Source organism: Podarcis bocagei, assembly GCF_964188305.1.
Source record: "Podarcis bocagei genome assembly, chromosome: 10".
NCBI lineage: Eukaryota > Metazoa > Chordata > Lepidosauria > Squamata > Lacertidae > Podarcis > Podarcis bocagei.
Window position 1 is genome coordinate 53,125,961 of NC_138135.1, and position 71,459 is coordinate 53,197,419.

A 71,459-nucleotide genomic window follows, 5' to 3' on the forward strand; every position below is an offset into this window, starting at 1 on the left:
GAGGACCACAGATTCCCCATCCCTGCTGTAGGTTGTTCCAGGTTCAACGCAGGAATAGCCCACCAGATGTTGGGACTCCAACTCCTACCAGCCCCAGCCAACCTGACCAGTAGTGAGAGATGATGGGAACTGTACTCCAACAACACATGGAGCTTGCCATGTTGGTTACTCCCTGAAATGAAGACACGGCATTTTACTTCGGTTCTGCTAGGGGAATAGTTCCTTCTTTACAGTAGCAGCATAGCTTGCTTCTTCCAAAACGCTCCAATCAATTTGAACCCAGGGGAGCTGGTGGAAGGACTTCAGAACTTCACTTCCTGTCCTAAAATGGCATTGGCTGGAACGATGAGATTGCGGCTATGCTCTTTCGGCAACAAGGAACTGCTGCAAATGAAAAACGGCATAGGCTCCTTGGTTTAAAACAGAATGGGGAAAACCCCGAAATGTGCCTTCTATTGCATATTTTAACACATGCATCACTAGACAGTTTTGCATAGTGAATTGCTGCAGATTAAGCAGACATATTTTAACTGCATAACTATTGCTAATCTTTTCCATGGAACAAATGGTGTACAAAGGAGATGATTTGTAACTGAGCGTCCCACGTCGAACCCTAATACTTTTGTCTTTTGCAGCCCATGACAAATAGCACATTGTTCTTAGTTCTTATCTTCTCAAGATAAGCAGGCGTTGGCATTCGTGCACCAAGAAAACTGCTGTAGAAGGGTAATTCAAGGAATCTAAGAGGCTGTTTTAGCAGGAGCATGGAGTGCATGAAATGTGGCTGCAGTTAACCATTAGGGATACGTTATTCTGAAAATAGCCAAGTGTCCTATCACTGGGGTGGGTCAGACTGCAAAGGGCAGGGCCAGGTGACTGCACAATATGATAGGGGTCGGGTGAGGGCCTTTCCTCTTTCCTGTCACTGTGACAGTGGAACAAAGAGAACGGCTTTCCAAGCACAACATTCCAGTGGATCCCAACTACTGAAAAGGATCATCTCTTTGCCCTCGCCCCAAAAATCCACACCAGCGCCACTTCATGCAGGACTTCTGCCAGGTCTAAATGGGCCCAGATTCCCCACTGCTGCGCTACCCCTTGTGACGTGTGTTCTAGGATAGTCCAGTGATGAAAAAAACTCACCTTCCTCTCTGGCCCCAAATACATTATTATCATTTATTAAACCCTTCATCTGTAGATCCCAGGGCAGCACAGAAATACAAGACAAAAGTACACAACAAGAACAAGAAAAAAAACAAAACAGTAACTCCCCAATCTTCCCCAAGCATATTTAAAAGGATAGAGGATGTTAGTTGGCCAAAGACCTGGATAAAAAGGAATGTTTCTGCCTGGCATCTCAAGGTGTATAACGAAGGCAACAGGCAAACCTCCTTGGGGAGATCATTCCACAAACAGGAAGCCACTGCAGAGAAGGCCAGTTCTTGTGTTGCCACCCGCTGGACCTCTTGTGAAGGAGGCAGATGAAGAAGGGCCTGAGAAGGTGATCTCGGGGTCCAGGTAGGTTCATATGGAGAGTGTCGTTCCTTGAGGTCTTGCAGTTCTGTTTATGGGGCTTCTGCTCTTCTCTGTGCTGTTCTCCACTGCCTGCGTGTATTTACAAAGGCACGATAAGTGCATCATTTCACCCACTGCAATGTTGAGTTTCTGCCCTGTACTTTCTCACCTGATGTATCTTCAGAAGTGGGGTTATAGGCAGACACATCATCATGCTATAATCAATGAGTCGCCAGACCAAAATAAAATCTACTAGGAAAGCATGCCAGGGATGAAATTTATTCTACACTGATCAACCCTGAGTGTCTGTTAATTAAATATTAACATACTAGGAGATGGGCAGTGAATATATTAGAAAAATTTAGCAAAATAATTTATGAAAAAAACTTGCTTTGAAAAAGATATATGCAGTTAGACTAATGTACTGAATAAACTGATTTTGATTATAGGTACTTATGTTCATCTTTTAGATGTTATCTTCTGTCTGAATAAATGAATTCTTTCACCACCTACTTTGAATTTATAAAGGCTCTCGAGTCATTGTCTCATGAATATACTGTATCTCAAAGTCATCATATGCATTAAGTAGAAACAAGAACTGAAAAAGAAAATACAGGATCTGAAAAAGAAAATACAATGTCCATGGTGCGTATGGTGTCTTCCATCTTAGAAAAGGGTAGCAGCGTTGTTTGACAACACAAAATGGTTGTTTGATAGTCCAAATTGATGTGCCATCAGAAGCAGGATTGATTCTCTAGCACTCTTCAGAAGACACAATGATGCAGGGGAAAAACAGGGCGATTCACATACTCTCTGGTTATCTTTGTATGCCTATGTGGCTTTCTGCTGACAAAAATACAATGGCGGAACAGGTTCAGAGTTTCATGGTTCCCATGAGAACTGCGAAATATACTTCTTGAAAAAGATTGGCTTTGGCTTCATGAGCCAACAGAGCCATTTAGGTCACAGCTGGAGCATGTAATTTGGCAAGGAGCTTAGCACTCCCTGAATATTAGCATAGCCTTTTCAAAAACATCTTTTAGACCATGAATTCAGTATAGCCTGCACGCTTGCAAGCCTGGTAGAAATCCCCGAACCAGAAGCACAGGTATATACAAATCTGGATTGTTCATAGCAGACATGTATCGTTGTCACTTCCTCCACTTAACAAGGTTGGCAAAGGCTCAAGCACATTTGTGCAGCTTACAAAATGGATTTTTCACCTGGCACGGGATGCCGAGTGTGTTGGACCATGCAATCCTAGCTCTCGCTAAACTGTTGCTCTAGGCACCCCTCTTTCACTTGCTTTTATATGGTTTGAGCTATGTGAACGGCAGCCTCATTAGCTGCTGCTTTTTTCCACAGGAGAACAGCTTAGAGCTCTACTTGCCCGCGCTACAGGCAGCTTTTGCTTATTTGCTTTGCTCCCTTTTAAAGTCAGACTGCAATTGCCATTGGTAGAACTGCTAAAAATGGCCTCGTTTCTGCATCTGGCACAAATCGGAATAAGTTGCCCAATTAAAACCATCAGCAATTGTTTTTATATAGTTTTGAAAGTGGGGACTGGGAAGCTACAGTACCATCCCAGCATCAAGCTGTTTGACCATCCCAGCTGTTCATTTTTATTATTAGTTGTTTGCATGTGTTAAGCTATTATTTCAGAAATCAATTACAGAAGCAGCAAGTATACCCAATTCCTCTTTGATTCCATTTATTTTTGATTAGGCACACTGGCAAGTCTGGAAGATGGGCTCTAACAGCTATAGTTTTCAAGGGGTGGGGATCAAGATTGACAAGTTGGCTGCAGACAACTTTCTTAAGCAGTTTTAGTCAAATAGAGGCCAACAGGAAACCAGGAAACTGCTAGCGTGGATTTGCATGTAATAGTGCAGCTCTTGCACCTTCTTGTTATTGGAGTGTCACACACGAGCTTAGAACAAGGTGGATCAGAAAGCTGCTCATACAGAAACATTTCAGAACTGTAGCAGAGATGCTTAAGGAATGTATTAACTCCTGGATTTCTGCTATGGGGTATGGCCACTGAGTAAGAAGGAGCCAAACCTACAGTGTTGTTCTCCAAGCTGCAGGCAGGCAGAAGTGAGGGCGATAAGCTTGCAAGGACAACAGCATACACATAAGGTTGTCAAAAAGGTGTCCCTCTTGTGCAGTCCCAAGATCCATGACAAAGTAACCGGGCCTCAAAATAACATTCCCCTTTTAAAGAAGTCTATGAAAGTGTAAGCAACGGCACAGGAACACAAATGTAAAATTAGCGTCTAAGTCCATTTGCCCCCTTATCAGGTGGGCGGCTTTGCAGGCAGGCCCTGGAAAACCGGCCTATTGCAGGCCAGATCATATCCCTGCCAAATGGGCCCATGGCTGTAGGTGTTAATGGGCGTTCCCCTGGGCATAGGACCAACCGACCAATCATGACCCTTTGTGCTGTGCCCAGGGGAAGTTTAAATGTCTGGCTGGTGGGGCCTTTCAGCCTTTCTCTTGCCGCACCGGTCCTCCCACCCTCCCTCTCTCAGATTAGGGTTTTTCAGGGATGGTTTGACCTTGCTATGGACAATATCAGTGGCCTAATTTTCAAGGGCCCGGCAGGAATTTCCCCCACTTAGCTAATTGGCATCACCATTTGGGTTTTCGCCTACCTCATAGGAAGCGTCACAACTTCGTAAGGCGGATAGGCATTGGGTAAACCTAGTATTGTTTGGAGGGGAGGCTGTAGCCTCTGCCTACCCCTCCACAGGTAAGGGTATCCTGTTAAAAGGATCCAGAAGGAAGAGCTCCTGCCCGATGCCCAGGCGGGGGCAAAGGTCATACCACTCCTCCAACGGGAACTGCTTGGGGGGGTACCCTGATTTGACCTAAGTCCTAGGGCACCCCCCCCCCCAGCTTCACCCTTAGAAACACTCCCAGCGAGTGGGAGTGACGTGCAGTTGCTTATCCCAATGCCTATGGACAAACCTCACATCTGTAACCAATGAAGTTGTGGCCTTATTTGATCCCAAACCAATATCCTGTGTTGTGTCTAGTTTTTTTACACCTTAGGGAACAGAGTGGTCACAAGGCCTCAGTACGTCAATAGACTTGCTTTTAAGTCACAGCACAGGAGAGACCTTACTCAGCCAGCAGGTCTTGCAGGTGTTGTCTGACCTGCAAGGGAAGCAGAAATATAAATCCACACTCGCCAAATGTAAACACACTCTCAAAAGCCATACAAAGGACAAGAGCATAAAAATATCCTGGTACCGTCTTACTATCTGGCCTCCTGTTCTTTTTTTCGTGCAGACACTGGCATGCAACCGAATACATCTGTTCAATTGATGCAATATTCCAGCTGCTCATCTTTTCATCAACGTAATCTTGAACCGTCTTTTCTTCATCTTCAATTTCCTCTTTGATAGACAGCTGCTTGGAAGCAGAAATAGCGTCAGAGGAAGAGCAGGACTATGAAGGCTGGGAGGGAAGATAAGCCCAAGGAGGAGGAACCATAAGGTCTCTGCCACATCCACACAAGCCAAGACAGAAAGAGAGGGTAGTCACTTTTTATCAATGGTTCCTCTTTATATACTTCTCCTCCCATCAGTTTGATCTGAATGCTGCCCATAGTCTGTAACCAGCTCTGGCTTGTTGTTCTGTTGCTTAATCCCTCTCCTGGAAAAAACAAGTGTTTTGCCCTAGAGCTACATGACTTTAGTTAAAGAGATCCCAACGTGTAGTCCTTGGCTCTAGTTGCATGCTCATGCAGACGTTGTAGTAACACACTTTAATTACAACAAGACAATGGTGGTAGATTCACTGACATTCTAGTCAATGTCAGCTCCTGCCAGAATTCTTGTTTTAACCTAAGTCACGGTCTTTGGATGCTGTAGACTCTTCAACAGGCTAACTTCTAGTTTGCTGAAAAATGCAATGTGTATTTATTCTAAACGTATTTCTAGAAGAAGAAATTACCAATAATTGGGGGTCCCGGTTTTCGTCCACAGGAGTAAGTCCAGTTATTATTTCAAGTAACACCTAAAAGAAAGATAATCAGAAAACAAGAACAAAAAACAAAAAAAAGTGAAATGCACGTCATGAACTACTATAAGAAACCAGTGCACAGAACCACTCAATGAAAAACCTTGTGCAAGGAAAGGTTTTAAAGAAAGGGTTGTTATGCCTTCCTTCAACAATTGATCCCAAGGCAGCTGATACTCCCTTTGCTGAACCTGCCTATTATCAGACTACTAGCCTTGCACATATTAATGGCACTACTCTCATATATATTAGCTTCCAAATAACTTTTTGGTGTTTTTTCACTCACCACGCCAAAGCTGAAGAGATCAGATTTCGGGGTTATCTCCCCACGCAAAGCTTCTGGGGCCATGTAGGCTGCTGTTCCGACAATTCTGTCCGTTAGGATAGTGTGCGTCAACCTTACTGAAGCCCTTGCAAGTCCGAAGTCAGACAGTTTCGCCACAAAGTTCTCAGTAAGTAAGATATTTGCACTGAAAAACATGAACAAAAAAAGGGGACTGAATTCTGTTAGGTTCTTCAACACTCCTTCTCAAGGAGGGAGATGGTGCTGCAATAATCAAATGAAAAGTAAGGTGGGAGCTGTATTTTTAGCTAATGCTCCAGGTTTCATTGTTATTCCATGCTTGTCGTTTGCGGGATAAAAGAGAATTATGGCCACATCCAAAACACTTTTCTCTACTATACTGTCAGGGAGAGGCAAACGGGAAAAGATGAAAGGACAGAAACCAGCAGTTATAGAGAGCCTAAAGAGATTATCAGCAGCTTGTCGTCTGACAGCCAGTCTGACGTAGAGGGGGAGGAGGACGAGCCTGGGACAAGTCATGCTGTACACAGAGGAAGTAAGGGGAGGAGTTTTTGCAGACTTGCATGCTGGGTGCGGAAAAGGAGGAAGTAACATTAGAGGGAGCAACTGCATACAAGGGGAAGGAGGTTAATGGAAACGCTGGAGATGTACGTTTGAACTTTGTCAAATAAATCAATTGTTTGGCACTGGCTGGGAGCCCGGAGTCTTATCTATGGCCAGCTGGACAGCACTAAGCCTCTGACATAAACAATCACACACCCAGCAACAATTATCTTTGCACTGTTGCCTTCTTCTATTCAGTGTCAAGATTAACGTAGAACACAAATATTGCCCTGTCCGCAAATCACCATAAATGTTTTTGTGTTTTTTTAAATTTAAAAAGCATGTTTGAAGAATACTGACAAAACAAAGATGGAACTATCTGTCCTTAGTGCAATAATTAGTTTTTTAGATTTTACCTTTTAACATCCCGGTGAATGTGGTTATTTTCATGTAAAAAACAGATTCCATTGGATGCCCCATAAGCAATCTTACATCTTGTTTCCCAAGGAATTGGTGCCGTGTTATCCTTAAAAACAAGTGGAGAGTGGAAGTGAGTCGATATTTCTAGGCAGAGAGGCCTAGAATATCGAAGTGTTGAAGCAATGATTCTTCAACTTCGCTGGACTGGTCATGTTATGTGGATACCTGATTATTGCCTTCCAAAGCAACTACTCTATTCTGAACTTAAAAATGGCAAGCTTAATGCTGGTGGTCAACAAAAGAGGTTCAAGGACTCTCTCAAGGCAAATCTTTAAAAATGTAGTATAAACACCAACAATTGGGAAACACTGGCCTGCAAGCGCTCCAATTGGAGAACAGCCTTTACCAAAGGTGGCATGGGTTTTGAAGACGCTCAAACTCAGGATGAAAGGGAGAAACGTGCTACGAGGAAGGCACATTTGGCAAACCCTCACCGCAAAATGACTCCCACCCGGAAACCTACGGTATGTCCCCACTGTGGAAGGTTGTGTGGATCCAGAATTGCCTTTCACAGTCACTTATGGACTCACTGTTAAGACCGTGTTCATGGAAGACAATCTTACTCGGCTACGAGTGATCAACGAATAATAATAATAATATCACATTCATCTCCTGGGCCTTTGCATTCATCTATCGCATGAAGGAGCCTAATGGGGCTCCCATGCCCCTCCCTCTCTCATCCTTGTTCAGTACTGCTGGAAGGAAATTGGACACTTTCAAGGTTTGTGTTAAATAAACTAGAATTGTGACCAGACTAGTTAGCACTATGGTTCACTGAGCCATGGCTTTGTTCAACAAACCATGGTTTGAATTAACCAGACTTCTCCTTAGTTTGGACACAACCATAAATTCTAGGTTAGTTTAAAACAGGAAGTCAAAGCTTCTGACCTGCTCACTGTGGCCATCTCAGATGAAAAGGAGGCGCATAAGCCCAAGCAGGCTCATACACATAACCCTGAACCCAATGCAGTATAAAACTATCCAAACCAGACCAAAACACAGAAGTTTTCCTCTTTAAAGCTAACACCATAACCTTCTTAAGAAAATGAAGCTGATCGCCCTTCAAAATGGAATAATATTGTGCCAAAGTAAACAATGAAAAGATGATTGACATCATACCAGTGATATACACAGTGATAAGAGGAAAACCCATCAGTGCCACCAAATAATATTTGCCTGATGTTCTTGTTTCAAGTAACCAGCTTTGCAAAATGTGAAATATCATGTGCTCCAGTTTATACTGTCTACAAAGCTTCTGTCTACAAAGGCTGCCCTTGCCACTGTATTAAAACGTAGCTCTGTACACACATATCTTTGCACATTCAGAGCTATCCTTCATCACAATCAATAGGAGAGGCCTGCAAGGGAAAGAGGTCCTTGTGATCAGATACTTCACATCTACAACAGATTCCAGATATTTCAGTTTCCCCCTCTCAGTTTAGCAGTTTCAAAGAGGCATCGACAATAAGCAAGTATTTCACTTACCAGGCAAGCTAGTCTGTCAAGCAATGAGCCATTAGGCATATAATCATAAACAAGGCAAGGCTGATCGGAGTCATTTGAGAATCCAAGCAATTCGACTAGGTTCTCGTGCTGACATCTGTGACAAAAACAAACCAACGGCCTTGTTAGTCTGGGTTTTCGTATTTACTGTTCTGAAAGGTTAGGAATTAGAGGGCTCCAATGAACCTAGACATAATCTTGATCAACGATTTCAGTAACACAAACTACATACAGTAAGTTTATTTGATGCCAATAGTTTGCTTTCATGCACAATTCAGTGGCAGAGCACATGCATGCAAAAGCTTCTGGGTTCGATCCTTGGAATTTCCACGCACGGATGGGAAAAATTCCTTTCCAAAATCCTGGAGGGCCACTGCCAGACAGTGCTCAAAATAGTGAGGATCAAAGTACACGAGGCGCTATGCACACCTTTAACCCCAGCATGCATTATTATTTTTTCTGTAAAATAAGCAGTCAGAACTGGGGAATGGTGGGGAGCTGGATCTTGTGCTAAGATTTTGGTTGTGGTTGTACAGAGGGGGGAAACCGCTCACAACTTACTCTGCCATAATGCTGATTTCTTGTTCGAACTGCTTTTTCAGGTCTTCGATACTTACATCGGTCACCTATAATGACATTTAAAATAATGGGAGATTAATGGGAAGCAGACCGGTTCTAGGCCAACCACATAATGAAAGCTTTGAACTTAACAGTGGCAAATAGGGTGGGATCCAGAGCCAGGCCCTCAAGGTTTTCTGTATCTTCCAGGTATTGCTCAGAGATATTCAATGAGGTGCATCAATAGAAATACAGCAGTAGGGAAAGCTAGCTCTGAGCCTTTGAAACCCAACTGCAAGTGAACTCATTAGCATCTTTGTTAACAAGCAGCCTAGAAGCTAACTGACCGGTGGGAGAATTCCACAAGCAAGGAGCCACAATGGGGGGAAAATACACAAGCAATCTCCCTACCCTCGAGGATCTAGAGTGTGCTGGGAGTTACTCCACCATCACTTTTATGCAATAGTTATTTGTTATCCTATTTCTATCTCACACCTTCCTCCCAAATGAGTCCAGGGCACCAAGGGCCCAAAAAAGAAAAGAAAAATACTCTGGGGTGCAAGTGATAACAACAAGTTTACACGAAGGGGCATGTTTAGACTGCATATGAGTAAGCCCCACTGAATTCAATAGGGCTTGCTTGTGAGTAGAATTTCACAGTAAAATATTATTCTTTATCGGATTTATGACAAAGAATGCATAATAAGCCCCAAAATTTGCAATACTTCCTCTGCTCTGCTCTTAAATGTTATGTGATAGATGTGTGATACATAGGGTGCCTCATCGCATGGTTTTCTGGCCGTTTTCATGCCTCAATTTTGCTTACACTTTGAGAGAGAAAAGATAATTCACACTGCAAATGATGATATACATAGTAACAGGAAACCTACAGAAGTAAGTTTTTTCACTGCCACTGTTCTGCCATTAATGCATCCTTTGTACACCACTCCAAAACCTCCTTCGCCAATCTTGTTGCCACCAGCCGACACAGTTCGATCATCAAAGTTATTTGTAAGACTTCTCAGTTTATCAAACGAAAAGCTCTGCAATACTGAAAGAGAAGAAATGTGAGTGGAGATCTCAAATTCAAATTTTTATGGGGGTGGGGACCCAGCAGGATTTTAAAAAAAGGAAAAAAAATTCAAATCCCAGCACCACAAATCTTGCCATGATTTATTTACCTTACAGAGATTTGTCTTTGCTTTTCAGGAGATGCCAGCAAAAGGTGGAGAGAAAGCAAGATGAAGATCAGTTAGCTATTCTTATGCAAAGCTGTATAAGTCAAAGGAGAGCAATCTGTGACTCAGGGCTTTATGAAACGCTCAGCCTGGTTTCATGCAGGTAGGAACAAGGGAGAAATAGGTGGCAAAGAAAGTAGGTAAGAGAGCACAGGAGCCCCACCTGCTTCAGCATGCAGCCCCAAACAGATTAGCCCCAGGCATATGTGCTCCTTGACAGGAAAACAGTTTTCCACCCCAGAAAAAGTTTGCAACTCGCTAGCTACAAGCAGCGACCAGAGGGTTTTTTTTAAAAATCGGAAACTCTTCTGCTCACATCAGAAGAATTTCTGATGCCCCAGAAAGTGATCTAGTTTAATGTGTTTGTTTTACTTGTATTTAGTAAACAAAAGATAAACACCTGAAAACTGCCATGCTTGCCAAATACTGAATTTGCAACTCGCTTCTGCTTGCTGCTTCTAATTTGCTTCTGAAACAAAAACTTTTCCATGGGGGGGGGGGGAGCGATTTGCCACCCAACCTCACTGGTCATGAGTAAAGATATCTTTAAGCAAATAGCAAAGGAAGGTGGGGAAAAAAAACATTCCAACATTTTACTTCAGAATGGAAATTTGGCATATTTTGACAGCAGGTTGCTTAAAACAATGCTATATTAGTTGTTAAAACGTTAAGATCCAGCCGGTAAAGAGACCACTTGCCCCTTGCCCCTCCTCCCTGGAACTGCCTAGGAGGCAATCATCTTGAGTAAACAACTCTGGATTTATATACCTGCCTAGTCTGTTACAGCTGCCATATTTACTTACTTCACCAAACCTTTATTTGGTTTATATAGGCCATCATAAAACATCCATATATAAAATTTTATATACAAAAACAGCCATGTAAAATATGCAATAACGAGGATTTTCATTGGGGGTTTCTTTCTGCTAAATAGTGCCATTCACCACTCTAAGAGATACTATTGACAAAAACTCAGCCACCCTTGCAGTTACTTCCGGGTTAATGTCAGACAGATAGAATCTGATATTTTCATTGTCCTGTGATATTACGTCTACCCAAAAAGGGGGATAGCATGCGTTTGCATAGCTGGTTGTACAATGGACAGTAGTAAAGAATGTTCTACAGTTTCTGGCACATTCAAAGAACACCCACAGTGTCTATCGTTTCTGGGGATGTTTAAATATCTATCCTTGACAAAAAATGAGGAAAGAAACATTCAGTCGGGCCAACATAAAGTCCCTGCATGGGACTGGAATTATTAATTTTGAAATATAAATGACCCTGTTATCCGTTGTATTCAAACCATAGAACTTGGGGGAGAAAATTTTATTTACAGATAACTCGTTGTTTTATTCTTCAATGTCCCTTAATCTGGTTTAAATATTGGTTGCCATATTTCAAACAGTGAAAATCTGGACAAAATAGTTGCTGTGCTTTATTTTGAAGGGTTTTTTGGAGCTATTTTTAAGGAAATTCACCAAAATCTACACTTCCGACATGGGTTGCCATACGTCCAGATTTTCCCAACCATTCCAGTGATTTCTGCCAGGACACTGTTTCCAGCTAAATCCCGGCTATGTCTGGGAAATTCTGGTCATATGGCAACCCTAATCTTCACCTCAGCTTTGCATGTCGTTGATATTACGTCCCCTAATATCGTGTTCAGGGACACGGGTGGCACTGTGGGTTAAACCACAGAGCCTAGGACTTGCCGATCAGAAGGTCAGCGGTTCGAATCCCCGCGACGGGGTGAGCTCCCGTTGCTCGGTCCTGCTCCTGCCAACCTACAAGTTTGAAAGCACATCAAAGTAGGTACCGCTCCGGCGGGAAGGTAAACGGCGTTTCCATGCAATGCTGCTCTGGTTTGCCAGAAGCGGCTTAGTCATGCTGGCCACATGACCCGGAAGCTGTATGCCGGCTCCCTCGGCCAATAAAGCAAGATGAGCGCCACAACCCCAGAGTTGGCCACGACTGGACCTAATGGTCAGGGGTCCCTTTAATATCATGTTCTACAATACATAATGGACTGGACTGAAAGGCAGGAGGGGAGTGAAAGAAGGAATAATTGCCTACCTGAATCATTAAGAGGCAAACAACTCTCTTTTGTACTTGGGCTGCAAGAAACTGAAGTTAGGCACCCTTTCTCTGGAACCGAGAGAGGCAATACAGATGCCACTTGGTTTTCTTTTTCATTCAGACACGTAGTTTCTTGTAAAGATAAGGGCACTGTAGTATCTGTTGTCCTCATGGAATCTGCCATAAAATACAAAACAGTCAAAACAGGTTTTAGGTGGGAAACAGCTTGCTGAAAGCTGTTCTGTACCAACAAACACAACAGTCACGGCTTAATAGTGCACTGGACTCCTTTATCTCCACAATGTCTTAAGGTTGCATCTGTTCACACTTTGGGGCATAGAGACATCACCAAAAACAACACGGGATCCTATTTCTGTATCAGTTTTGGACTAGTAAGGAGGGCAATACACAATGTGCCAGCTTCACCTGCAGCAATAATGTTGTGCATCGATATAAAGTGCCTTCCCTTGTGGTGGTTGCTTGTATGAAATAATCTAGGGTTATGCTAATATGTAAAAAGTTGGAATATTCTAGAAAAACCTTGCATTTCAGGAGTACAAGGAGACCAGGTTTTGTGGCATGATTCAACATAGTTTAGAATGCCTTTCAGGGCCAAGTCATCACAATGTAGCTTGCATGATACAAATACGTGGGATATACGTTTGTCAGATTTTTAACATAGTTTTCTGGTGGTGCTACAAATCCATAGCTCCAACTCTGTTTCTGGTGTGGCTACAGGCCTACTTGGATTTCTACCATAGTTCCTCCTGACCCAAGGTGAAGATCCTTTTCAGAAAAGAGCGAGTGCTTTATATGTCTTTCTCAGCTATTAACCAAATTAAGGATTTCACAAATGGCTACATGAAAAGATGCTCACCTGAAAGACAATTGCTGTATTAAAAACCACCATTTAAAATAAATAAAAACACCACCAGACCTCCCCTTTGAATGCATGCCAGAGACACCGTGAAGACCAAAATTACCTGGAAGCAAAAGTTTGGCTGGTGCGAAGAAGTGATTCCTGATTAACAAGTCTACTAGATCACTAACAGTGCAATTTTGTGTCCCCCAGTCAAAAAGCAATTCACAAGTGGGGCTCTTTCCTACTTGTTTTAATGCTTCAAAACGCCTTAAAAAAAAAGAAGAAAAATCAAATTAATTTTGAAAAAAAGATTGCAAAAAAAGAAAGATACACAGAATATAATTTTTAGCCATAAAGTTCAAAAGCTAATATGTCAACAGCAACGTAGCTCGCATTATATATTCCACTTCAAATATGGCCTTGGTGCAAGCTTATGATAGATAGCTGGATAGCTCAGTTGACAGAGCACCCAGCTCTTAATGCATTAATGTGTCTAACATCCAAAAGGATGTCTGAGAACAGGGCCACCACATTAAGAACTCAGCTGTGACTGCAACAAAAAACTCTAACTACAGTGAGGGTGCCGCCCTTAAAAGATGATGGTTACATGCTCCATCAAGTAAGCTGTCAAAGTTATTGGGTTCAAGCTATACAAATAACATACACCAAGTATCAGTTTAAGATGTGATGCAATAATGATGCTAAATTGTTGCAAAAGATATATGAAACAAAGAATGCAAAAACTTGATGGGAAATATTCCAACAGCAGCTAGAATTGTTATTCTTCAATGCCAGAAGGATCTATCAATCCTAACTACCAGAGAATGGTTCCCTAAAGCAGTGTTTTTCAACCTTTTTTGGGCAAAGGCACACTTGTTTCATGAAAAAAATCACGAGGCACACCACCATTGGAAAATGTTAAAAAATTTAACTCTGTGCCTATATTGACTATATATAAAGTAACTCTCTTGAATAGGAATCAAATAAACACAAAGAAAGTATTTTATAATTACTTTATTATGAAATAGTAAGTAAACAGAAATATGAAAAATTATAAAATACTTTATTCAGTGCGCAACCTGGGCCTGTTTGGCTGAACACAAAGCTGATATTCTGGCTGGAATCGAAGAAAGACACACACGTAGCTCCTCGTCAACAGCTCTCAGTCTCTCTCTGTATTTAGTTTTTATAGTAATCATGCTTGAAAAGCTCATCTCACACAGATATGTAGTGGAAAATGGGAGCAATGTCAAAATAGCTTTGTTTGCCAGAAGGGGGAACTCCCTGGCAGTATCCAACCAAAAACTGTCCAAAGGTAGATCAGCAAATCTTAGCTTGAAACCACAATTTTGTCTCAGTTCAGTTAGTTCCTCCTGCTCCTGTAAAGTCATGTCCTTTCCACCAACTGATGCTGAGCTATAAGGGTCCCTAACCCAGTCAAGGCATTCAGTGGAGACTGAAGAGAAATAAAATGACAACTTCTCCGGTCCTCCTGGTGACTCGAGTTGCGACGTCTTCTTCTCTCCGCTGCTGCGCATACTGTGCTCGGGCGGGAAGGAAGTCGGAAGATGATGTCCTACTGTGATAGGTCCAGGCTGGAGTCTGGACCAATCACAGCCCGGACATCAGAAAAGTGGAGGGTGTCCCCCTGAGGAGTGCCAATCGGCGCCCCTGCTGGCCGAGGGTGGGGTCAAAAACCCCACCCCCCATACCCAGGACACAGTCCGGCACCCGCCTAGTGGGCGAAAATTTGATTTTTTTAAAAAAAATCTTTCGAATTTTTCAATTTTTCCCACGGCACACCAGGCAACATATCGCGGCACACTAGTGTGCCGCGGAACAGTGGTTGAAAAACACTGCCCTAAAGTATTAGATATTGCATATATGGACAAATTAATATGGTTGTTTTCTGTAGCTATATTAATCTGTTCTTATGTGGAATATCTAATATTTTTTAAGGAGTTGGAACAAGCTACACAAATGGAGCTTTCCCTTTCTAAAACGGCCCTTTTGGTAGACATTTGAATCAATTTCTGGTGGGTTAGAAAATCTAAATATGTCAACAGCAAAGCGTGCAATATCACATATTAAAACTTTCCATGTCAAAAGACAACAGCTATACAATCACAGAACTTGTAGAGTTGGAAGGAACCTCAAGGATCATCTAGTCCAACCCCCTGCAATGAAGGAATCTCAACACACGGTCCCCCATCCAATTTGAAACCCTACTTAGTTTTGCAAGATAAGGATAAAAAAGCACACACACACACACACACACACTTGGCACCAGTACACTACCTTATGTGCAATTGGCTGTATATGTTTGTGCCAGAGGGATCTTTTATATCTGCTGCTAATTTTTTCCATCCATCCTGCGGATCAATAAAATCAGCCAGTTGCCTCATAATGCCGTAGCCAAGGCAACGCACACACATTGAAGGTGTTATAGGGCAGTCGCTCATCTCCGATTCCTAACAAATGTGAAAGAGATTGCTTTCAAATACTGTACGACTTATTTGAAGATGTAAAGCTGGCAGCATGGTAGTGTCTTCATGGGGGTTTAAAACCCACCTGTCATATTTGTGTCCAACTTCAGTGGGCACCTATGACAATGAAATTGCACTCTTTCCCCTCAAATGACTTCTCAGCTGATTTTTTAAAAAGACTCACAAAACTACCATTTTCAGCACCCTTAAATTACAGTTCCTGGGACTCTTTTGTGGGGAAGTGACATGCTTTCCTTTGGCATTTCCCAAAGTTGGGGTTCTCCAGCTGTTGCCCCCCCAGACTGCAATTCCCATCATCCCTGACCACTGGTCTTGCTAGCTAGGGATGATGGGAGTTGTAGTCCAGAAACAGCTGGAGACCCAAGTTTGGGAGACACTGCTTTAGATGTGCACACATCCATAATAAACTAGCCTGTGGAAGTGTGCAATGGGGGCAGAGGTGGTAGAATGAAGGCATTACCAAATTGTGGTGCATTATGAGAAAACATTTCCTGTGCGCAAGTTGTGAGGGGAGGACAGAACGAGGAAGGTTCCTATTTATTTATTTTTGACATTTCCGGATCAGTGTTTTTAGGTGGGAGTTCGTAGCTGGCAGAGACCCAAACAGTGGTAGTTACCTTGCGTTGCACCTGACCCAAATAAGCCCAGCACATAAAGACAACAGAGACTTTAAAAAAGACTGGGAACCGAATTTGATGTATATACAGGAGCACTGTAAAGAAGTAGACTCGCTTGCAGGGTTTGACTAAACACTTACAATTAAGAAAACAAGTATAAAGTTTAAGAGGTAACAATTGGGTAAATAAGAAAATGTAAGATGTTATTTGGGAAACAGGGTATAAAAATGATATAAATGCAATAATAGTTAGATAAAAATTACAAATTAAGGTAGAATAAAATAAGAAGAAGAAACAAATATTTAAAGAACCAGAGGAGGAAGTTGAGGGAAGTCGGGGGGGGAAGGTAGCGGAGGGTTTGTTTTTCTCTCTCTTTTTCTGCGATAAGGATGATTGTATTGAATATAAAAATGTAAAACTCAATGAAAACTTTTTTTTTTTTTAAAAAGACACAAATAAGCCCAGCACCGCTTCAGAAGAAAGAAAAAGCGAGAATACAAGCTAGCTCTCACCCTCCGAGCGCCCCGCCAAAGCCCCTTCCACGCCGAGCGAGGACGCTGGTTCTGAGCCCGGAGATGCAGACACGCGCCTTCCCTCGCCCCGCCCACCGACGTCACCCGGGAACTTCCACCGCTCTCGCTTCCTTTGAAGCAAGCCCCGCCCATCTCGCCTTTGGAGTTGTGCGCATGCGCTTTATTAAACAAGCTCGGCCCCATCGAGAAAGGATCTACTAACCTATGCGGAAGGTACCAAGTGGCGGTGGGCGGGGGCGGCGGCGTTTCGCCACGCTTTATCTTCGACCCAAATGTTTTAATCCGCTACCCTGCGCGGGGTTTTGGTCTATCTTTGGTTAGACAATGATACAATCCTATCTCCTTCTCCTCTACTCTTTCTCCTTCCTTGCCGCTGCCTCCACCCCTACTTTGATGAAAGTGGTATGCTCTCACTTCTTTGGCTCCTCCTCTTTATTCCCCCCCCCCTCTACTAGATGGAAGATTCCTTTCAGTCGCTCCAGCGCTATTGCCGCCAGGGGTCCTCCTGCGCCGCGCGGATCGTGCTAAGTGTTCGCAGGGGGATACAATTGCAATTGGAGCGTTGCGCCGGCGGTGGGGAGTCGGCGTTGTGCGAGCCCGCAAAAGAGCCTTGACAGCAGGTCAGAGACCGCTGGTCTGCCTACCTCAGTGTTGCCGACTCGGACTGGTAGCGGCTCCCCAAGGGGGTCAGAAAGCGGGGGGGGGGGCATTCCCAGCCCTACCTGGATTGAACCTGGGAGCTTCTGCCTGCAAGGTAGAGAGACCTTAAGATCAAGGAGACACGTGGTCCTCCAGATGTTCTCGTGCTGCAAATCCCAGCCAGTGTGGCTAATGCCCAGGGGGATGCGAGCTGCTCTCCAGTAGCATTTGGAGGTCTACGCATTAGCCCACAACTAAAGCATAGCTTTGGGAAAGATGGAGGGCACAAAGAGAAGGGGACGACAGAGGACAAGATGGCTGGACGGTGTTCTCGAAGCTACAAACATGAGCCTGACCAAACTGCGGGAGGTGGTCAAAGACAGGGGTGCCTGGCGTGCTTTGGTCCATGGGGTCACGAAGAGTCAGACACGACTAAACAACAACAAAGCATAGCTGTCAACTTACAGATTTGAAAATAAGGGACCAGCAGCCTCGAAAATACGGGACCAGCAGCCAAAATAAGGGATTTTTTGGAAACAGGTATGTTCAACTTCTGAGCCCCTCCGAGCCAAAGGCAGAAAGCCCAGCCAGGAGCCAAATGAAGCCTCAAGTGGTGGTTCCCACAGCGCAGCAACCCAGCAAAGGGGATGCAGCAAGGAAAACCACCATCACCTCTCCGCTGGGAAGTGCTGAGCAAAGGCGAGTCCCCAGGCAATGCGGCCGATTTGATCGGCACAAAGCATGCAAGCTCCATCCCCTAGTCATTCTTAGACTCCTTATTGGGTGAGCACCGCAGCCAATCAACACAGTTGGAGCCTCCCTCCTCCCTGGCCGGCAGGGAGGGAGGAAGAGGAGCTGCTTCCTTTGAAACCCGGGTAATTTAAGGGACATCATCAATAAGGGACAGCAGCGGGACACGGCACTGGGATAAGGGACTTTCCCTCCAAATAAGGGACGGTTGACAACTATGAACTGAAGTAGAGCCTGGCTAGCAATAGGAAGCAACAAGCAGCAGCTTCCTGCAACCGTAGGGAATGGGGCTGCTCTTGCAAGGATCGCTGAGCCCCCTTCTCTCTCTCTTTCTCAGAGAAAATTACTTCTATGTGGGTCTGGCTTGATCACTGTGAGATCATTTGTTGGTGACCCCATGGACCAGAGCACGCCAGGCACTCCTGTCTTCCACTGCCTCCCGCAGTTTGGTCAAACTCATGCTGGTAGCTTCAAGAACACTGTCCAACCATCTCGTCCTCTATCGTCCCCTTCTCCTTGTGCCCTCCATCTTTCCCAACATCAGGGTCTTTTCCAGGGAGTCTTCTCTTCTCATGAGGTGGCCAAAGTATTGGAGTCTCAGCTTCAGGATCTGTCCTTCCAGTGAGCACTCAGGGCTGATTTCCTTAAGAATGGGTAGGTTTGATCTTCTTGCACTCCATGGGACTCTCAAGAGTCTCCTCCAGCACCAGAATTCAAAAGCATCAATTCTTCGGCAATCAGCCTTCTTTATAGTCCAGCTCTCACTTCCATACATCACTACTGAGAAAACATAGAATCATAGATTTGGAAGGCACCACAAGGATATTGCTGTTGTTGTGGATTGAATTTATACACTGCCCTATACCCAGAGGTCTCAGGGCAGTTCACAGAACAAAATCAAAATATAAAACCACAATATATGTAATCAAAATAAAAGCAACAACCCAATAACACCCCCTTCTCCACGCAAAATAAAGAGCCACATTTTAAAAGGGCATAGGATATGCAATGCAGGAATATTTTGTCCAGTGTTGGGCTTGAACCCATGGCCCTGACATTATCAGTCTCATGCTCAACTGAGCTGCATGAAAGGTAGCAACCTGGAGTTACGGATGCTGGGAATTTTGACTTCATGGTGGGTAAAATACAGTTCCCAGGATTCTTTGGGAGAAGCAGTGTGCTTTAAATGTCTAAAGGGAGCAAAGGAGTGGGAAGAGTACAGTGGTACCTCGGGTTACAGACACTTCAGGTTACAGACTCCGATAACCCAGAAATAGTACCTCAGGTTAAGAACTTTGCTTCAGGATGAGAACAGAAATCGTGCTCTGGTGGCACGGCAGCAGCAGGAGGCCCCATTAGATAAAGTGGTGCTTCAGGTTAAGAACAGTTTCAGGTTAAGAACGGACCTCCGGAACGAATTAAGTACTTAACCTGAGGCACCACTGTATTGCTCTCTTTCTCTCTGGCCGGTTCTGTGTAAGTCCAGTCCAGCTCTGCTCCCAGAATTTCACCCAAAGAGAGAAGGAAAGTGGAAAGGGGAGGCAGAAGCTTCCCTGCCTGTTCCCTTCCTGACACAGCATGATGGACCCAGTCCTTACCACAATAGCAAGTGAGATAGCAAGTGAGCAACCAGAGACCGTGGTAGCTGTTCCATGCAATCGCAACTCATTTATGTCTCCTTTTGCAGGCAAAAGGGGCAGCATCTGCTCTGGGGGACCTGCTGTCTAAGGAGGAGGTGATACTGCTGCAGAACTAATGGGTGCTGCTGAGATACTGGCCCATCAGCAGCTGCCTCAAGGTGTTGACTGGCCCCTGATGTCAGCCCTGCTCAAAGCACTTCCTTCTATCCATTCATTATATACCCACTGAATTATGGGTATGTTGCAGCAGAGGGCAACAGTGAGCACAAATACTCAGTGCTAAGCAAAAGATCCTGTTTATTCGACCATCCTTTGAAAATGTTATGTGCTTAAGATTTTGGCCTTTGTACAGTATACAGATGTTAAAATTGTGCTGATTTGTGTAAAGAAGGAAAGAAAAGGAATATAAGCTACTTCCTCCAAATTTAACTTAACAGAGAGTGATTGTGTATGATTTTCTAAGACTTGCCTCCATCTTTTCTTCATTTTTCCAGGCTGTATAATATTGTAATGGAAGAAGATTCTGACAGGGCAGTGGCATTCCACTCTTGCACTTACGTGAATGATCACATTGGCTTCTGCGGCAGCTTAAAAACATTCCCAAAGGACTTTGTAGTAACAGAAATTAATGCATTTGGGCAGTTAGTTAATGAGATCACAGCAGATTCTCCTAATAAATCCTGTGAGAGCTTGTCGGAACAAGCTGGGTTCTGTCAACAGGATCCCAAAAAGCTGAGACTGAGTCGTCCAGAACTGTGCACAGATGAGGAATATTGCAACATTCGGGATGATGATGATGATGTTCACTGTTCCCCAGAATGTCCTTCTTTCTCTGCTGGAGAAAGTGAAGAATATAAATCTGATAATGTACCTGAAAACCACCTTGCCAAAGCTGTTAACCTGGACTCCTTATTAGATAAGCCCTTAAGGGAGCAACTTGGTCAGTTTGCTTGCCGTGTGAAAGACATGTGGGAATCTAAATCTGAACTAGCGGTTCCTCCAGATGAATTTTCTCTTGGTCCAGTCCTTGACAAGAAGAATCGAGCCAGCTTGCATGGGGCCATCAGACAGGAATACCCTTTCTTAGCCACGGTGACAAAATGTGGCGAGATTATTGTAAAAGCAAATCCGGACTACCAAGATCTTTGCCAGCTGGTGTCTGAAGAGGAAGCATGTGGCTTTATGAAATTTTTAGATGCCAAACTAGAACGATCAAAGTTTGCTTTCAGACCGGATGGAGATAAGGAACACCGGAAGATGGTTCACCACTTTATCAGTAAAAAATTTGGGAAGCTTGTGGAAACCAAGTCTTTCACCGACGCTCAACAAAAGGTGGTCATTATAGTAAGGTTTCGTGAGAAAAGTGGCTCAAGGAAAAGGGCTGCTGTTGACAGTGGGATGAGAAAAGAAATTTACACAGGTAAGTATGCAACAACAATTTTGTCACTTCTTTGGAAGGGTTTATATGTCTAATGTATTACAGTCTTATGGGACGTGGGTGGCGCTGTGGGTTAAACCACAGAGCCTAGGACTTTCCGATCAGAAGGTCGGCGGTTCGAATCCCCGCAACGGGGTGAGCTCCCGTTGCTCCGTCCCAGCTCCTGCCAACCTAGCAGTTTGAAAGCATGTCAGAGTAGATAAATAGGTACCACTCCGGCGGGAAGGTAAACTGCGCTGCTCTGGTTCGGTCATGCTGGCCACATGACCCGGAAGCTGTACGCCGGCTCCCTCGGCCAATAAAGCGAGATGAGCGCCGCAACCCCAGAGTCGGTCACGACTGGACCTAATGGTCAGGGGTCCCTTTACCCTTTACCTATATCACTGTCTTAATGAAATCTACATGAATGAAGTCACACACAGACAGCTTTATTGCAGTTGATAGACCCAAAATACACAGTACAACAACAGTAAATGTCAGTAGTTATTAAGGTGTAAGATCGGCCTTGCTTGAATGAAGTCAGCACTTGTTAAAAAGAGCCACATCACAATAAGCTGGTTCACTCTTAAGGTTAAACCATTGCTTAAAATAAACTATGGTTTAACAAGCACTTTGCTCCTCCCCTACGCCTGACTGTGCTGTATTGGGGAGGAAACAAGCCAGAGTTTGGTTTGTTGTGATGTGTACAACCAGGAATTGAGCGGGCTCATGCCTCAGACGCCTCGGCTTCCGCTTGTAGGTTTGTTTGGAGGAAAACCAACGATGAGCCCAGGTTCACATGCCACAAGAAATCAAACCCGCTTGTTCCTGGCTTGCTTCTGCCCCCTAGTGGCAAAGTCATGAACTGGGAGAGGAGTAAAGTCCTTGTTTTGATTAAACTATGGTTTGTTTTAAACTATGGTTTCATGTTGCATGTGAGCCAGGCTGGAACTGATGAGAGTTGTAGTCTAGCAGCATTGGGAGGGCACTAGGTAGAACCAGTGATGCACAGGCAAGAATATCATTTCTGCAAGTAATTGCCGTGTAGCATGGAGTAAAATAGGTTACTAGTTTATGTGAGAGGTATGCTTACCTACAGGGTGGAGTTGATTTAAATCAAATTGATTTAAAGCACTAGTCAGTAAGACTTGATTTAAATCTTTTTTCTTTTTTTTTTTTTACAGAAAGACTCGTTCTTTCTGGTATAATCTTAATATTTACAACCAGATGAAGGTTTCATTTTAGGAATAATAAATTTTCAGAGTAGTTTTTACAATTATATCAGAAATTACTGATTTGGATATACTATTAGAAATACCTAGACAGGTAATTATGAAATTATTGTAAGGTTTAATAAGTTACCTATTTATATTTGGACAGCATTTCTGCTGTACTTTGTTGGAAGGAGAAAAATAACCATTTCCTTAATAACAATTTATTTAACTAAAACAATAACATTATGTATCCATGTATCCATATGTATCCATGTTTGTTAACTGATGTGGTTAAATAATAATAAAAAAACCCTAACAGACTGAGTTTTAGCAAACATGAAAAACTTAAAACAAATCCTTATTTCCTGATGAATAGCCTTTGGACTATAATGTAACTTTAAAAGAAAGCTATCTTTAGAAAGATTTTTCCTCCAAAAGCATTTTATTTTCAAAATCTAATTTAAATTAAAAAAGTGATTTAAATTTAAAAAATCATTAAAAAAAATTTTTTTTGTTGAAAAAGTAATTGATTTTTATCCACCCTGGTTACCTACAGACAGCAGCAATAACTTTGATACTGCATTTGCTAACATTTAGAAACTGCTTAAAACAGGGTATTTCTACTCCAGCTTAGTTTTAGTTTTACAGATTTCCGTAGAACAAGGATTAATCAGTAAATAACCCATTTTTTCTCAATTGCTTAGCCGATGCCTACACTATCCTATCAACAGATCCTCCATTAGCTCAGTCATTTGAGAGGGACACCATTCATGTTTTCTGAGCAACGCCATCCACTTGGGTGCACTGAATCTGCAATAATGTGGTTTCAGCTTTTACTCTCCGGAAAGAGAACCTGGAAACGCTTGAAGCAATTAGCTTCTTGTCTGCTGAACTTGGCGTGCTCCCTTCAGACTTCAGTTACACAGGCATTAAAGACAAGAAGGCCATAACGTACCAAGCTATGGTTGTGAAGAAGGTGACGCCTGAAAGGTAATGAGAGATTTGTGGTTGCACTTTAACATCATGGTTTGAATTAGACTCTAGCTCTCTTTTTAAATTCAGATCTAGTATTTAATTTTGCTGGTTAGAAAGGAGCTCCATTTTGTTTTGAGTTCTTAACACGTGAAGCAATATGGAAAGTTAAAAGTCCTTTGGTATGCTTCACATCTAGAACAGGGGTAGGAACACAAGAGCCAAATGTGATCCTCCCAGCTTTTCTGTCCGGCTCTCTGGACTCTTGATTAATAAGCTGTGTTCTTGAGTACCATTAAGATAGAAATAATTTCTCTTCTTTTCAAAGCATTGCTCATTTAGTACATGAGAAACGTGTTGATTTGGGTGTTTATTTCTACAGCTGCACATGTAGCAAAATGGTGTAATGTTACTTGTCTTAAAGCAATTTTCATGGTTAATCGACTGAACCTTTCACTTGCGTTCTCATCGTTCTGATCCCCAAGAATCTGTTGTTCATCAAAGGGAAACTTTGTCTGCAACGCTCTCTAAAGCATAATGACTCTTTCCTTGTCGGCCTTACAAAAATAAACTTGCAGGACCATTTCTCTCCTTGGGTGTGTAATGTACATGCCTGTAATTGAAAACACAGCTGACAGTTCAAATATCTGACCTTGAAGTGTTCATTTAATCTTTTACTTCTAACACACATGAAATCCCCATTCAAGCCGAGGAAATGTTTTTCCAAGTAGAACTGCCACAGAATTGTGTGTGAGATTGGGGCAACACGTTGAAAATGCAATGTCGATTTAGTCCCTTTCTCTCTCTCTCTCTCTCTCTCTCTCAGAAGTATTCTGTAGAGTCTGTTACTAGTTAGCCCTCCCTTTTCTTCTTAAGCCATATCTGCTTATACTTTTTTATTGAATACTACGCTGTTCTCACTCCCCAACTTTGCCCCGCCAGTCTTGGCTAAATTCTTATTCCTCAGCGCAAGGATATCTTTCTATGTATCAGTTGCACTACTTTTATTTAGTCATCATGCATATTGCTTATAATGCATGTCCCTATATAGTGAACAAATAAACAAACGAAACTTGAATACAGTATCTTCTTTAGCTTGTCTTCCACAGCTTGAGAAAGTCTTACTCTCTCATTTCCAATAATCTGCACCCTGGTTGTTTTTACTTCTTTGTGGTTGTTAGTTGTCGAGGACATTTTGCAAAAATTAAAAATGGGAAAGTAGGATACGACTGTGCAAATATACAACAACATTTAAAAACACAGTTTGAGCTGAGAGACAAAAATAGGTAGTAGAATCAGCCCAAAGAGCAAAAACAGTAATATTTTCAAGTGGCATAGGAATGTCAACAGGGAGAGAAACCAAATGGAGTTCTGTAGTTTCGACCACCGCACACAGCCTGCTCCCTGCGTACGCCCATGCTTTGCCTGCTGCTATGCACTTATCATGAGCTGGGTAATACATGTACAACATTAGCACTCTAAAAATGGATGGTCTGGGTGGTCTTCATATGGACACATATGGTATGAGCATTAAAAAGTGGCAAGGTGTGTGTGCAATGCTTTTATCAATAAGTACTTTTTGTTTAGCCTTTCTCCTGCAAAAATCAGGCCACAATCTTAGCACATTGTGGGGCTGGGAGCACATTATTGCAGAATTTCTGCTAATGCATATTTTGCAGCAGTGTTAAGTGGTAGCAGTATGGAGAGCCAGTATGGTGTAGTGGTTAAGAGCGGTAGTCACGTAATCTGGGAAACCGGGTTCGCGTCTCCGCTCCTCCACATGCAGCTGCTGGGTGACCTTGGGCCAGTCACACTTCTTTGAAGTCTCTCAGCCCCACTCACCTCACAGAGTGTTTGTTGTGGGGGAGGAAGGGAAAGGAGAATGTTAGCCGCTTTGAGACTCCTGAAGGGGAGTGAAAGGCGGGATATCAAATCCAAACTCCTCTTCTTCTTCTTCTTCTTCTTCTTCTTCTTCTTCTTCTTCTAGCAACGAAATATCAAAAGTTGAAGGTCCAAGCGAGGGCATGCTTTCTCCCCCCCCCCCAGCAAAACCATTGCCAGTAAAATGCTATAGGAAGCTCATTTTTTGAAAACTGCTTTCTTGTTAAAATATTCAGCGTCTCGAAAATGACACGGCATTTCCAACGTTTCCTTTCTGCAGATTGAAAGAACTTGGAAACGCCATTGGGAAAAAGGGAATTGGTGTGTCTAATGTACACTCTGCCAGTCAGCCGCTGAGACTTGGTCAGTTGCAAGGAAACCATTTTGATATAATTGTAAGAGATTTAAAACTTAAAAGCAATGACTGTTCCGCGAGCCTAAAGGAGAGAATATATGAAGCAACTGAGAACGTCAAGGTAAAGCAATAGTACATTTCAAAAGATGCTGCCTCTAGCTTTCCATGCCTCTATGATTTTAAAATACTACATAGTGTCCAGATCAGCATTGCAAGCTAAAGATGCACCTCTTTGCCTTAGCTTTGGGCACCTGAGGTGTGTATTTTTGGATCCACCTTATTTTTGAAAGTCTAAACTGTGTTTAATACTGTGTAACACTGTATATTGGGACGCGGGTGGTGCCGTGGGTTAAACCACAGAGCCTAGGACTTGCTGATCAGAAGGTCGGCGGTTTGAATCTCCGTGACAGGGTGAGCTCACGTTGCTCAGTCCCTGCTCCTGCCAACCTAGCAGTTCAAAAGCATGTCAAACTGCAAGTAGAAAAATAGGTACCGCTCCGGCGGGAAGGTAAAGGCGTTTCCGTGTGCTACTCTGGTTCGCCAGAAGTGGCATAGTCATGCTGGCCACATGACCCGGAAGCTGTACACCAGCTCCTTCAGCCAATAAAGCGAGATGAGCACCGCAACCCCAGAGTTGGCCACGACTGGACCTAATGGTCAGGGGTCCCTTTACCTTTACCTTTAACATTGTATATTAATATTAATGTTGTGTTTTAATAGTCGTAATCTGCCCCCGAACCTTAGGATGAAGGGTGGGAAATAAACTACTGTAGTAGTAGTAGTAATAGTAACAACAACAACACAAGAATGTGTATCTGAAGAAGTGTGCATGCACACGAAAGCTCATACCAAGAACTAACTTAGTTGGTCTTTAAGGTGCTACTGGAAGGAATTTCTTTATTTTAACAACACAAGAAGTAATAGCTCCATGCTATTCTGCATCTGGGGAACACTGTGTACAGTTCTGGGTGCTACATTTGAAGAAGGATATTGATAAATTGGAGTATATCCAGAGAGGGGTAGCCAAGTGGTCTAGAGAACAAGCCCTATGAGGAATGGTTGAAGGCTGGAGAAGGTTAAAGGGAGCCATGATTCGTTTTCTTCAGATATCTGAAGGGCTGTCTCAGGGTAATAGCCAGAAGGCACATGGGGCCACCATCTTGCTGAAGCTAAGCAGCAATGGATCTGGTCAGTGCTTGGATGGGAAACCACCTGGGAACTGTACATATGGAAGGAAGAGGTGATATATAAATGTAAGAAAATGAATAGTAATAAATAGGATGGAGCAGACTTCTTCTCTGTTGCTCCAGATGGCAGGACCTAGAGCCCAGGGAAAGAAATTGCAGGGAAGCAGATTCCAGTGAAACCTTAGCAGAAACTTCCTAACAGTAAGAGCCGATGGGTCTCCTTCACTGGAGGTATTCAAGCCGATGCAGAATGGTCAGGTGTAGTTGCAAGATTCTTGTATTGAACATGGGGGTGGGCTACACGGCCACCTAGGTCCCTTCTAACTCTAAAATGCTATGATTCTTCATATGTTTAACTTTTTCTCTTCTACTTTGCAGAAAAATGGTTTTATCAATTTCTATGGACCTCAGCGATTTGGACAAAGGCAGACTATACAGACGGATCAAATTGGATTGGCTTTGCTGAATGAAGAACTGGTACACACACAGAGATATAATTTGATACTTCCCTTCCTCCTAAGAGCTATTGGGGTGGGGTGGGGTTACACATAGTTCTCCTTCCCTATTCTAGCATTGCAACCATTTTGTGAGCTAGATTAGTCTGAAAGAGATGCACTGGCCCACGATCACTCAGTGAGCTTGATGGCGGTGTGTGTGAGAACACGCTCTTTTTAAAAAATCAGGTTATCATTCCCTCAATTTCCATTGTTTACACTGTGAGTGTTGTTCCTTATGTAGCCAAAACAGCACCCACTGTGCAGACTTAGGGGGACTCCCAAGGTTTGCAGAAGTACATAAAAATCTTTAGAAAATGTAAAGTGGGAGAGGAAGGAACCCCAAACAGCCCATGAGGACTAAGTGTGTGCCACATTTGGACATAGGTCGTCCTTGTAAAAGTCCAATCATTCGGAATCAAAGCTGGTGCTAACATAATAAACTTTTAAGAACACATAAAGCAACATGGCATTTGCATTTACTTGCCTTAAAGGTCAAAGCGGTGAAATTGTTTCTCACACCAGAAGATTCAGATGATCCTGTAAATAAAGCGAAGAAATACTTCCTTCAGACCGGTAAATATGCCATCTCCTATGAAACATATCGCAGGAAGAAAACCTTGCTGCGTAGTGAGGAAGAAACGCTTGGGTTTGTTAACAGAAGCAATATTAAAATCAGTGGAAGCGGGTAAATAGTTATGCGCTCGTGTTTGTATGTGTATCTTAAAAGGTTCTCAGTATTTGCTTTTTTAAAGATATTGATATACTGCTTAATATTCAGAATTTAATAATGTATATATAAAAATACATAAAATATATACAGTCGTACCTTGGAAGTCAAACGGAATCTGTTCCGGAAGTCTGATCGACTTACAAAACATTTGAAAACCAAATCGCGGCTTCTGATTGGCTGCAGGAAGCTCCTGCAGCCAATCGGAAGCCGTGGAAGCCCCGTCGGACATTCAGGTTCCTAAAGAACGTTCGCAACCCAGAACAGTCACTTCCGGGTTTGTGATGTTCAGGAGCCAAAATGTATGAGTTCCAGGGCATTCAAGAAGCAAGGTACAACTGTATTTAAAGCGTACAAGGAATAAGAACAATTCAATTCATTTATTTAAAGGCTGAAAATTCCGGCAGAATGCCTGTTGAAATAGGAAAGTCTTTGTTTGATGCCTGAAGTTCCTTGGAGGGCAGTGTGTGTGCCTTTTTCTGCTCTGCATTGAGAACAATGGGTTAAATTACACAGTACTTGGCCCATATCTTGAGTTAGCACATCTCCCATGTCTATCTCCACCAGACCTTATTTATTTATTTAAAAATACAAGTGCAAGTAGTAGAACTACAATGATAAGATGTGACTTAGTTGTTTTGACAAGCTATTCTATGGGCATGGTGCCCTTTTACGTGACTGCGGCAATTACTGTCACCCTTCAGTGACCCACCTTAGGTCTTTGCCCACAAAAATCTCTCCTCTAATTTTAAACACTTGCTTTCATTTCTGAACGTTCGCTGCAAAGTTTCCTTTCCATATTGCCCTTTCCTCCACGGGGCTTTTCTTTGTCGCTCTCAGTGTAACTGGAGCTCCCTAGAGAGTTGGCTGCTTCAGTGATGTAACTAACCTTTTCTTCAGACAGCCAGGAATTAATTGCTTTCCCATGCCCTGAAGAGCTGCATAGAAAAAGGGAAGTAATCATCACCTAATTGAGCAGTGAGCTGCAGAATATATACCACAGCATTACATCATTTTCAGCACCTTTTTAATGGGGGGGCACTATTTGCAGAAAGGACCCCCCTCTCCTCACAAGATTATACATTTGCCCATGTTAGGAGGTTAGCAGAAAGGAAGTGAGTAACTGAGGGGAATGGCCGTGTCTGATAGGATCTGCAGGTGCGAGTGTTGCTGTTTTTTTCTGGGAAAGGGGTTTTCTGAAAATGTTGTTTCAGATTCTGCTGTAATGATGCTGTTCTTCAGTGATGAAAATCAAGCAAAATAAGGAAAAACTTTTTTTTTATTTTTTGATACATAATTTCCCCCTTTGAGCTGAGTTGATGGACACATTTAGTATTCCCCTTGCCTCTAACACATTCAGAAGAGTGGACTCTCTCAGCATTACTTACTTGAAGCAAAAGCACATTCCTTGGTTAGAGGAATTAAGGGGGGGGTGTGGGTGACGAATTGGAAACAGAAATATTAGTTTTCTCTAAGTTTGTAATCTGAAGTACTCCCTCTTTTCCCACAAATGTTACCACCCATGCCAAAAAGAGCACTTCTTTTTCTTAATGATTTTCCTGCTTTCCTTATGGAAATGCAACAGTTTTCATTCTCATTGCCTTCTCTGGCTCTCAGTTTCCATTGACTTCGCTTGTCCTTAACGATGCTGTGATGTAGTCAAATCACATGGGCTACATAGTGCCAGGATGATACCCTATTCCCTTGTGATCCCAGATCACCTGAAATTGCCAAGGTGGGGATAAGAAGATAAGAAGTAGCAGGAAGAAATGGTGCAGAAAGTGGAAAGGAAACAGTGAGCCAGTTTGTACGTGACACTAAGCCAAACCATGGATAAGCTCATGCATCTGCATGCAGGTAGCTGCAGCAGAAATCATGGCTGCTTTGCTTCTCACCTTGGTCTCCTGAAGCTAAGCCATGGTTTGTGTTAGTATTGTGTCCAAACCCAGGCTCATTGTTTGTCTTCCCCAGACAACCAGGAACAGCAAGCCAGGAACAAACCTTGGCTACAACTTATGGTTTGTCTAGAGCAAGGCAGGTAGACTGGTGACTGGGAGTGGCCGCCAGACCACATAACACTGGTCCTGAAAGACCTACGTTTCCAAGCACAATTCAAAGTGTTGGTGCTGACCTTTAAAGCCAGGCATAGGCAAACTCGGTCCTCCAGATGTTTGGGGACTACAACTCTCATCATCCCTGACCACTGGTCCTGTTAGCTAGGGATGATGAGAGTTGTACTCCCAAAACATCTGGAGGGCTGAGTTTGCCTATGCCTGTTTAAAGCCCTAAACAGCCTCAGCCCAGTATACCTGAAGAAATGTCTCCACCCCTATTGCTCAGCCCGGACACTGAGGTCCAGCTCCAAGGGTCTTCTGGCAGTTTCCTCACTGTGAGAAGTGAGGTTACAGCGAACCAGGCAGAGGGCCTTCTCGGTGGCGGCGGGAACACCCTCCCATAATGTCAAGGAAATAAACAACTATCTGAGTTTTAGAAAACATCTGAAGGCAGCCCTGTTTAGGGATGTTTTTGATGTTTGATGTATTTATCGTGTTTTTAATATTCTGTTGGGAGCCTGCCAGAGTGGCTGGGGAAACCCAGCCAGATGGGTGGGGTAGAAATAATAAGTTGTTGTTGTTGTTGTTAAGTAAACTGGGCTGGGGGGGGGGAGAGGAGGAAATGAAACAAGTAAAAAATCATCATCATCATCATAGTAGTTGAGATAAATATTTATCCACCCTGAAAGTGCTATTTTTGACATGGAAAAGTGGAGAGCAAATCTGCACATTAGCTTCCTTTGCTTTTAAAAGGGATCCTTTCAGTTTTTTCAAACCAATGAATGAATACAGTGGTACCTCAGGTTAAGAACTTAATTCGTTCCGGAGGTCTGTTCTTAACCTGAAACTGTTCTTAACCTGAAGCACCACTTCAGCTAATGGGGCCTCCTGCTGCCCCTGCGCCACCTCTGCACGATTTCTGTTCTCATCCTGAAGCAAAGTTCTTAATGCGAGGTAATATTTCTGGGTTAGCGGAGTCTGTAACCTGAAGCATGTTTAACCTGAAGCGTATGTAACCTGAGGTACCACTGTAAATCCAACAGCTTAGAGTTGGGGCTGCTTGAGTCTTGAAAGTCTAAGCATCTTTGCGAAGCCAAGAGGGCACAATCTCAACCGGGAACAAACACAGAGCATAATGGACGTGGTGGAGAGGACTCAAAAGGGGGGGGAATCAGTGGGCAAGAGACGCAACCAGCACCTTTCAACCACCCACTGCTTCTCATATGATACGTGGAGGAGAAACAGAAGTTGCGCTACAAAGGTGCACCTTAGAAGCAGAATGTGTAGAAGCTCATGATCAGTTTTCTCTGTTTCTCAGAGGACGCCAAAGGTACCCTCGCAATGCTGCCTGACTTCAAAGTCAGAGAGACGCTGCTGCTGCGTGCCTTGAATCGCTACGGTATAAATCACGAGGGATGTGCACGAGGGTGGCTCAGTATTCCTCACTCCATGCGTATTTTCTACGTCCATGCATATTGCAGTAAGATTTGGAACGAAGCCGCTTTCTACCGGATTAAGATCTACGGTACAAGAGTTGTGGCTGGCGACCTCATCCTTTCGGGAACACGTTCTGAAAGCTGTTCGCTGAATGACAAGGTAAACAGGAGCTTGAAAGGCACGGATAGCAAATCTGATCCTCTCTGGGTCTGTTAAATTTCATTAAAATTCGAACGAGGCCTTTCATCTTCCTGGTACTCCATAAATAAACATGCTGTGTTTACAGAAGGTGCAGTCTGGTTTGGCAGAACCAGTCAGATATAGATTATTTTGCTATGCATGTTTATGAGAACCAATGTGAACTATAATGTGGTCCAGGATGTCGCATGCGTGAAATGGGATAGATCTCCTTTTGGAATAAGATGAACGGATGTCAATTCATGATGTCAATGCATTCAGGAAATTGATTGGTGCAAGTTCAGGTAACATACCCCCTTATAAATCAGAACATCCTATAATTATATTTTTTTTACAAATAATAATAATAAGCAAATAAAAACCTTTACCCATGTGCATAATGTCTTCTGTAGATACTACCAGCTTGCTTTCAAACTCACCCCTATCATGAGGCCTAGAACTATGTATTTGGTTTTGTTTTGTTTTGTTTTTGCTTAGTTTAATTGGATCTTCTCAAAAAAAATGGCTAGGGAGCCAATGAAATTGTATATGGATGGCATCTCAGAAGAATCAGCACTGCCCAGTTAACACAGCTATATTTCACCTGGGCTGAAAGGCAGGGTAGAGATATTTAGATAGGTTAAAAACATAAAATAAACTCTGCATTATTCAAAATGCTATTTCAGAAAAATCAAAATCAGAAGACGTCATCCAGTTGGAAGCCCATGTACTCTTTAATCATGAAGTTATTTCAGCATGGCTAACATTAATTTCACATTCTTTACCATTTAAAGTGGTGTGTTCTGTGATTACGAATGGGATAAGTACACAGCCAAGTCAAACAGTTGTTTCTAATTTTGTGTTGGTTGAAGCCAACCATTTTCCTTTGCAATAAATAACTTGGAAATGTTTTCTCTTAAAGGATGGCAAGGGTTGCAATCTTATACCAGTTCACCTGAAAGTAAGCTCCATTGAATCAATGGAATTGAATTCTGAGTAAGCGTGCATAGAACTGCATTGTAGGCGTACAGTAGGTATATGATTGCTTCACATTCTATGGAAATTCCACTGCCTCTCACTAGTGGCAATGTCCAAGTAGTGAAGTTCCACTCAAAAGAAGCCCCTATGGGTTAAACCACTGTGCTGCTTGGGCTTGCCGATTGAAAGATCGGCGGTTCGAATCCCCACGATGGGGTGAGCTCCCGTTGTTTGGTCCCAGCTCCTGCCCACCTAGCAGTTCGAAAGCACGCAGTGCAGGTAGATAAATAGGTACCTCTCCGGCGGGAAGGTAAATGGCATTTCTGTGAACTGCTCTGGTTTCGCCAGAAGTGGCTTAGTCATGCTGGTCACATGACCCAGAAAAACTGTCTGCGGAAGCGGACAAACACCAGCTCCCTCGGCCTGTAAAGCAAGATGAGCGCCACAACCCCAGAGTCGTTCGCAACTGGACTTAATTACCTTTATCTTTACATTAGTATGGAAACACTGTTTTGAATGCATTGTAAACATGCAACACCAAGTGGCGACAGAGGGTAAAATAAATTCTGTGCAATTTTCCGTAGTGATTCTCCCCCCTTTGTTATAACAATTTAATTTCTGACTTATTTATAGCATTTTCTCCTGTTTGTAGAACCATCCTTAGTCTGTTTATAGACTGCATTTTTCACACGTTGTGCTGAAAGCAGTATATAAGAAGCAACCCTATGAATACAATAATTCAACAACCATTATGCATAATCAAAATTGCCATCAAAATGATAGCGTCGCTGCAGCACTAACAGTTCAACAATTCATTTTTCTTTTGAAATAGATCACAAAAAATGAAGCGAGCATGCCAGTTAATATCCCAAAATAGCCCTAAATCTAATATAAGATCTAAAGACCAGACGCAGTTTTTTGGGCAGCTGTTCCCTCTTGGGGAACAGGTAGGTAGAAGCAGCTATACCTTGATGGCTAACACAGTCTCTTCCCTCCCATTACTAGTTGAGCTCTAACAGTGCAAGCCTAGCCTAGCCATGTCTACTCTGAGCAAGACCTGCTGGGGCTTACTGCCTGGTAACTGGGATTAGGATTGCAGCCTGAATCCTTGCATTTATGTTTTTAGCCTTCAATACTGCATTGCAAACTGGCCTCGGAATTATTTAAAGGATGCTAATAGAAATCTCTAGAATAAGTCAGTAAAAACATCTTACATACTTTCCCCCATTTTTTATACCAGGTCCATGTAGTAACAGCTGCAGAAGAAGAGGCCAATGAATATGCAATAAATCAGGTACGTTTTGGGAAATGTATTTCTTTAAAGTATTAAAGGAGCACTAGGCTTATGACATACACTTGTAAGTTACAGGCATAGCTTGATCACTGGAAAATATAAATACAGTCGTACCTTGGAAGTCGAACGGAATCCGTTCTGGCATTCCATTCAGCTTCCAAAACGTTCGGAAACCAAAGCGTGGCTTCTGATTGGCTGCAGGAAGTTCCTGCAGCCAATCGGAAGCCACGGCGGACATTCGGCTTCTGAAAATCATTTGAAAACTGGAACACTCACTTCCGGGTTTCGATCATTCGGGAGCCGATTTGTTTGGGAGCCAAGGCGTTTGAGATGCAAGGTACGACTGTAGAAGAAAATGCCAACCCAAACCAAAAATCCAGATCTTTGTGCATTTTGCAGGGTTCTCTCGCTACCACCCTTTCTCCATCCCCCCGCTGCAATCAGCAATTCCTTTGTGTTCCTTTGTTCTGACATTGCCTGGGCATGCGTAAAGGTAAAGGGACCCCTAACCATTAGGTCCAGTCGTGACCAACTCTGGGGTCGCGCGCTCCTCTCTATAGGCCGAGGGAGCCGGCGTTTGTCTGCAGACAGCTTCCAGATCATGTGGCCAGCATGACTAAGCTGCTTCTGGTGAACCAGAGCAGCGCACGGAAACACCGTTTACCTTCCCACCGGAGCGGTACCTACTTATCTACTTGCACTTTGACATGCTTTCGAACTGCTAGGTTGGCAGGAGCAGGGACCAAACAACGGGAGCTCACCCCGTCACGGAGATTCGAACTGCCGACCTTCTGATCAGCAAGTCCTAGGCTCTGTGGTTTAACCCACAGCGCCACCCGCGTCCCTGGGCATGTGCTTTTATGCAAACCCGCTCCCCTTCCACAGATATGCTCACCTTACTTTTTTCTTCCCAAAGGTGATTATCCCAATGGCTGGCTACAACGTCCGCTATCCCACTAACAAAGTCGGGGAGTGGTATCGCAAAAGACTTGCCCGTGATGGGCTGCAGACGCACCAGTTCAGGCTTCCTTCGTTACAGCTGAACGTGCCTGGGTGCTACCGACATCTCCTGAAGTATCCACGCGATCTGTCGTACCGTTTTTTAAAAAGCAACGAAGAACCGGTGGGAACTGGGGACAATTCCCCCCAAGATCCCGAAACTTCTCTTTCGGTGTCTTTTTGGCTCGATCCTTCGTGTTATGCAACTGTTTGTTTGGGGGAAATAATGAAGTGCAATCTTTAAAAGAAAAAAGAAAAGGCAGAGCTTCGCTGTGTAGAAATACGGCACGCTCAATAAAAATGGCATGGGGCTGCGTAGAAAAAAAATGGCGCTGCACCTTGGCTTGGGGGAGGTGGGGGCTGTTCCGCCTCAGGCTGCAAAATGTAATGGACCAGATCACCCCACCTTGGACCTACTGTAACAAGACAGTGCAGGAGTACAGCCAAGCTGCCAGCCTTATGCTTCCCAAACAGGTAAACCCAACATCCCCGTGCTCCTAAATTGGACCAGTATCTAATTCTTTGCCTTATCCACACATTAAATTCCAGCTTGTTATTGCTCACCTAGCCTGCATCCGGGTATTCGTACCACAGGCACTGCATTTCATGCAACTCTCTGGAGCTCTCCAATTTCTCTTTGGTACTGGGTGAAAACCGTACGTGCCTGATTTTCGAAATCTGGCTTTCAGTGTTCTTTTAACACTGGTCCCCCCCCCCCACTCTGCTTTCAAATCGCTTTGTTTTTATTGGCCATTATGGCAGCCTGGTCTTGGGACTTGTTTGGGGCCGAAGAGCAGGGTGAAAGTGCAGGTAATGAAATGGAATGAAAAACAGAACCAGGGCTGTCTTAAGTATATGCAGCCCTAACCCTAACCCTAACCCCCGCCCCCGGTTGCCCAGTCCCAGGTATGCAGGAGGGCGGAGCCAGCCTGCCACCTCAGCATCTCGCTGGCTCGGTCACCCCCCAACTTGCGGAAGAAGAGCCCACTGTGCCGCTCCGACCGACAAGTGGGCTCTTCCCCGAACTCAACTCTCAGACCCTGGACTTTCGGCCTGGCACCCTTGAGAGTCCGGCGCCCGGGTGCCCCACACCCCTAGCGCCTATGGCTAAGACGGCCCTGAACAGAACTGTCTGTGTCACCTGCAAGTTGATGGTACTAACTCTGAACTTATTCTGTCCCGGCCATTGCATTGTAGTACTAGGAAAAATATTTGAAGTGCCCTGGACAAATCCCGCATGGTAAATAATAACAATAACAATAATTTATTATTTATACCCCGCCCATCTGACTGGGTTTCCCCAGCCACTCTGGGCAGCTCCCAACAGAATATTAAAAACACAATAAAATATCAAACGTTAAAAACTTCCCTAAACAGGGCTTCAGATGCCTTCTAAAAGTCAGATAGTTGTTTATTTCCTTGACACCTGATGGGAGAGCGTTCCACAGGGTGGGCCACCACCAAGAAGGCCTTCTTGCCTGATTCCCTGTAACATGGCTTCTCGCAGTGAGGGAATCGCCAGAAGGCCCTCGGAGCTGGACCTCAGTGTCCTGGCAGAACAATGGGGGTGGAAATACAGTGGTCACTCAAAGCTACCTTCTGACATAGCATCATTAGGTAGGAGCGTATTGTCCTCCTGACCCTCTGGCTTTTGGACTCAAGTTCCCCAGTCTTTCTTGCTGCTGCATCCTGTCAAAACCACACTCTCCTTCCTGTCCCCAGCCCCCTTTCATTTGGCTCCTCTTTTCCTCAGCTGCTTGTTTCTCTTCTCTTTCTCTTTTTTAGGTCTTTGGTTCTTCCATCCGTATCTAAGGTCTTTGCTCCCCTCACTCCATTGCCTGCTCTGCCCTTCCTTTATACTTCCAGTTCAATACCACCTTCTACAAGTCAGGAAAATGGAGCCATTGGGTTTGACCCCAGATCACGCAGCTCTCTTTGCATAAGGCACAGGGAACACATGTGGGGGTGTTGGGTTTGAATTAACTACGGTTCAGCATATCGTCCTAAGAGACCTCCTTGTGTTTGTTTATCCACAAACTGTTGCTAAGCCCTAAGATCCTTCTAGTGCGAGTAAATGAAGAAGCCCTATATGGACTGGACTAACAGCTATTAAGATAAAGCTTTGGGGCCTGGCTCCAGAATGACACATCAGAGAATTGCATTGTTCCAAGTGGGCAGTTGTGTTATATTAATAGGCTCTGACGCTTCAACACAGGCTGCGCTGCCGTGTTAGCCTATGTGAATACTAAACTGTTGTATAATGGAATGAAAATATAATGTAAACCAGGACTGGGTTTTTTTGTGTTTAAAGGACTTTTAGGTCAGTTATGCTACTGAAAATGAAATTTCTGGGTTGAGATGTATTCTGAGGTTCCCTTTCCCCTTATTGTAAGTATGTTCACCCCTCTTTCAAAGAGCTGGATAGCTCAGTGGGCTAGAGTGTGGCGCTGATAAAGCAACGGTTGCAGGTTCGATCCCTGCATGGGACAACTGCATATTCCTGCCTTGCAGGGTCCCTTCTAATTATGCAATTCCATGAAAGTCACTGTATTGCACTTGGTTCCAGCTGGTAGGCGTTAGGGCTGTTGTACACAAAAATCAAAATAAAACCTGCTAGCTTGAAATCCACCCACCTCTGATATAAGCTATAGTGCAGTAGAGTGAATGGAATTCGCATACTTGCACAACATGATCTCCAGTTACATAATACTGCGTAATTTGCCTTATATCAATCAATAACTCAACCTACTGCATCAGCGCCTATATGGGGAGGAGACTGAGTTCCTTCATTCCACAAATGGCTTCTCCATTACAGTTTAAGAAGCAACAACAGCACTGTGGCCCCCTCTGCGAGCTGCCTTACAGTTATCTTAAATCAGCAACCAAAAAGACAAGCCTTTTAAACGACTACTCATTGCGGACCTTTTCTTTTATAAACAGTGGTAATACACATCCTGTTCTTAAAAGGCACACCAGTTAGCTGTATTCCCAATGTTTTAGAGCATATCAGAGAGGCGAAGGATGTCACTGTGCAGTGTGTGAATCCCTGCAAAAAAATGGGGGGAGATGCAGCCACAAATCACAAGCAGGATGATTTGGAATCTTAACCAGTTGCAAAAAGATTAAAAATATGATGCAAGGCAGCATATAGACATTAGTTGCATGCATTCTGCTTCATCTGCAGGTGGCGCTGTAACTTTGCAGGAACTAATGGGGGAGGGAAGCAACGCCAGCCATTTATTTAAATGACGTGTAGAATGCTGTTGGTATTATTTCAGATTTTTCCTGGGGTGATGCAACTTACTCTATGGGGTTCAGCCTCTGATTTTATTTCTAAAGGCTATAGGATTACATGAGCAAGAAGTGAGTTTTTGGAAGCACAGACTTTACCCATTACATCCCCACTAAATTTGAGTTACGGTACTGGACAATGTGTCAGAGGGGTTCTGGATAGATGATGAATGGAGATGGAGCATTCTGTATTTTAATGGTCCTTCAGAAATGCAGGTTTGTAGCTATCAAATAAAAAACCATGGCTGACCATTTGCCTTTGGACAATAGCCATCTATATACAGATGCTGTTTAGATTTTATCATAGGCATTTGTGTTAGGCTAAAAGAGTTGGTATGCCGCTATTTGTATTACATAAAAAAATATTATTTTTTTATTCATCTTACATCTGAGAATTTAAATTGCCAATCTCTTCAGCCCGATGAAACCAATCTGTGAAATCACAAAGCTTGCATCCTTTTACCAGCAAAAGAAATTGGTCCAGTCAAAGGAATTGCCTTCCAGAAGTTTTTGTTTAATTCTTTGGGAATTACAACATTTTTTGTAGACAAAAAATATATTGCATTAAGTCCTGGAAAATAAATTCTGTTTGTTTTATATACAATCCTAGGCTATTTAATCCTTGACGAGGCAAATCTCCCAGGTCATTGTTACTTGTTTTATTACACCATTCTTGTGCAACTATGAATCCACCCTAAACTTGAATTGCCTTGTTCAGCATAAGGTAGTGATATGTGAAAGTTGCAATTCTTGAGCTTCAGATCAGTCAGGAAATACTAATGCTAAAGCTATGCTAGTCTAAGCCAAAGCTCAATGGGCGCTGGTGCATGTTCTGGAGTCTACAAGCTTCTCCATTCCCCATTGTGTGCTCACAACCACAGCTGTGTGGACAGATTGCATGTACGCATGAGCAAAACATAACTGTATTCCGGAAACAGCTTCACTTAGTCATGCTAAAAAATCAGCTTTGATGCACTTTTTCTTAGGAACAGTTCAGCATATGTACAGATAACGTGTGAACAATCTCATTGCCCGATAGTGGCTTCACTTGCGTGAAGTGGGAATCACACAGAAATCGCCATGTAAATGTCGTTCTTCCTTGCATGGAATATAAAATTGCTCACAGCAGGAGATATGTGCAGCTCCCTTCTGCACAACAGCCTGAAGAATGGATGCATGTGTGAGGCTCTCCCAATTCTTCTGAATCCTCTGTCCAAGAATCTTTCCAGGTTGTGGTGTCGAAGGTGACCAAAGGTGATCTAGTCCAACCGCCTGAAATGCAGGAATCTTTTGCCCAACGTGGGGCTCAAACCGCTGACCCTGAGATCGAGAGTCTCATGCTCTACTGACTGAGCTACCCCAGCAGGGCTGGTTATAAATCCACCTAGTGGGTTAAGCTCAGCTTGGCTCATTGCAAGTTGAACATAAGCCACCAGGGAAATGCTCCTGATGAGATGTCTTTAAGCCATTGATTTGCTACTCCAGGCTAACCCTGCTTCAATCTCTACCTGCTTTTCCACTTATGGCCCAGGACTGTTTTCACAAACTCTGCCTATATAGACCATTCCTTGCTGTGAATGTAACCTCTGTTTGGCAACCTCAAGCTTGAAGTTCTGATTACTCCTGCACATGTTGATAGATTTAGTTCAATTTGGCTGTTCCCTGCTCTTCCTATTCCTCTGATCGTGACATATGGTATGCATTACAGATTTTCAGAGGCTAAGGGTATATGTAATTTACAGCTAAATCCTAAATTAGTGTAACTAAGTTGCAGTCAGTTTGCATCTAGCGAACCTTTTCTATACAGATTGCAAATCCAGACTTGCACATGCAGCTAATGATTATCTCCTTGATGAAATAAATATAACATTAGTAATATTAACAAGTAAATGTTATTGGTGTGTAACCTCCGAGTATAGGGCAGTATATAAATTCTAATAATAATAATAACAATAAAATATGTTCAGATTCATGCAGTTCCATCATCTTTAAAACAGGTACTTTATGCCCATTTAAATACGGAGCACAACTGCCCTGTGGTACTATTTGACTATAATATCCATTGCATATGAAAGATTTATTTCTAGTAAGTGACTTTGTTCTTAAATAACAGCAAAGGCATGAATTATGCCTTTACTCCTTATTTCCTTAATGGCCATTTAAAAAAAAATGCACTCAAAAATAAAGACAGCAAATAACTCTTTCCCACCCCTACCCTGGCCTCTTTCCTCAGTTCTTTTTGCTGTAGAAACCATTAATAACTTGTGACTTCAAGTTCATAGGTCATATCTGAGAAATTCAGAGCAACCTAGGAAAACTTAATTTGGAATGACATACGTGCCAACCCTCCCCTTCAAAAATGGCAAGAGGAATTCACATCTGAGTATCCATTTTTTAATATATATATTTTTAGAGATGCTTCCATTGACTGTATTGTATTTTAGTCTGAGTCTGGAATGTGAATTAATACAAGTTCTTCCTCCAGTGATTTAGCATAGTGCAAGCATATTGAAAATGCAGACTTCTTTAAAAGATCCAAAAATAGAGAAGAAAACAGAACGGAAGTGGAACTTGGGGAGGTTATGTCAGTATAATTTAAAGCAGGTATGGCCATTGGTCGCCTCTGGGCCACTGCCAGTAGTCTGGTCCTACACACACACACACACACACACACACACACACACACACACAGTGCCGGATTTACGTATAAGCTAAATTCAAAGGGGGAAAAACCTGGATGTACATTTCCAAAATATAAGATAAAAAAATAAAAATAAAACCTACATACAGCAACAGTGTTTTGTGTTGTGTAGGCTCCTATGATGTAAGTAATGGGCCCCACCTGCTCCCTAAAATATCACTGGTTTGACCCTTTCTATATATAGGGTGCCTACATTCTGTATGGACTGATTGCATGGCAACATGTGCAAATGGCTTTAGATACAGTGGTGCCTCGCAAGACGAAATTAATTCGTTCCGCAAGCTTTTTCTTCTTGCAAGTTATTCGTCTTGCGATGCACGGTTTCCCATAGGAATGCATTGAAAATCAATTAATGCGTTCCTAGGGAAACCGCCTTCAGACCAGGTCCGGGGACAGTCTGTCCCCCGACCTCTTCTGAAGGCTGGGGGGGGGGGGAACAAGGGCTTTTCTTCCCACTGCCAGCCTTCAGAAGGCTGTTCTGAAGGCTGGCGGTGGGGAAAAAAGCCCTTCTTCCCACCTCCCGCCCCGCAAGCTCCGGGGACAGGAGGGCTTTGCTGCCGACCGCCAGCATTTTAAAAGCCCCTGCTGTCCCGGGGCGATTTTAAAATGCTGGTGGGCGGGAGCGAAGTCTCTGCTGTCCCGGGGAGATTTTAAAATGCTGGGGGGCGGGAGCGAACGCTTCGCTCCCGCCCGCCAGCATTTTAAGATCGCCCGGGGCAGCAGAGACTTCTCGCCCAAAGCAAGGGGAGCTCTCCGAAGGGCTCCCCGTGCTTCTGGTGACAGGCTGCTGCCCCAAGCCTCGCGCACCCGGCGGGACCTCCTGCCGGGCGCGCGAGGCTTGCAGACACTCGCCCAAAGCAAGGGGAGCTCTCCGAAGGGCTCCCCGTGCTTCGGGTGACAGGCTGCCGCCCCAAGCCTCGCGCACCCGGCAGGACCTCCTGCCGGGCGCGCGAGGCTTGCAGACACTCGCCCAAAGATTTTAAAATGCTGGGGGTCGGGAGTGAAGCGTTCGCTGCCGACCCCCAGCATTTTAAGATCGCCCGGGGCAGCGGAGAAGTCTCCGCTGTCCCGGGAAGGCAGGCGGGTGGGGAGCAAAGACTTTTGCCCCCCGCCGGCCTTCAGAAGAGGTCCAGGACCTCTTCTGAAGGCCGGCTGTGGGCGAAAGTCTTTGCTCCCGACCGCCAGCAATTTAAAACAGGTCCCTGGAGATTTCCCTATGGGCTTTCGTCTTGCGAAGCAAGCCCATAGGGAAATTCGTCTTGCGAAGCGCCTCCAAAACAGAAAACCCTTTCGTCTTGCGGGTTTTCCGTCTTGCGAGGCATTCGTCTTGCGGGGTACCACTGTACCTATTAGGTCCATAAATTACCATATAGCATATATTCAACACAAAAAACAGCGACAATTTGCTGTTGACAAAGGACAGCTGGAAATATAAAGGGCCCCATTACCTTCAGTAGCTTAGGGCCTCATCAAACCTAAATCTGGCCACACACACACTGTGCTATGAGAGGTGTCACTTTTCAGATTGGTGTCAAGGAATGAAAGGTAGTTTCTAATTCCCAATACAAAGGTGGGGAGGACTAGCAGAATACATTTTGGCACTTGAGACGGGTCCCAAAAGAGCACCCCCCATTCCCCGTCAGTGAAGAAAGGGTCAGGGAAGTTCTACATCAGGAATGGGGTGTCATGGGTCAGGAGTCAGCTTTGCCTGTTGAACAGCAGCCGGAAGGGGGAGTGACTCCACTGGCAGCTGATCAGGCTCCAAGGACAGAGGGGAAGGTGCTGATGAGAACTAGCTGGCTTCAGCCTTCTTAAACAGAGCTCTCAGCAGCAATTAAGAAATGAATGAAACTGAATTAGGAATGAGCCGACACAAGTTGAGTTGCACAACTCAAATTGATTCGTTTTGTTGTTGTGGTTGTTGTATATGTCAACGACCCCAAAGTTTGAGAGTCAGTAGCACAGATGTTGTAAAGGGCGTTGTGAACAAGCCATTGAAGGAGATAACAGTGGCTACCGAGACCTCATTGCTGGTTGTGAAGGGCCCCTCACGACTGTTCAAGCTTCCGGGGCCCAAAATGTAGGTCTGCCAGTGACAGCACTCATTCAACTACATATTACACTGCAATTTTGAATTACTGTTGCTCTAGTGTGAGACAGAAATGGCAAATACGTTTTCTTGACTCCACTGTCTTCATCCTTTTATTTGCATAGGAATTACAAAAAAGGCCATTTAAGTGAAAGGGGCCTCTGTTGAGGCATCAGGCATAAGCCTGCATTTTATTAATGTTTGATCAGGACTTGTATATTAAAGAGGGCTTAGATTTTCAAAAGTTTCATGCCGGGCAAGAAGGCTAGCTGCTTAAGAAAATACTGACAGTGTTTTCTTCCTCTTAGACAAAGGGGCCCCTTTTGATTGATAGCAGAAAACAAATCTCAAAGTCGTAAAAGCTGAAATTACAGACTGAGAGTAAGGACACTGACCCTACATGTTATAGAAGATAAAAAAGGCAGAGATAAACATGATTAGGAATGAGTAAATAGTAAAATGATGCCAATGTGCCTCCCAGTAAAATGAGCCAGATCTTCTAAGGTTAAAAAGGCCAAGACCAAATGGAGAAGCATCTAGCTGGGAAGTCTTTTTTCTTTCTTAAACTGAGGGCAATAAATGTTGGGAAGAGATAATGGGAAAAGCAGCTTGCTGAAGGGGGGGAGGCTTCTTCTGAAACTGTTTTAAACTGAGTTCTTTTTTCTTTCTCTCTCTACTTTAAAAAGGCCTTATTCCTTTTAAGAGGCTATCTGTGTTGTGTATTAAATATATTGGCTTAAATGTAATTATGCAAAGGATTTAGAAATGCTAGATTCTTATTTCATATAGTTGTAAAGAGTTGTATTTATCCTGGAATTAAGTCAGACACCAGCCCAGCCCTCTTGCTAGACAAAGAGACGCCATCTGGGCTGTCCTGATATATTAGCTGTCAGACATTTGTTTAGGAACCTTCAAATGAAGGATATCTTTCAATGTTGATGTGAAACTCAAGATCCTTGACATATGTTTAAGATAAAAATTTAAGATTAACCATTTGTTTTAGAAGGCAATAGGGCAAGGAGGGCAAGAGGTGAGCTGGTAATTAAGATTCCTTGTTGAGACACATGTAAGATATATTACTACTTATTTGTCATTTATAGATGTAACAATATATAGCTCTTTGTCCTCCATATAAGGACAGGAGGATATGGGTGTATCTTTTTGTGATTGGTTCTAGCAATCAGCCAATAGGAAATCCAACCAGGCTGATTGGACAGAGGCAGCCAAAGGAGGAGCAAAGGGGGCTGGATTAAGGGAATATAAGGGCTGGCCATAATGGCAGGAGGCCAGGCCAGAGCTTGGTAACCATATACCACTGTGCCTCTCATTTATTTGTCTGACAAATAAATAATTATTTTAATTTCTCTATTGCTGCGTTGAATATTTCATTCCAGCTAAGCGTTAACCACAAGCAGGGTGCTACATTTTATGGTGCTCCTGTGACTCGGATAAGTGGTCTGCTGGAACGCAGCCCCTTCGCCCTAATGGGCAGGGTACAAGAGAGAGGATCTCTAAACTGCTTACCCAAGCGCGCACTGGTAAATTTTTCCAGGGGGGACGCAGAAGTCTCGTCTGTCTGATACCCTGCTCACTGGCGGCGACGGACCGGGGGGGAACGGAACCAACCAAGGGTAAGTGCACAAAGGGATTTTTGGCCCTCCAATTAACTGGGAGGAAGAGAAGTCTTGATCAAACTTCTGCGTCTCAGTAAGTGGGAACTGAGTACGCTAGGTGGTTGGATACATCAGATGGTGATCTGGTGGGGGAAAAGGGAAGAATGGGAGGTAGTGTGTGGTGAAGTATCTAGCGCATTGTATGTGTGAGAAAGTACAGAGCAATCTGTAGCTGACCTGAGTGTGGAGTGGGCAGTACTTCGGTTCCTGGTAAGGCGACTTCACCAGGCAAGGAAATCCACGAAGCGTGTGTGTGAGTGACTGAGTGGATACTTCACAGGGCCATACAATGGGAGTTGGGGGTTCAAAAGGGGAAAATACACCTCTTGAATGTATGTTAAATAATTTTAAGAAAGCCTTCTCAGGGGCATATGGAGTCAAAATGACGCCAGAGCGCCTGAGAACGTTATGTGAATTAGAGTGGCCAAAGCAAAATACTGAATGGCCATCTCAAGGAACCTTTGATATAAATTTAGTAAGCAAACTTTGGTCTAACATCGCCAAAGAAATTGGAGGGTGCCCAGAACAATTTTCATATATAGATTCCTGGCTGAGCACATTAAATAAAAATCCTCCATGGATAAGGGAATGCAAAGTCCAACGATGCAAATTATTGGCTGTAAAAGCCGAAGCTAGGAAAGGAATCTTGCCAAATAAACTCAAACCCATTTTTGAGGGACCAGAGGAAGAGCTGCTTCCACCTCCACCCTATGCTCCACATCGAAGGGAGCCTAATCCAAACACTCCACCAGTTGTAACCCCAAGGCAAGAAAGTGGAATGAATAATGGGGCTGGAGTCACAGAACTTGATTCCTTGATAGATTATGATAAATATCTTCAGGAGGCATTGGAGGCCTATAATAAAGCCCAAGCAGAAGTGGTTATTCCATCTGTGAGTCCCAGTAGAACTCCATCTACAGTCTCTTTTAGTGAAACAACTGATTGCCTACCCCAAACTCCTGTACATCCAAATCCTAGAGAATTATTACAGAAGTTACAGGGAGACCTTAATCGGTCAGCAAGCAATACAGCCAGGCGTATAAAGCTGCTAAAAGAACGCCTTGGGACAAATACCATCCCCTATGATTTGAGGCCCCTAGAGCAAAGCGAAGAGAAAGATCACGTAGTAGCCCCTCTCAGAAGAGTATTTGATGCACTTGAGGAGCCTGTGCTGGTTAACGGGCAACTCGGACCACGGCCACCTCGAACTTCGACCCTGCAATATATTCCATTCACGACTACAGATCTGATGAATTGGAAAACACACACCCCATCTTTTGCAGAAAAACCTCAGGCTATGATGGACTTGGTGACTTCAATAATAAATACTCATAGTCCTACTTGGACAGATTGCCGCCAGCTCCTGAATACTCTGTTCACCACTGAGGAAAGGAGAGACATAATTGAAAAGGCACAGATATATTTGCGTGAGCAGGCCAGAGTGGGAAATATTTATAATATTGACCGTCATCTCCAAGACAACTTTCCCTTGGAAGATCCTAATTGGGATCCAAACAATGTAATTCACCTGACCAGACTTACCACCTATCGCCAGACGCTTGTGCAAGGTATCCGCAGGGCATGCCAGAAGCCCACTAATATGTCTAAAGTCTCAGAAGTAGAACAGAAACCAAATGAGAGTCCAGGAGACTTTTTAGAGAGGCTGCAAGAAGCCTATCGTATATGGACTCCTTTTGACCCTGAAGCCCCTGAAAACAGCATAATGATTACTGCTACATTCGTGGCCCAGTGCGCTTCTGACATTCGTAAGAAAATTCAGAAATCAGAAGGATGGGAAGGGATGCTGATGAGCCAAATTATGGCCATTGCACGCCGAGTTTATCGGAATAGGGATGAGGCTGAGAAACAAGAGAAGAAGAAGTGGCAGAAGGAAAAGATGGTAATGCTAGCCACAGCAGTGAAGCAAGACTACCGCCCCTTAAATGGAGGAAGAGGGCGGGGAAGGAATCCACCACTGGGAAGGAATCAATGTGCGAATTGTAAGAAGGAGGGTCATTGGAAGCGGGAATGTCCTGAACCCCTGAGGTTGGAAGAAGTACGCCCAGGCCCAGGCCCAGGCCCAGGATCCGGCCCAAGAAACCAGGGACGGGGACGGGGAATGATCCGAGATGGAAGATATCAGAGACCTGGACAAGGACGGAGTAGGGACAATGTCATTGGACTGGCAGAGGAGGATTTTACCCAAGACTAGGAAAGACCGGACTCCATAAAGTTAGGCTTCCAGGAGCCCACGGTCACGATTCAATTAGGAAGCCATTTAATAGACTTTATGATTGATACTGGGGCTGAATACTCAGTACTCCCAGAACTATTGCAGAAAAAGGCATCCAAAAGTGTAGTCATTAAAAGTGCCACTGGTCAGTCAGCTAAGAGGTCTTTCCTCCAACCTTTGGAATGCCAGATTGGGGGACATCGTTTAACCCATCAGTTTTTGTATATACCTGAGTGTCCAATACCTCTCTTAGGTAGAGATATGCTGTCCAAATTGCAGGCCCAAATCACCTTCACTCCTCGAGGTCCAGAAATGAAATTGCCATCAAAGGCAGCAGGAATAATTTCCCTCTCAGTACCTAAGGAACAATCATGGCGCCTAATGTCAGCCCTGCAAGTCCAACCCACATTGGATACAGAGTTAAACAAGCTCCTCCGAACTCTACAGGTGCCACCAGGAGTATGGGCCGAAAATAGCCCACCAGGAATGGCCAAGAATATAGCTCCAATTGTAGTAACCTTAAAACCTATGGCTACCCCTGTATCTGTAAAGCAATATCCTTTACCCCGGCGAGCAGCAGAGGGCATCCAGAAACATTTGGACCGCCTATTAAAATATGGTCTGCTTAAGCTCTGCCAATCAGAATGGAACACACCCCTTTTGCCTGTTCGAAAACCTGGGACAGATGAATACAGGCCAGTGCAGGACTTGAGGCTCGTAAACCAGGCTATCGAGACCTTGCACCCAAATGTACCAAACCCATACACCCTGCTGAGTTTGATCCCACCAGAAGCAACATTTTTTACTGTATTGGACTTGAAAGATGCATTCTTCTGTTGCCGGCTGGCACCACAGAGCCAACCTATATTTGCCTTCCAGTGGGAAGACCCTTTAACAGGAACAAAAGGCCAGCTAACCTGGACGAGATTGCCCCAGGGATTCAAAAATTCCCCAACTTTATTTGGCACTGCCTTGGCGAAGGATCTAACAAGTTACCCCTCAATACCTGGAGAAAAGGTGGTTCTGCAATATGTAGATGACCTTATACTAGCAGCAAAGGATTTTGAGACCTGTAAAGAAGGTACAGAGGAACTGCTCCACTTGCTCTGGCAAGCTGGCTACCGAGTTTCCCAGAAAAAGGCACAGTTATGTTTAGAAAAGGTCAAATATTTGGGCTTTGACATCTCACACCAACAACGAGCATTGAGACCAGAGAGGAAAGAAGCTATTTGCCTTATCAAGGAACCTACCACAAGGAAACAACTCAGAGGATTCCTGGGAACAGCAGGGTTTTGTAGACTATGGATACCTGATTTCAGCAGTCTGGCCAAACCCTTACATGAAAGCACTCGAGGTGCAGAAAAGGACCCATTCGTATGGGGACCTGAGCAGCAACAAGCCTTTTTAGTTATCAAACAACGACTTATGGAGGCCCCAGCCCTTGGACTGCCTAATTCGGAAAAACCCTTTCAGCTGTATGTACATGAACAGAATGGGATTGCAGCGGCAGTCCTGACCCAGAGATTAGGAAGTTGGAACCGTCCAGTAGCTTATTTGTCAAAACAATTGGACTCAGTAGCAAAAGGATGGCCTCCATGCCTAAGGGCAGTAGCGGCCACTGCAAGCCTTGTCAAAGAAGCTGATAAATTTACCTTCGGCCAGACGATGTATGTGAATGTACCTCATGCTGTTCTGACACTCATGGAATATAAGGGTAGTTATTGGCTAACGAACCCAAGGATGGCTAGGTACCAAGGCCTATTGTGTGAAAATCCCAGGATTCATCTACGAGTAGTGAATATGCTCAATCCAGCGACTTTGCTGCCCCTACCAGAGGTAGATGATGAAGAATCACATGATTGTCTCCAAATAATGGATGAAGTTTATTCCAGTAGACCCGATCTGAAAGATGAACCATTGAAAAATCCAGATGTTGTATATTATACTGATGGTAGCAGTTACCTGCATGAAGGTGCCAGACGAGCAGGATATGCTGTGGTCACCAATGAGGAAGTTGTGGAAGCTGAAGCTTTGCCTGCTGGCACCTCAGCACAAAAAGCTGAACTTATAGGTTTAACTAGAGCTCTGCAATTGGCAGCCGGATGTAAGGCAAACATCTATACTGATTCTAAATATGCCTTCTTAACCCTGCATGCACATGGTGCTCTATGGAAAGAAAGAGGTCTAATAGGAGCCCACGGGAAGGCCTTGAAATATGGACCTGAAGTAGAAATCCTGTTAGAAGCAGTATGGGCTCCAGAACAGATTGCTGTAATGCACTGCAAAGGTCATGGACGAGGAAGGGATCCAATAACCAGAGGAAATCATGCTGCTGACAAAGCAGCCCGAGAGGCAGCCCAAAAGCCTGTGGGAGGATTTATAGCAGCCCTCATACCAGAGGTAGTTCCAGAAGAAGTTAAACCTCACTATACCCCAGAAGAGAGGAAGTGGGCTGAACAGGAAGGAGCAGTTGTGAAGGACGGTTGGATGATCCTGCCAGACAATAGGATTTATGTACCTCATCATCTAGCAGGCACAATTGTAAGAAATTATCATGAATCTACTCACCTTGGCGGTACTGCAACCAGAGAGAGTCTCAGTCGGAAGTTGTATATTATTAACCTATCACAATTAGCAACTTGCATTTCACAGAAATGTGTTCTTTGTGCTAAAAACAATCCCAGGCAGGGACCGGTACAACCTCCTGGAATCCAACATGTGGGATATGTCCCCATGGAAAGCCTAATTGTGGACTTCACAGAGCTGGTCCCTTCTAAGGGATTCAAGTATCTCCTTGTGTTTGTAGATACTCTTACCGGATGGGTTGAAGCTTTTCCCACCCGAACTGAAAAGGCACGAGAGGTAACTAAGAGACTCCTGACTGAATTGATCCCGAGGTTTGGGTTACCTAGATGCATTGGAAGTGATAATGGGCCAGCGTTCATTGATCAAGTAGTACAAGAAGTATGTCGAGTCCTACAAGTGAAATGGAGACTGCATGCAGCCTATAGGCCTCAGAGTTCAGGGAAAACTGAAAGAATGAATCGGACTCTGAAAACCCAATTGGCAAAATTAACCCAGGAAACGGGATTGGGATGGGTAGATGTGTTACCCATAACACTGTTTCGTGTTCGGTGTGCACCCACAAAAAGACTTAAGTTGTCACCTTTTGAGCTCCTGTATGGGAGACCGCCCTCCTTTGTTCAGGATATTCCAGCTGATCTTAAACAAATAGGAGACCATGTGACACAGGGACAAGTGCAATCTCTCTCCCGTGTTTTTGTTTCTCTTAACAGGTGGGCCCTCGAGCGCACGCCGTGCAGCATTGCCGAGCCGATTCATCAGTTCCAGGCTGGCGATAGCGTATGGGTGAAAGAGTGGAAACGTAATCCACTTGCACCTAAGTGGCGTGGACCTTACACCGTCTTGCTCTCTACTCCAACAGCGGTGAAGGTAGCTGAGGTGACCCCCTGGATTCATCACTCCCGTTTGAAGAAATCCGAAGGCAGTTGGACGTGCAAAGGTGACCCCTCTAATCCTCTTAAACTGACTCTCTCCAAAAACCCCTGTATCTAGCCCTACCGGGAACGGGCTAGGTCACGGGCAACATTTGACGACCGGCCTGCTGCAGCCACAACCTGGAAGCTGGCTGACCTGCGCACGCCTGAAGCTTGAGGAGCATCTGAACCAGCGATTGTGAAAGGAAAGATTCTCTTATACAATTAATTGACTGCCCACCCCCTTGTGGAACAATTATCAGATATTACTCATTGGGGATCCTCGGGATATATGTTTTGGTCTTGGTGGTTCCCCATTCCTGTCACTGGGGGAATTATATTGGGACTAATATTTATTTGCTATCACAATAAGGTAATCTTTTGTGGGAGGAATGCATATGCTAGACATCAACATGATTTTATTATTAATCCTGATCCCTTGGGAAGGGGAAGGGTCCTTGAATCTGACCAAATTGACTAAATATGGATTCCGCCATGACCACAATATGTGGGTAGGTTTAGCTGAAATGGTAGCCAATGTTGCAAATAGGACCAATTGCCTTGTTTGCTCTCTCGGGCCAGATGATTCAGAGGGAGGTATGCCCTTATTACCGATACCATTAGATGCCATTGGTATGGTAAGCGAAATACCACACCAAACAGAAGTACAGAATTTCCCCGGATGGAACTCAACTAAACCATTACGAGTTATACCTGTACAAGGGGAATTCTGTGTACATAAATCATCAGATGCAGCTGATTCTACTATGATAGGCTCTTCTCATTGTCACTATACTTGGGATAATATTAAGAATACCTGGGCACACGATACTACCTATCGAACTCGGAATGCCTTGCCCTGTGCACCTCCTTTTATTCATGCATGGAAAGTGGTATGGAACATAACTGTGACAGAAAAAGGCAATCTAACATACTGCACTGTGAACTCTCTACCTCTTTTGCTATTTCGCCTTCTGTACTCCACGTACCAAAGACCTCAGACCCGATGGTTGTGGTGGATATGTGGAGAATGGGCATACAAGAAACTCCCCTCCAAATGGAGTGGGACTTGTTTCCTGGGATGGGTATTACCACCAATGTGGATTATGCCCACTAATTTGGCCAAGCGAACACGAAGAAACGCTGATATTTCTCATATAGCAGGAGGAAGTACCCAAAGTTGGAGCGGTACTGATGATTGGCCACCAGAGCGCATTATAGCCTATTATGATCCTGCCTCCTGGAATCCTGGTGAGCTCATACAAGGGGCACGGGATCCTATTTATAATCTAAACAGAATAATTCGATTGCAAGCAGTAGTGGAACTTGTAACCAATGCAACGGCCCGGAGTTTGAGACTTATTGCACAACAGTTGGATGAAAGTAGAGCCGCCATTTTACAGCTGAAAATGGGAATGGATTATGTACTTGCCAAGCAGGGAGGCCTATGTGGAGTCTTGAACTTGACAGGGAATGCCTGTTGCTTTAACATTTCAGATAATGGTGAGGCAATCCGTGTGTTGGCCACAAAGATGGAGAATATAGCACATGTCCCAGTACAAACATGGGAAGGATGGGATATGGGATGGCTCACCAATTGGTTACCTAATGTCACAGGACTCAAAGGGATACTATTGTCTTGCTTGTTTTTCTTGACAGTAGTGGTAATGGTTTTATGTATGATGCCATGTATCATTTCATGTTTTAGAAGTACAATTAGCAAGATGGTTTCAAATGAAACTCTACCTCATATCATGGCCCTATACAGAGCTTTACCTCAGGAACATGATGAAGGTCAAGCTATCAAGGACACTTGGGACGAAGGTCCTTGAGCTTGAAAGGGGGGAATGAGGCATCAGGCATAAGCCTGCATTTTATTAATGTTTGATCAGGACTTGTATATTAAAGAGGGCTTAGATTTTCAAAAGTTTCATGCCAGGCAAGAAGGCTAGCTGCTTAAGAAAATACTGACAGTGTTTTCTTCCTCTTAGACAAAGGGGCCCCTTTTGATTGATAGCAGAAAACAAATCTCAAAGTCGTAAAAGCTGAAATTACAGACTGAGAGTAAGGACACTGACCCTACATGTTATAGAAGATAAAAAAGGCAGAGATAAACATGATTAGGAATGAGTAAATAGTAAAATGATGCCAATGTGCCTCCCAGTAAAATGAGCCAGATCTTCTAAGGTTAAAAAGGCCAAGACCAAATGGAGAAGCATCTAGCTGGGAAGTCTTTTTTCTTTCTTAAACTGAGGGCAATAAATGTTGGGAAGAGATAATGGGAAAAGCAGCTTGCTGAAGGGGGGGAGGCTTCTTCTGAAACTGTTTTAAACTGAGTTCTTTTTTCTTTCTCTCTCTACTTTAAAAAGGCCTTATTCCTTTTAAGAGGCTATCTGTGTTGTGTATTAAATATATTGGCTTAAATGTAATTATGCAAAGGATTTAGAAATGCTAGATTCTTATTTCATATAGTTGTAAAGAGTTGTATTTATCCTGGAATTAAGTCAGACACCAGCCCAGCCCTCTTGCTAGACAAAGAGACGCCATCTGGGCTGTCCTGATATATTAGCTGTCAGACATTTGTTTAGGAACCTTCAAATGAAGGATATCTTTCAATGTTGATGTGAAACTCAAGATCCTTGACATATGTTTAAGATAAAAATTTAAGATTAACCATTTGTTTTAGAAGGCAATAGGGCAAGGAGGGCAAGAGGTGAGCTGGTAATTAAGATTCCTTGTTGAGACACATGTAAGATATATTACTACTTATTTGTCATTTATAGATGTAACAATATATAGCTCTTTGTCCTCCATATAAGGACAGGAGGATATGGGTGTATCTTTTTGTGATTGGTTCTAGCAATCAGCCAATAGGAAATCCAACCAGGCTGATTGGACAGAGGCAGCCAAAGGAGGAGCAAAGGGGGCTGGATTAAGGGAATATAAGGGCTGGCCATAATGGCAGGAGGCCAGGCCAGAGCTTGGTAACCATATACCACTGTGCCTCTCATTTATTTGTCTGACAAATAAATAATTATTTTAATTTCTCTATTGCTGCGTTGAATATTTCATTCCAGCTAAGCGTTAACCACAAGCAGGGTGCTACACTGTGACAAGTAAGATTTCCACTGTTGTGCAAGATTTCGTAAGTCGCCTACTCAGTTAAATTTCCCCACAAAGTATCTCTTTCTCTTCATTAGTTAAATGTTGTTTAGGAGGAAAAGGCCTTGACTTAGGAAAAGGCCTCTAAAACCATTCTAGTATTTTATTATTTTATTTTATTTTAATCAGGATGCATTTCTGCAGAAATTGGGGTTGGTTTCAGCTTGTGATAGTTCATAAAAAGGTAAAGGACCTCTGACAGTTAAGTCCAGTTGCAGACGACTCTGGGGTTGCGGCGCTCATCTCGCCAAGGGAGCTGGTGTTTGTCCTCAGTTTTTCCAGGTCATGTGGCCAGCATGACTAAGCCGCTTCTGGTGCAATGGAACACCGAAACCAGAGCAGCACACGGAAACACCGTTTACCTTCCTGCCGCAGCAGTGCCTATTTATCTACTTGCACTGGTGTGCTTTCGAACTGCTAGGTTGGCAGGAGCTGGGACCGAGCAACGGAGCTCACCCCATTGTGGGGTTTCAAACTGCCAACCTTCTGATCAGCAAGCCCAAGAGGCTCAGTGGTTTAAACCACAGCGCCACCCGCCTCCCCTGTGATATTCCATACCTTCCAACATTTCTCCGCAGAGACGCAGGCCTGGCCAAGACGGCTTGCCTGTTACAGCTTCTGGGCTTGATGAGGCATGTGAACCTCACCTGAGCCTTCTCCAGCTGAGGAATCACACACCTGGGCTAACAAGCCCCACCTGGGCTGTGGTTCCTTGCCTGCCTTCCCTCAGAACTTACAGCTGTAAATTCTGGGATCCTGAGGTCAGGGGTGGTACATCCCATTTTGCCACTTGGGGCAAAACAGGAAGTGCCACCCTGCTCTGCCACATCACCACCCGTGGGACACTCACTGCCACCTAACAGTGGCACTGGAGCTGTGCCATACCCTCCAACATTTCTCCAATGAAAATAGTGACATCCCTTTGCATAATGATAATTTTACTCATTATACCCACACATCTTATTGGGTTGCCCTAGCACTCTGGGCAGCTTCCAACATATACAAAAACATAATAAAATATTAAACACTTAAAAAACCCCAAAAACTTCCCTATACAAGATTGCCTTCAGACCGCTTGGGGGGCGGAGAACTCTATACCCTCCAACATTTCTCCAATGAAAATAGGGACATTCTAAGGCAAAGTGGGACATTCTGGGATCCAGTCAGAAACCAGGATGGCTTCTCTAAATCAGGGATGTCCATGGAAGATAAAAACCTGCTTTAAAAATCCCCAAAACACAGACTTTTGTGGTTATGGAACTCACATAGAATTGCATTGAAAAGGGGGGGGGGCAATTAATGGGAATTCTTAAAACACTCAGCAAGCAAACCAGGATGAATGCCCATTGTCATATAGCGTCTCCATAAACAAATTGGAACAAAGGCTCTGTAAAGACTGGTCTAACCTCTCCGTCGTCTAACCATAAGCTTTGTGCAAGCAAATCAGGACAATGCTTGATAAACAGGTCACGTGGAGGAGCCCCTAGAAAAAGCTGCCACCAGAGGAAAAGCAAGTGTGGTAATGAGAGAAGAAGAAGAAAGGGGAGGAGAGAATGACCCCACTCTTTGGCTTGTTCTTGCAAGACCATCTTGTGGTGGCATGTCATTCTGGCCTTTATATAATAGCGTATCATGGATTTTCAGTTCATACTTTATAAAAAGGAAGCTGGTGGGTTTTTTCCTTTGGCCTCTTACAGCCAAACAAGTTTGTCTGAATGAAGCATTATAGTTTTCCCTTCTGTTTTGTTTAACTCCAGCTTTGCTCCTTTCCCTCAAAGCCATCTCCTTATACACCCTTCAGTGCCCTCACCTTAGGAGGCTGTAAATAGTACTGTGGTTGCTAGGCAAAAAATGTGACCTTTAATGCCGACCATCCTGCTTCGCGTTCCCTGTCACACTCCTCCATGCTGCAGCCGTCTCTGGTTTCAGTGTGAACTTCCCCTGAGTTCTCCTTGCATCTATTAAGCTGTATAGCTCAGGTTGGGGTTCTTTAGCAAAGGGGGGGGGGTGACTTTGTGTTTCCTCTCACAGTGGCCAAAGGACCTATACAGTGGTACCTCAGGTTACATATGCTTCTGGTTACAGATGCTTCAGGTTACAGACTCTGCTAACCCAGATATAGTACCTCAGGTTAAGAACTTTGCTTCAGGATGAGAATAGAAATCGTGCTCTGGTGGCGTGGCAGCAGCAGGAGGCCCCATTAGCTAAAGTGGTGCTTCAGGTTAAGAACAGTTTCAGGTTAAGAACGGACCTCTGGAACGAATTAAGTACTTAACCCAAGATACCACTGTACAGCCATATAGACAAGAGCAGCTTTCACTTTGAGACAGAGCATTACGTTTCCTGAGGTCGGTTGTGCATTTGAGGCTTCTTGCTGGTCTGCAAGAAGGTCTGCTGTAGAGTTTACACAGGTCTTGACAATGATAGGAATTGGCAGCTGTGCTGAAAAACCTGTTGAGTATTTGACTGGGGCAAGTCAGCTGGTCTACAGCTGAGACTTAAGGGTGGCTGTTTTTTATTTTGGTTCCAATCCCTCTTCCATATTCTAGACCTGTGTATCCAGGGAAAGTAGATTGGATGTGTCCTATGTCTACAATTTCACCCACATGACATTGTCCTCGTCCACGGCAGTCTGCATGCCCCGTCCCCAATTTAACCCAGATTTTCCCAATCCATGAGTAACACAGTAAGGCTGCATTCACATGGCAGTTCATTCCATTTAAATCTGACATTTCAGCAACTGTTAATCTCTGCATTCTGTTTTAGCTTTCATGTGCCATAAAAGCCACTTGTGGAAATATAGTAGAATGTAACAGAGGTTTACTGCTCATTTCCATGTTAATCGCTTCCAGGAAAAACCCATTGAGTTCAATGGGGCTTGTTCCCAGGAAAGTGGGTATAAGGTTGGAACCGTAAGTTGATGAACACTGGAATTAAATTTCACAGCAGTTCCATCCCTGTCTATTGTTTCACAGCAGATACAGTGGTACCTCGGGTTGAGTACTTAATTTGTTCCGGAGGTCCGTTCTTAACCTGAAACTGTTCTTAACCTGAAGCACCACTTTAGCTAATGGGGCCTCCTGTTGCCGCCGCGCTGCCGGAGCACGATTTCTGTTCTCATCCTGAAGCAAAGTTCTTAACTCGAGGTACTATTTCTGGGTTAGTGGAGTCTGTAACCTGAAGCATATGTAACCTGAAGCGTATGTAACCCAAGGTACCACTGTACTCGGGACAAGTTAGAGCATCTGCTAGATTAATGTTGTGAAATCGGATATGAGAAGGGAGCAAAAAGGTATTGAAAAACACTGGAGTTTTCTTTTTCATAGCTTGTATTTTGACTAATAGATTTCTACCCATCCAGCTCTGTCTCATTTTTATCAAATTCAGGTGAGGTAGCAGCCTGAATCGGTGTCTGGGCATGGTAATGATCTGGTCTGGAAAGGGGCCAATAAACTCAGTCTCAGTCTAGTCAAGACAGAGCTCCTGCTATTAGTGTTTTGTCTACTCACCTGTTATTCAACCTGTTTTGGAGGAGGCTGTGTTCCCCATAAAGGACCAGGTTCATCGTTTAGAGGTGTTTTTTTAATTCACCCCTGGAATCACGGGTGGCCTCAGTAGCTCAGAGTGCCTTTTATCAGCTTAGGCTGATAAAGTGTGACCCTGTTTGGACAGAGATAGCATTGCTACAGTTATCCATGTTCTGTAGTAACCTCTCATTTGGATTACTGCAAAGGGTTATGCATATGGCCAGAAAATTAAACTGGTCTGTTCTGGGACCAATTCAAGCGCTGTTGTTAATCTTTAAAACCCTAAACAACTTGGATCCAGTTACCGGAAGGTAAGATCAGGTTCTGAAGCCCTTCTTTGAGTTCCCTGACAAATGGGAAGGTGACGACTAGACAGGGCCTTCTCAGAGATGGCACCCTGGCTGTGGAGTGTCCTCCCCAGAGAGGCTTGCCTAACACCTACACTGTAGCATTTTGGCATGAGATGAAGACTGCTTTATTCGCCCAAGATTTTTAATCTTACAATCTTTCTTCATATTGTTTTACTGATACTGTTTTCTGATGCTGGCTTTATCTGATTCTAGATTTCATACCTATGTTTTTTCATCATATGGCTTTAAATTTTCTCTGTAAGCCACCCAGAGAAACCTTTCTATTTTCTATTTATTAAATTGGTGTGCCACCCTATACCCATAGGTCTCGGGGCAGTTCATAACAACAAAAAATTGCAATATACGAAGCACAAAATACATAAATAATCAAAGAACAAAATACTTAATAAAATTAAAAATAATCAAAATCAAAACAAAACAACAATAATGTATATGCGCTAATAACAATACACCCCCCAAGGAAAGCTCCTAAACAATACTCCAGCCCACAAATACAGAACTCTAAATTAACATGTAACATTTAACAATTTAAAACAACCCCACCCTCCTTTGTCATTGGGCAGTATATAAATATGGAAATCAAAGTAAAATAAAATGCAGACAGCTTGAATGAATATATATGAAACATCTATCTGATGCCGTTTGTATAGTGATATAGTTTTGCAGTCATGAGGGAGCCTTGCCCACTGTGCAGTCTAAGATGCGTATTAATAAGAAAGGAAGTACGATACAAAAGACTGGGCTGCACAGCTCTAAGTATTCAACCTCAGGCAGAGAGCTGTCAACCAGGAAATTATCCATGCCTAAATGTCTTTGACAAATGACTGGTATGATGTCAACACACCAAGGGGGAGGGGCCCCGATTCCACCAGAGGTTAAGGAATTCCCCAAGCAGTTTTGAGCAAGAGTGGCGTAAAAGATACAGTATTGGATTTGGAATAGGGAAAGTTATATTTAAACCCCTGCAAAGCCATAAAGGTCATGGTGTGATCTCAGTCTACTCACTATCTCTACCTAACATGATTCACGGGACTGTCCATTGTTGTGATAATATGATGGGGGAGGAGGGCATTACACTGCGCTGAAGTCATTGAAAAGGGAGGGGGGGGAGAAATGTAAACAATAATGTAATAAATGGCTAACACTCTGTTTTAGGGTCTTGGACCAGCTGATAATACCCACCCTTTCCATGGAAATTCCCAGGACAATCAGATGCATCTAATGCTTGTTTACTCCTTTCAGATCAGAATGCATCCACCTTGGATGGAGAAATGTTGGAGGGTATGGTAGGATGTCCCTGTTTCCATGGGAGAAATGTTGGAGGATATGGAGTTATGCAACCCCTGAGCCAAGGAGATAAGAAAATATACAACCTTTAGAAGACATTTGAAGGCAGCCTTGTATAGGGAATGTTTTTTTTTAATGTTTAATGTTTTATTATGTTTTCAAATGTGTTGGAAGCCACTCAGAGTGGTTTGGGCAACCCAGTCCAGTGCGCAGGATATAAAAAAAATAAAATGATGATGGTGGTGGTGATGATGATGATGATGTAAATCAGAGAAATGTTGGAGAGTACGGACCAGGGGTGGGTTTTTAAAACCAAGACACATGTTACCTTCGAGGTAAGCTTCCTGGGACCACAAGCTGCTGGAGGGCAGAGAAACAATGTTGTACAGTGTTGGGAATTCCATTCCACACTTTGCTGCAGATATGTGGATTGTTACATGTCACATGTCTGTTTACATTCCAGCACAGATTGCTGGCGTGAGCGGAACTTCCGCTCTGTATTGCTTTTGTTTTCTCTCTCTCCGAGAAGAACAGCAAGGAGAGAAGCCATGTTTTCTTTGTCCTGATTTATGTAGAATAAATGTGTAGTTTAGTATTGTATCCATGCCTCAAGCCTGATCTGTTGTGTAGTTTACACTGCTGAGTAATGTGTGCTCAAGCCTGCTCGGCAGCTTGAGTCACAGACGCATGTCAGGGAGGATGACTGATGGATCTCCACAATGGCAAGGCTGAGAGGGGAGTGATGGTACCCAACAGCAGCAAGAATACTCATTGTAAAGTATTGGAAGACACAAGATCTACCCACCTTGGAAGAATGGCAGATGAAAGTGATAGACTACATGGAACTGGCGGAAATGTCTGGCAGAATCCGAGACCAGGGAGAAGAGTTGGTGGAAGAAGATTGGAAGAAATTTAAAGACTATTTGCAGAAATATTGTAAAATTAATGAATGTTAGAATGATGTTGGATTGAAATGAAACGGCCTTAGCCATAAAGTTAAAAAGAATATGTAAAAATGGATTGATAACTAGATGAAAATACGAAGTTATAATATGTTAAGATTTAGAATTAAGATAAAAACAAAGAGGGAAGGGATTTGCTGAATTAATCATGTGAACTGGAATACAAAAAAGGGAGGTGTGAGGAGGTCAGGAAACAAGTAAATGAAATATAAGACATGAAAATATTGATTTGTTTTTAGTTGGTTTTTTTTTACTTTTTATGTATTTTGTATTTGTATTTTTGTATCCTTTCCCCCCTTCTATTATTGTTATTATTATTTTTTGTTATTCTGTAACTTTTCATTGTCTGCAAAATTTCAATAAATATCATTTTTTTTTAAAAAAAAAGGGGGGGGGAGTGATGGTACTTAACCTCTGTAAAATTAGCAAAGATTTATCACAATAATGATAATCTCTGCTGGAAATGTAAAGAAAAATAAGGTACCTTTTTCATATGTGGTGGACCTGACCCAAGGTGAAAGACTTCTGGGAGAAGATTTATAATGAATTGGAAAAAATGTTGAAATATACATTTATTAAGAAACCAGAGGCCTTTCTTCTTGGAATAACAGGTCTGGAATTACCCAAGAAAGATGTTAAATTATTTTTGTATGCCACAATTACTGCTCGAATTTTACTAGCTAAGAACTGGAAAACACAAGAAGTACCAACAGTGGAAGATTGGCAGATGAAGATGATGGACTTTTCGGAGCTAGCTGACCTGACTGGAAGAGTCCGTGACCAAAAGGAGGAGGATTACCAGGAAGAATGGATGAAATTTAAAGACTATTTAGTTAAATATGTCAAATTAACGTAATTGGAAAGCTTGCAAGCACCAGATAGGCTTAGGATTTAAATATGTAATGTGATGAATCAACATGTTTAAAGTTGAATTGTAAAGAAAGAAAGAAGTCAAGTGATCAAGTTAATTTTTTAAGAATTTAGGTTTTGGAAAACCGTTAAAATGATATACACTGAAATTCAACAAGGGGGATACGAGGAAGTCACTTAACTATGTTATGAAGTTTGGTTTACCAGTAATTGTGGTTGAGATGTTTGTTTGTTTGTTTGTTTGTTTAAAAAAAATTCTGGAAAATTTAAAAAAAAAATGGGGGGGGGGGGAGACTGAGAGGGGAGACACTCCGAGCGGCTGGGGCTGAGCCTGCTGGCTTTTTATCCCCCGATTCCGACATACAGTAGGCTAGTTTTACACTTACTCATGCACCCCTCTCTATCTTTCATCCAGGAAAGCAAGAGGCATGATCAGGGTTCCAGAACATGTTCCAGCCAAGCAAAAACACTCAAAAAGGAGTAGAGTAAAAGTAAAAAAAAAAACAACAGTAGACTGATGAGGGGTGTGACCTGGGGGGAGGGACAGTAGCTAAGGAAGTGGAGCACTGGAGCCGAATGGAGAGAGTCCCAGGTGCCAGACAGAGAGACCTGAGGGCAACAGCTGGCCTTTGACCTTAGCTTCCGCACTCCTCGTGTGGACAATATTGAGCCAGGTAAACAAATGTTCTGGCACTTTCCTCTGTGTAACCACTGAAAATCGATAGCATCATTTTTCCAGACACAATCTCCACCTACTACATAGTGCCTGCTTGAAAAGTCCCATGCCCATGTGAAGAAATATACATGGGCTACAGTTGCACAGTGAGCTATATATGCATCACGTTCACAGAATCGTAAAGCTGGAAGGGACCTCAAGGGTCATCTAGTCCAACTCCCTGCATTGCACTTTGTCCTTTGCCTACTCAGAATTTGAAGTGGTGCAGAAGTGGGGAACATGTGGACCACCAGATTTCATTGGACTACCATCAGCCTGGCCAGAAAGGCCAATGGTCAGGATGATGAGTCCAGCTGAAGTTCAAGCTGCAGATTCCCCACCCTTGGTTTATTGCATTATGGAGTAAGAACCGCCACAGAGGCAATTTTAAAGCACTGTCCATGTAACGGGTGGTTATATATATCTTCCATTTCTTGCATATGAGAGCATCCAGCTCACAAGACAGAATTTATACTCCTATCATAAATGTTTTTATTGGTAGTCCACTCTGGCAAATGATGAGTGAAAATTGGCTAATAGAAGCAATTTTTATTTCAAGGTAACGTTCTCTAGGCCACGGGTTGATTTATGATCTTCTGAACCAGCACCAATAGGCTGGTCAAGCAGAACCATGAGTGGTAAAAGAAGATCACCGGACCTATTGAAAGTAGGAGATACTTAATTAAGCAGCAGATGGAGGAAATTCCCTGCTTATGAAAACAATGTTAAATCTTTTTGTCTGCCAGGCCCGTGTTGTTTTACTTTTTTTTTAATGCCAATTAAGGTATTAGTTGACATGAAAGAAAGCCACAGGGATGAAAAGAAGTGAGAAGGAAAGAAAAATAATGTACAAGGGTAGATTAATCACTTGACAGCACCATGTTTTGTTACATAATTTTTTAAAACACAGAAGACCACACACTTGTACCACCAATGATGTTAATATGAGTGCCTCATGTCAACAACATTAGCACTTTTTATTCCATGTTATCACTGAAGCTTTTAAGGCTGCAACCTGATTGTAACATGTTGGGTGCCTTATTCTTTTCTACTTCAGTATTAATTTCCTATCAATCGTTTTATCTCTGAAAAAAGGAAAAGGTTCCTGTCAGGGAACTGCCATCAGAGCATCAGGTGGTGGAGGGACTCAGGCAGGATGAAAGAGACTCAACTGCTGAAGCAGGGACCAGCAGGGGGAGGAGTGATTCTCTGAGGGAATGTGAGCAGGAGGGAGGGCTCAGGGACGCTTCCAGCGAAAATAGTGGGGAGGTATCTGAGTCTCACATAGGGAGACCCATACCTCGCAGGAAACTGTCACGCCGTGAGTCCAGGAGACGCGTTTCCGTTAAGGAACTTCTTTGCTGGAAACGCTTCCGCAGGCAGCCACTGTCGGACTCTACTAGTGACTAGAGCAGACATGTCTGAGGAGCTCCGTCACACACGGAGGTTTGTGGGGGCACACAAACTCTGAGGGAGCACGTTTTCACGCACAAGCAGCTAATCAAACCCTCACAGCAGTCCGACAGTCTTTGTACGCTGCCTGTGCAAGAGAAGGCATCATGAGCGAACCAACCGGAACCGGAGGAGCAGGGGCTGGAGCTGGTCCAAGCTTGGAAGATAGATACCGAGCGTTGGAGGTTCAACTGGCCCTGCAGACGGCGAGGCTGGAGGAGAGAAGGGCTCAGGATGCAGACAAGAAGGGGAGAGCCACTCAATTCCCCAGAAAGGTACCAGGATTGGTGCAGAAATTTGGGGGGGACCCCAAGGACTACCATGCTTTTAGGACAGAGATGCAATATGCCCTTAATGTGCAGTTCGATGAGTTCCCTGATGAGGAATCGCGAGTTGCTTTTGTAATTGGGCATCTTGAGAAAGGGGCTAGAGACTGGGTTCGACCCCTAATGGCAACGCACAATGACATACTAAAGGACACAATGAAGTTCTTTCGTGCAATGGATATCATGTTTTCCAGCGATATTGAGGAAGGGGTGGTGCGCAGACAGCTAATGGCTTGTAAGCAGGGGAGTCGATCTGTCCGTGAATATTGGACTGAGTTTACCATGCTGATTCACAGACTGAGTTGGGATTTATCGGCGGCACCCGTTCAAATGCTATTTGAAGAAGGTCTTTCTTCGGGGGTGAAAGACGAGCTGGCACGGAGCCCCAGGGCGGAGTCTATGGATCAGCTGACCAAATCTGCGCTGACCATAGGAGCGCGGCAGGAGGCAAGAGCCTTGGAGAGGCGGGAAGGGAGAGGGGAACGTTGGAAGGAGTTCCGCATTCCAGACATTCCTGAGCCAGCTTTCCCGCCGGCAGAGCCGATGGAAATCGGAACAGCGCGCGCGCGCGCATTTTCAAAAACCAGCGAGGGAGCTAAGAAGGAGGGAAAGGGCCCCCGGAAATGCTATCTCTGCCAACAGCCAGGCCACTTTGCCAGAGTCTGCCCCCAGAGGAAGGAATGGCAAGGGATGGTGGGAGCTGTTGAGGGGGGAGAAGAAGGGGGAGAGGAGCAGGTAAAAGCCAACGCCTGGTTGCCACAATTGGGGCACTGCAGCCAGGCCAAAGAGCAGTGAAAGTGCCCGTGCCAGAAGCTCCTCGACCTGCTCTAGTGATTGAAGTGTCGCTAGAGCTGCAGAATGGGCACCCCCTAAAAATAAAGGCGCTATTGGACTCAGGCAGCTCCTGCAATTTTATGAGCAAGGAGTTTGCTGCTGAACACCAGATACAGACCATCCCTTTAAGCAACCCCCTGCAGGTGACCACGATTGATGGCAGGGAGTTGTTGGGAGGAGGAGTCCGCTTGCAGACTGTCCCAATGATAATGAGGGTGGCAAGGCACACAGAACTGATAGCGTTTAATGTGGCCACCCTGGGAGGCGCTCCCATTATTTTGGGAATGAGCTGGCTAGCTCTACATGATCCGCTGGTTGGCTGGCATCAAAGAGTGGTGTCCTTTGGTTCAGCACATTGCCTAGAACACTGCAAAGGGGAGAAGGGTTCAGTAGGGGCCCAAGCCACCCTAGCAGGGACTGAAGTAATGGGGAAGGTGAAGGTACCACCACAGTATGCAGATCTCAGCGACGTGTTCAGTGAGAAGGAAGCTGACCAACTACCACCTCATAGACCCTTTGATTGTCAGATCAATTTACTCCCTGGAGCACAGCTTCCCGTGGGCAAGGTGTATGCCATGTCAGACAGGGAAATGCAGGAGTTGCGAGGGTTCATTGACAAGAACCTGAAGAGAGGCTTCATCAGAGAGTCCAAAGCAGCAGGGGGGAGCCCAGTGTTCTTTGTGGACAAAAAAAATGCGGACAAGCCGAGACTTGTATGTGATTTTAGGCGGCTGAATGCAGTGACTGAACCGGTGGCGTTCCCTATGCCCAGAATTGATGATATTTTGAACATGGTGAGGAAGGGAAAGATTTTCACAAAGCTGGATCTAAGGGGGGCGTACAACCTGATACGCATAAGGAAAGGGGATGAATGGAAAACCACCATGTTTACCCCTTTGGGGGCGTTTGAATACCTCGTTATGCCATTTGGATTACAAGCAGGCTCCGCGTGTTTTCAATCTTTTATGAACCACGTGCTGGGCCCTTTGCTCTACAAGAATTGCGTTGCCTTTCTAGATGATGTGTTGGTGTATTCTGAGAATGAGGAGCAACATGTGAGAGACGTCAGAGAAGTGTTGAGCAGACTGCAAGCCAACAGGCTGTGGGTCAAACTGGAGAAGTGTCGGTTCCATACCAAGGAGGTGGAATTCCTGGGGTACCGCCTGTCAGACAAGGGATTGGCCATGGATCCCGGCAAGGTACAGGCAGTGCTGGAATGGAAAACACCCAAAACCAAGAAGGATGTGCAGAGGTTCCTAGGGTTTGGAAACTTTTATCGTAAGTTCATCCGCAACTTCGCCCATCTGACGGCGCCCATCACTGACTGTCTCAGCAGTAAGAAGAAGTTTGTATGGACGGCGGAGGCGGAGCGAGCGTTTGAGGAACTGAAAAGGGCCTTCGCCTCTGAAGAACAACTTCTGCATGTGGATTTACGAAAGAAGCTAAGGGTGGAAACAGACGCATCTGACAGAGCCATAGGGGCGGTGCTTCTTCTGCAGCCGGGGAAGGAGGAGTCGGAGTGGCGTCCGTGTGCCTTCTTCTCGCGGAAGCTGAACAAATCCGAGAGGAACTACACGGTGTACGACCGAGAACTGCTTGCTATTCATGAGGCGTTCCGGAGATGGAGGCATCTGCTAGTTGGTGCACAACATAAAGTGCAAGTGTGCACGGACCATAAAAATCTAGAGTACTGGAGAACGGCGCGAGTGCTCAACCAAAGGCAGTTGAGATGGGCCCAAGAGTTCTCCAAATTTAACTTTGAGATTTGTTATGTGCCAGGCCCAGAGAATGTTAGGGCGGACGCTCTCTCACGCAAACCTGAATATTTGGAGGGGGAGGGAGCACCCGAAGAAACCCATATCATTCCAGAGGACCGCTGGGTGTGTGGGGCGACTTTGGTGGGGCAAAGGGAATTGGTAGAGGGTACGGTGCAGGATGCATACGCCCAGGGGAAACTCAGGGATCTCAGAGGGGAGGAAGACAAACCCGGTGGTTTTGAGGAGAGAAATGGGGCATTGTATTATAAGGGAGCGTTATATATACCTGAAGGGGAATTGAGGGAGAAAGTACTCAAGCAGCTGCACGATAGCCCCACAGCAGGGCACTTTGGGCAACACAAAACCATGTGGCTGGTTACCAGGGAATTTTGGTGGCCCAAGGTCAGGGAAGATGTGCGGGAGTATGTGAGAGGGTGTGAACAATGCCAAAGAGCCAAGGGGGAGAGGCAGGCGCCGGCTGGTTTATTAGAACCACTGCCCACACCTGAGAGACCGTGGGAAGCAGTGGCAATAGATTTCATGACTGATCTGCCAAGGTCTAGAGGGAAAACAGCCATCATGGTTGTAGTAGACCTGTTAACTAAAATGGCCCACTTCATAGCCTGCTCACATGCGGTTACAGCAGAAGAAACCGCCAAATTGTTTGTAGAGAATGTGTTTAGGTTGCATGGCGCCCCCTTGAGGGTGGTTTCAGACCGAGGGAAACAATTTACTTCCAGGTTCTGGAGGAAGCTCATGAGCTTACTGCATGTAGAGGTTAATTTCTCGACGGCCCGTCATCCTGAAACCAACGGGCAGGCGGAAAGAGCAAATGGGGTTCTCCAACAATATTTGAGGTGTTATGTTAATGACAGAGAGAATGATTGGGTGGAGAAGCTGGCGTTGGCAGAATTTGCCTACAACAATGCAGAGAACGTGTCCACGGGGATGAGCCCCTTTTTGGCTAATCACGGGTGCCATCCCAGAGCCTTCCCAGGGGGGGAGGGGGAGAACTGGAGCGTTCCAGCTGCAGAACAGTTCGTGGAAGAAATGGAAGCGATCCATCGCCAGCTCCAACTCAACTTAAACAGGGCTAAGGAGGAATATAAGAGGCAAGCAGACAAAAACAGAAGGGAAGGTGAAAGCATCAGGGTGGGGGACCAGGTGTGGCTGTCTACCCAAGGGTTGCCATTCAAAGGAGGTTGTAAGAAATTAAGACCCAAAAGGCTGGGTCCGTTTGAAGTCATACAGCAGGTCAATCCAGTGGCTTTCAGGCTCCGGTTACCGAACCACATGAAGCTGCACCCAGTTTTTCACAGGTCGTTGCTGTCACCGTATAGAGGAGACAGTGAGGGGAGGGTCACTAGGGGACCAGCAATGGAGGAGAAGGAACACAGCTACCATGTAGCGGAGATCCTCGATTCCAGGTGGAAGGGAGATCAAGTAGAGTATTTGGTAATGTGGGAAGGGGAACCGGAGTCGGAAAACACCTGGGTTAGGGCAGAGGATGTCAATGACGAGGTTTTAATAGAGACTTTTCATCAGAGGTTCCCACGTAAACCTCAGCCTGTAGCGAGGTTCCGAAGGGAATACTTTGCCACCACCGACGAGGAAGAGGAGTTGGAGGGGTTCCCAGATTCTGAAGAGGAGGAGGATTCAGCTGGCCAGGACGACGATCGATGGAGAGAATTGTTCGAGACGTCAGAAGATGAGGAAGATTCGTTTCGGGGTTTTAGCCCTTCACCTCCCAGGGGGGAGGAATTGGGAGGGGGTGAGGGGGGCCCTGGAGGGGAAGTGGATGTCAGGGAACTGCCATCAGAGCATCAGGTGGTGGAGGGACTCAGGCAGGATGAAAGAGACTCAACTGCTGAAGCAGGGACCAGCAGGGGGAGGAGTGATTCTCTGAGGGAATGTGAGCAGGAGGGAGGGCTCAGGGACGCTTCCAGCGAAAATAGTGGGGAGGTATCTGAGTCTCACATAGGGAGACCCATACCTCGCAGGAAACTGTCACGCCGTGAGTCCAGGAGACGCGTTTCCGTTAAGGAACTTCTTTGCTGGAAACGCTTCCGCAGGCAGCCACTGTCGGACTCTACTAGTGACTAGAGCAGACATGTCTGAGGAGCTCCGTCACACACGGAGGTTTGTGGGGGCACACAAACTCTGAGGGAGCACGTTTTCACGCACAAGCAGCTAATCAAACCCTCACAGTTCCATATAGAATTAAAATCATATGGGTGGTTGTCGGGTTTTAGGGTTTATATATATATATATATACATAAGTGGGCAGTATGTTTAAGATTACTTTTTAAGGAAATGAAACAATCCCTTTTCAAAAATTCTGGACAGTTTACTAATTGTATACAATAATGACATTTCTCTTTTAGCATTCAAGACCATAGTAATTAACCATTGCTAGATCACCACCTCGTAAATCTCTGGGATTATTTTATCAAGCACTAAAGGTAAAGGTAAAGGGACCGCTGACCATTAGGTCCAGTCGCGGCCGACTCTGGGGTTGCGGTGCTCATCTCGCTTTATTGGCCGAGGGAGCCGGCGTACAGCTTCCGGGTCATGTGGCCAGCATGACTAAGCCACTTCTGGCGAACCAGAGCAGCACACGAAAACACCATTTTCCTTCCCACCGGAGCGGTACCTATTGATCTATTGCACTTTGACGTGCTTTCGAACTGCTAGGTTGGCAGGAGTAGGGACCGAACAATGGGAGCTTACCCCATCGCGGGGATTCGAACCGCCGACCTTCTGATCGGCAAGTCCTAGGCTCTGTGGTTTAACCCACAGCACCACCCGCGTCCCTTTATCAAGCACTAGACTAGGCCAAATGGGATCCCAGCTTCTTTATTTCTCCCTTGGGACTCTCCCCAGGCCATAGAAACCAACTCCTAGAGACCAAGGTCACTTCGGCCCCCCAATAAAATATTTGAGCTCCCCCCCAGTTGATGGGCATTGCCATTCAAATGGTATGTGTGCACTGCATCTGTGATCAATTATGCAGGCTGGGTCTTAGCTGGACCCCCTCAATATTTTGTTCAAATTGGCACCCCTGTCCCACGCCACACACCCCTCGGGTGTATTTGCTTGGCTGGACCTTTGATCATGACTGCTGGTTGCCTGGAAAGAGGATGGAGATGTCAGGAGCTCGTCCTACTCTCGAGTAGGACCTTGGCAAAGACACATGTTCTCTCCCTCCTGGTTGATCATTTGGGAGCTTCAAAAGCTTTCTTCTGCCCGAACATCACAGTGGCCGATGCCAACAAACATCGGCACGCTTAGGGATCCGCAGAGTCTTTGCAGCTTGTGTAACAGAACTCAGCATTTTGGCTAATCTACTTTATTTACATATAAACACACATGGAACACTGCAACATGGCTCCCTCTCTCTCTCTAGCATCAGACAGCAAAGAGAAAAATTAACAAAGGACAATAGCCCCACTTCACGGAACACGGTAACACAAACATCCTGTCTCTGTCACTTCCCACTCTGTGGAGTCAAAACATATACCGTCATGTGATAGACAAAAATCCCATGACTGCAATCATGGAGCAGGAGTTCTAACAGGAGATACGTGATATATACAAACCTCTGACTTTTGCATGACTGCAATGAAATCTGTGGTACAAAAGTAAGAGTTACCATTTGCTGCTGCTCTGCCCACTGTTGCATCAGGCCCTGTCCACCTCAGCAGGCCACCTCAACCATGAGACAGAGTGAGGCAGCCACCTGAGGCGGCAGAATCCCAATCCTCACTTTCCTTTCATGAAAGGGACAACATTTCTTCTTCACATTTATGGAGCAGCAGTGGTATGCAGTCAGTGGACCAGGGAAACTAGGCTAGTTCCCTAATTTGTCCCCAGGCAAATTAGAGAAAGTAATAACAACAACAGCAGCAGCAGCAGCAATAATTATTTATTTATACTCAGCCCATCTGGCTGGGTTTCCCCAGCCACTCTGAGTGACTCCCAACAGATTATTAAAAACACGATAAAACACCAAACACTAAAAACTTCTCTAAACAGGGCTGCCTTCAGATGTCTTCCAAAAGCCAGATAGTTGTTTATTTCCTTGATATCTGATGGGAGGGCGTTCCACAGGGCGGGCACCATCACTGAGAAGGCCCTCTGCCTAGTTCCCTGTAACTTCACTTCTCACAGTGAGGGAACCGCCTGAAGGCCCTCAGAGCTGGACCTCAGTGTCCAGGCTGAACAATGGGGGTGGAGACACTCCTTCAGATGCTCCTTCAAGCCTGGTGCCTCCTTCCCAAAGCCCGGGAGCCTTCTGCCTGGCTTAGGGAGGGAGGCATGATTCTCCAACAGGGTCCAAGAGCCCTTCTTCCATCTTTGGGAAGCAAGCCAACATCCTGTCAGATATGGTGCTATGGATACAGATCTACACAGGCAATCATCTAGGTAGGCAAGCAGAGGTTCTTAGCCACTGTGTCCATTCATGTGGGTGATGGTAATGTCTGGAGTGCTGAATATTTTTATAGGGCAGATGAGCCTCAGCAAGACAGTGTATAACAGAAGAACCCTATTCTTTCAATTGCATCTAAATTTTTGCACTCGACAGTAATCAAATAAGGAACACTGAACAGAAGCTTGTTCTCATTACAGAGCAGGCGGACTCCAGATCTTCCCCATCAGCCCTTTTTTCCTTCCACTAATCTTGGAGAGTTAATTATAGTTACCAAAGGGCTGTGGAATGAAGTTTATCTCACCATGAAAACAGAGGAGTAGCGGAAGTCCTGGAGGGATTATGAATGTGTAACTGTCAGATGCCAGAGTTTGTGAACAAATACTGAGGGCAACTTGGAGAAAGGGGGCTCTCCGACCCAAAATAAGAGAAGTGGACTTTATTTTTAGTTTAAATTTGACATACAGCAGAGGAGAATTTCAGCCGATTAACCCTTTTGACCCCCACCCCCAATGATTGCATGTGTCCTCCATAAAAAACGAAGGACCAGACTCATGACTGGAGTACTCTGCATAGCTATGTATCCCAATATGCTTGTTTATAAAATTTCTATTCCACTTTCTAGCCCATCCCATGCCCCTCTGCAGCAGCATATAAGCCAATAACAAGGTATCAACCACAATACACTTCAATGTAATAGAAAAATGTTATACATTTAAAGCTGTGTTTCCCAAACTTAGGTCTCCGGCTGTTCTTGAACTACAGTTCCCATCATCTCTGACCATTGGTCATGCTAGCTAGGAATGATGGGAGTTGTAGTCCAAAAACAGCTGGAAATCCAAGTTTGGGGAACACTTATTTAAAGCAACCAGGCAAGCATAGCTACCCAAGAGATAAAACAATCTGTGTTCTGATAGAATACCACCCACCAGCAGTTATTGCTGAAAAAGCCTACCTAAACTTGTTGACATTTATTGTTGCCACAAAGGCATTCAATATCTTTTTTCAGTTCAGAACTGTCTGCCTCCCACTTTAGAATACGATGGAGAAATCTTGAGACAGCATGCATCAGTGTGATGATACTAGGTCATTTTAGTTGTTCTTTAAAGGGCAGAATCCTGTAAGTCACTTGGGGACAGAGCCGTAGCTAGATGATCTTGCGCCCCTGGCAGAACCGTCCAGGTTGCACCCCTTAGTCACAGACAAATTAACTTTTCTTTCCAGCTCTCCTCCACCTCTACCCCCTTCATCCATTCAATCCACCCTCTATTTAAAACCATTTCTTATGAGGCAATAATCAATA

General features: G+C 44.3%; 2 protein-coding genes across 6 annotated transcripts; one reads left to right on the forward strand and one right to left on the reverse strand.

Annotated features, from left to right (window-relative positions):
• Window positions 1–1,188: 1,188 nt before the first annotated feature.
• On the reverse strand, window positions 1,189–16,909 carry IRAK4 (interleukin 1 receptor associated kinase 4). Of its 3 annotated transcripts, XM_081211677.1 has the most exons (13): window positions 16,742–16,909; window positions 15,404–15,576; window positions 13,227–13,372; window positions 12,241–12,420; window positions 9,820–9,980; window positions 8,933–8,997; window positions 8,354–8,468; window positions 6,805–6,914; window positions 5,828–6,011; window positions 5,476–5,538; window positions 4,771–4,929; window positions 4,643–4,674; window positions 1,189–1,605 (listed from the first exon to the last, which is right to left on the reverse strand). In XM_081211677.1, the coding sequence occupies exons 1-13, from the start codon at window positions 16,892–16,894 to the stop codon at window positions 1,566–1,568; spliced, it is 1,581 nt and encodes a 526-aa protein (XP_081067803.1). In that variant the 5' UTR covers window positions 16,895–16,909; the 3' UTR covers window positions 1,189–1,565. The 3 variants fall into 3 exon arrangements, with proteins under 3 accessions (XP_081067803.1, XP_081067804.1, XP_081067802.1); XM_081211678.1 differs by lacking the exon at window positions 1,189–1,605 and having other exon boundaries at window positions 4,600–4,674; XM_081211676.1 differs by lacking the exon at window positions 1,189–1,605 and having other exon boundaries at window positions 4,600–4,929.
• PUS7L (pseudouridine synthase 7 like) lies at window positions 16,899–38,525 on the forward strand. Of its 3 annotated transcripts, none has more exons than XM_081211607.1 (9): window positions 16,899–16,975; window positions 20,286–21,211; window positions 23,253–23,412; window positions 25,556–25,751; window positions 27,196–27,294; window positions 27,806–27,887; window positions 31,414–31,691; window positions 33,928–33,981; window positions 34,898–38,525. In XM_081211607.1, exons 2-9 carry the CDS (start codon window positions 20,302–20,304, stop codon window positions 35,222–35,224), a joined length of 2,106 nt encoding a protein of 701 aa, XP_081067733.1. In that variant the 5' UTR covers window positions 16,899–16,975; window positions 20,286–20,301; the 3' UTR covers window positions 35,225–38,525. The 3 variants fall into 3 exon arrangements, with proteins under 3 accessions (XP_081067733.1, XP_081067732.1, XP_081067734.1); XM_081211606.1 differs by lacking the exon at window positions 16,899–16,975 and adding an exon at window positions 17,224–17,382; XM_081211608.1 differs by lacking the exon at window positions 16,899–16,975 and adding an exon at window positions 17,495–17,516.
• The last annotated feature ends 32,934 nt before the right edge of the window (window positions 38,526–71,459 follow it).

Excerpts from the sequence above, each read along its gene's own strand:
- IRAK4 (XM_081211676.1), bottom strand. The coding sequence starts at position 16,894 with ATGGGCGGGGCTTGCTTCAAAGGAAGCGAGAGCGGTGGAAGTTCCCGG. Across the intron at positions 12,421-13,226 it reads AGCCAAACTTTTGCTTCCAG|ATTCCATGAGGACAACAGAT; the intron begins GTAATTTTGGTC and ends ATTTTATGGCAG. Across the intron at positions 8,469-8,932 it reads GAAATCAGCATTATGGCAGA|ATGTCAGCACGAGAACCTAG; the intron begins GTAAGTTGTGAG and ends TTTTTGTCACAG.
- PUS7L (XM_081211607.1), top strand. The coding sequence starts at position 20,302 with ATGGAAGAAGATTCTGACAGGGCAGTGGCATTCCACTCTTGCACTTAC. Across the intron at positions 27,295-27,805 it reads CTTTGCTGAATGAAGAACTG|GTCAAAGCGGTGAAATTGTT; the intron begins GTACACACACAG and ends CTTGCCTTAAAG. Across the intron at positions 27,888-31,413 it reads GAAATACTTCCTTCAGACCG|AGGACGCCAAAGGTACCCTC; the intron begins GTAAATATGCCA and ends TCTGTTTCTCAG.